Here is a 72,089-nt window from a genome sequence, read left to right as displayed (position 1 = left end):
ATTTATGCTTTTCTTTATGGTCAGAATAAAGCTAAAAGATAATGATATCAAAAATAAGTCCATCAAACACTATGCAATTTTATTAATCATCAGAGAAGTGCAAGTTACAATCACAGTGCAAATTTCACTTTTGCTAAGATAAAAGTAACAGGAATCAGATCTACCCTTATGCCTGAAACAATCAAAAAACTGAACATGGGAGTGGGGGTATCACAGAAGGGAGAAACTACAAAGGGGCATGAGAAAACGTTTTTGGGATGATGAATACATTTATCATTTTACCTTGATTGTGGTACTGGTTTCAAGGATGTATATACACTACCTATGTCAAAATTTAACAAACGGTGTGTTTTCTGTGCAGATTATTTTAAATCAGTTATATCTTAATAAAAGTGTTACACACACACAATGTAATACCACTACACACACAGAATAGTTAAATGAAAAAGTTAGTGATATAAAATGTTGCCTCAAATGTGAAAGAAACAAAACTCCCATATACCACTAGTAGCAGTGTAATTTCATATAATTACATTAGATAACTGATAACTGATCGGCAAAACATATATATATATATATATATTTGTAATGGGGAAGCCCCATGTTTAGCTGTTTGGTAATAAAAGAGAAAATGTGTAAGAACCGATGGATATCAGAGTATTTTTACCTAACATGTACCTGACATGTTAGGTCAAGCAGCAATTTGCTACTGAAAATTCTACATTGAATTGACTTCTGACACTACTATTTTATTTTAAGGTCATAAATAAGAGAAGGATTGATAATAAATAGAGTCATTTATTATTCTATACCCTGAAGTGAACATGAGATTCATTTCCAAAATTCTGATGCCACTTCTACAGCTTATTAGGTTCCCACAATGCCTCTGATGGTATCATCATTTTATTTTGTTGTATATTAAATGTATATCTTTAATAGAAAGTCTTCTACATCACTTAGTATTCAAGCAAAAAAAAAAAAACTTTAAAAAGTCATTTACTGAAATATTTAAAACGTATAAAAGAAAAAAGAATTATGGGATGAATCTCTACGTATCAGTTCCCCAATTTCAACAATTATTACCTCATGGCCACTTTTGGTTCATCTATGATTCCACTTACTTCCCAAATACTCTATTACATTGAAGCAAATTTCAAAATGTGTATCACTGATCTATAAGTATCCCACTGTATATCTCTAAAAAATAAACATTTTTGCTCCTCATGTTATAATAATTAACGTTTAAAAATATAGGTATATTTGTATGAGATAACATATACAGATATTAAGCATATACAGTGAGTTTTACAATGGCATATACCTAAGCAAATTAATACAGGAACAGAAAACCAAATACCACATGTTCTCACTTATAAGTGAGAAAGAAATGATGGGCTAAGCCGCAATTTGGGGTCTCACGTGCTCTGCATTATTTCTTCTTTCTAATCCTACTTTAGCTTCATTTTTTTTTTTCATACAAATTGGAGAAATGGATAGGCAGGTAGCTCTGTTATGCCAGGCAAATTATTATCATGTTTAGAAGATTTTCTAGATTCTAATCTCTCCCACCTGCTCCTACTGTTGCCAGTGGCTTGGCTACCTTCTCAAACTGAAAGTTTTAGGTTTCTTGCCTGCCTTCTCCATCATCTCTCTGCAACCAGATCCAATTTTTGTTCCAGAAACTACTGCAGCTCACTGCTCAGCTGTACAGGACTCTATTCTCTGGAAATTAGTTTCTCAAGGCTTTCTTGCATCCATAATTATTCAAAGGTTACAAAAATATGTATGATGTTTATACTACCCATATTTTACTTGGTGTTATCTGAGTGAAGGTTTTCTATATCTTCTCAGATACTACATTGGAAGCAGAAATCCTTTGCGGATCTAGTTTACTGCTGGAGGGAAAAATTAACTTTGTTGCTTCCCTAGGAGATGGTATAAAGATCTGACATGATTATCATCTTATAGAGAGTTCCTCAAGCTCAGGAAGAGACTGTTGATATTTTGGGCTACATAATTTTTTTTCCTGGCGATGGTATGGGAATGGTGGAAGGGTCTGATATATTGTAGAATGTATAGAAGCATCCCTGGCCTCCACCCACCAGAGGCCAGAAGCAAGTTCTCTACACCATTTTGGCAAACGAAAAATGTCTCCAGACATTGTCATGAACAATCTTGGCATATAACTGCCCAGTTCCTTTCTAAAGAAACTATATTTTATTTTCCTTACACATGATTTGGCAAAAGGTATAAGGTACGTGACTTCATTAGTCAAAATGAAGAGAAAATAGTTTGAACTCATTTGGAAGACTGGTTTTAATTTTAAAGGTTATGCCTTTTGTTTATAAAAGACATAAATTTCTAAATTTTATCAAAGACAGCTCAGCTTTAAAGCAGCCATTCAAACGATTTCTTAATAGCAGGCTACAAGACAGAGCTAGAAAACTTTGTGGTATCTCTACTCAAACAAATACCTAAGGCCCCTGAGAGCCCTCACAGCAAGTCTGCACAGCTTGGCAAAGGAGCCAGGCTGAGGTCATACCATGCAGCATATGTATGTAATCCTGTAGTCACTAGGATGGTTTCAATGACCGGAATGAAGAGAAGAGCCTTGGCCAAACGTGTCCCAAATGCCCTTCTTATCCCTGGCATAGAATTTGTTTTTTAAATGCCAAAACTCATGGAGGATGGATTTCTTTATATCTTTAGTTTGGAATCCATCTGTCACTTTTCACTATCTCCAATTTTTTATTATTAGAACAGATTTACATAGTAGCATTATCTGTTTTCATTCAAACACTGGGCTAAGCAATCTGGTCTGAAAACAAGGTCACCCCTGACTATTGCTAGAGGCCACTTTCAATTCTGGCAGAACAAAAAAAATTAAGTATAGATTCTGCAACTTTAATATGAAAAGGCTCTAGTTAAATACTGCAATACTTGAGAACAGTTATAGTTTTTGTTGCTTTTTGAAAACAAAATTCGCAATAAGGAGAAAAAATAGCATTCTTTAGCAAATCCACTTGAGTCTTATATTATTATGAGATGTTTTGTTCATCCTTAGCTTTCATTTTTCTCCTAATTTAGTGGGATTTTTCTTGCTCACCAGTCCACTTGGCCTAGTAGAACTGAGCTCATATTCAAAATAGACTGTATACTGATTCCAAGTTATTCCCCAAAATGCCAACTTTTTCTTTTAAATTCTTGGAGGATCCATAATTACAGAGGACTTTAAATGACTGTCATTTCTAGCCTAGTGACTTGTGCTGTCTATTAGAAACACTTGGCAGATGTGTTTGAAGTTTGTACAGAATGACTGCTCTAAAGCAGGTGTTTACCAGAGTAGGGCAATAGTTGTGTTGCAATTAGGGATGCCAAGAGTACATTTACTACCCAGCTCATGTCTAGTGCCAATTAAAACACACTGATCTAACCAAAAGTCCATAACAAATTGATCTCACAATCTTCGAATAAATGAATTTGACAGAACATGGCCATGAAATAGATGCCTATTTTAGCCTATAAGCATGCTCACAACTACCTCAGAGCTAGTAGGTGTTGAAAGAAATATTATTAAGGAGGAGAACTCCAGATGGTCCCAGGGAAAAGGTTTGCTGTATTGTAATAAACACAATAAAAGGCTGACACGCTCTATGAATGACAGACAAAAACAACAAGCACTAAATGAGATGCTATGATTGGTGTCTCATGAGAAAAGTCTGAACAGCTCTGAGCAAATATGGCATATAAAAAATAAAGATTTTGTTTCTGGAGAAAGATGAATTTTAAAATTCCTGAGTGCAGACCTAGGGAAAAAGACAAGATAGGTTTGTTTTTCTGTGTGCCATGTGTGCACTCTGCTATTTTCAAGATCGGCATATCTACTTACCATTATTATTATTGTAACTTTTTATTATGGAACACTTCAAGCATATACAAAAGTGGATGGAATATTAAAAATATCCCTTCATATACCACCAACCAGCTGTCACCAATTCGTGGTCAAATTTGCTTCATCTGATTTTCGCCCATTTTCCACATCTCCAATTTTTTAAATCAAATATTAAACATCATATAATTTCATTTGTCAAAATTGTTGTATGTCTCTAGAATATTAGAGCTCCTTTTTTAACAGTCACATTATGAAACTTCCAAAAATTTAACAATCTTTTAATATCATCAATTGTGCAGACAGCTCAAATTTTTAGTCGTCCCATAAATGTCAAAGATGTTTTCTTTTATGTTTATATTTTGTTTTGTTGAAGCAAGATTTAAATAATGCCTACATAGTACAATTGCTTAATATTTTAAAATCTCTTTTCTTATCTCTAGGTTCTCTCTCTCTCTCTTCCTGTCTCTCTTCTTCTGTCTCTATCTCTTTTCTTGGAATTTATTTGTTTAAGAAATGTTAGCTGGGTGGCTCTGTGGCTCCCCCCAACCCCATGATCTCAGCTACTCAAAAGGCTGAGGTGGGAGGATCCCCTGAGCCCAGGAATTTGAGGCGGTAGTGAGCTATGATCACACCACTGCACTCCAGCCTGGGCAACAGAGTGAGATCCCCATCTCTAAAAATTTAAAAAGAAAAATATGGTCCTTTAGAATTGCCATAGTTTAGATTTTGCTGTCTACATTCTTATTAAAATGGTCTTCACTACTCCAAATGTCCTATAACATGAAAGCTGAATGTAGAACCTGATCAAATTCGAAATTTTTTTGATTTTGGTTTGGTTTTTGGCATGACTACTTCAGAGAATATGAGTTTTTAATCAGGGGCATCTATGTCTTGTTAACCTCTGCTTTTACGTTATTAGCAGCTGTTGATCTTCAGGGCCTAAATCCTGCAAGCCCCTAAAGGTTGCAAAATGGCATATAAAATGCGTATAGATTGGCATGTATATATACAATAGCATATACTCAGCAAAATTGCAATATCCTAATTCTATTATTCCATTTTCATTTATTAGTTGGAATACAGTTGACCCGTGAACAACATGGGTTTGAGATGTGCGGGACCACTGATACATGGAGAATAACACAGACAGAAAGTATAGTAGTGGTGGAAAGTGAAACCCATGTATACAGAGGACTGACTTTTTGTACAGTAAAGCGGGTTCCGCAGGGCTAACTGACTGCGGGACTTAGATATTCACAGATCTGGCTATGTGCGGGAGGAGTCTTAGAACAAACCCCCCATGTATAAAGGGATGACTGGACTTCTTTAAAGAGACACTGTCTTCAATTATTTGTTTACCCCATGGTACAGTTCATATAGGAAGGGAAGGATAAATGCATGATTCTTTCCCCTTATTTAACAGCTTTAAAAATAATATGTTGATTTACTATCCTTCTCTAATTGTTGCCAATACTTCTCAAATGATTGTCAGATGGATTCCATGGATAAAACACTTGAAATTCTGAATCTCTTATAGTTGTTACTTGCATAGAATCACAAATTGTCTTGATTTTGAATTGGGAGCCTCTTTCAATTTGTCTTTAAATTCTTTTGGCTCAACTCTAGTGCTCTTTGATAACCTTCTTGCTATCAGATCTGTAAAATTGTTCCAGACCTATACACTTGCTGCCCTAGATGTGAAATCAGCAATTTCTCCAAATTCCTTGATTCCTTATGATGTGATCACAATCTGGGAATTGAATATAATCATTACTTTAGAGTTATTTGTTGTTTTAGCCTCCTTCATTAATTTATTCTTCTAGATGATGCACACACAAACACACATAGATATTAATACATAAATAGATAAAATAGATATGTAGATAAATATAATACTTCATTATAGACTTTAATTCATATTCAAAGGATGGCAATTGGAAGCTCATTCCCTTCAAGTATTATATTCATTAGAAGAATCTCATGGAAATAGAATTTTCTGGGATTTTCATTTTCATAACTATAAATGATGCTTTTGTTTTGAAAATCAGTTTAGAAGGATGTAATATAATTGATTCATTTATTCTTTCTACGAATATGTCTCCTTGGTTAAGCATTGGCATCTGACATAACTCCAATTTAAAAAGTTTGATGACATGATAATTTTATCTTCCTTACAAGTGATTTCCTCTTTTTGTTTGGCTAGCTAAAGACTAATTTTAAAGTTTATTGTTATTTTTTACTAGACTAAGTTTCCTTGTTAATCATGCTAGTGACTTTCCAGTTTCCTAAAGTTTTATTAATATTTATTTCCTTTGATTTTTTCTTTTTGAGACTTTGCATTATATATATATTAGATTTTCTTTGAATAGACAATTCTTTTGCTACTTTTGTTAATGCTTATCTGAGATGTCATTTCTTTTTTGCTTTTAGCATTCTCTCTATTCATCTTTCAATTATGCTGACGAATGATCTACTGTTTTAATTCTCTTTTTAGTTTAATACTGATTTTTGAAATATTTCCCTTTAATTATTTTTTTATTTTTGTGATTTCATTTCTGAGTTTTTACCGATGGTAATCTGTATTGTTCTTTCATGTTTTCTCTTTATTTTCTTGTCCATTTTAGCCCATTTTGGAATAGTAGGTTATAGTTTCATCTCTTTGGTTTGCTATTGTTTTGTCTACAGGTTTGTTATGTGGTTTCTTTCTTCTCCAACTTTTTTCTTGCAATACATTTCCACAGTAATCAAACACAATACTTTTTATTCCCAAATTTTATGTAATTTTAATTTTCCTAAACTTTAAGAATAAGGGTTGGGTCATAAGATAATTGTTTAGCTTTACACTTCAACATTATCATTTCTCTTACTTTTGTGAAGGGATCAAAAATATGGTTTTATTCTTGCAGATATCTCCAGGTATTTGTTTCCTTCCGCATTTTTGTCTGAGCCTTTTCCTTCTTTTGTCTTATGCTGTTCATACAGATCCAAATTTCAGCTTTGAAAAGGTAGTCTTGGCTTCATGGTCTGGACACTTCATAGGGAGAGCATAGATTACTTCAGCTCCTTCAGACCTTACCATGAACTTCTTTCAGTGTGCAACAGCCTTTTAGTTTCAGCTACTGTGTTCAAATTACTTTCCTGATCTTTGCACTAGTGCCTGTTTTCTGCTTGGGTTCTGTTAGTCTTAGCTTCTTAAGATGTCTTATTCATTCTTTCTGCTTCACACACACAAATATTTATAGTACTGATTTAACCATTACTGCTTTGTTTTCAACCATTTATATTTAAGTTTCATTGAGATATCTTTCCCTCAAATTATGGGTGCATATGTATTTTGTTGGTTTCTTCACCAATATGTCTGGGGATTTTAAATATAACACTATCATCTCTCTAGCAGTCCCACTGTGTGTACTTTTAAGAAAAACTAGAGAATTCCTAAATCTGAGAAAAGTCTTTCAAATACCCTAATATTGATCCTATATCAGTCTTGGATGAGAGAATCTATAAATAATCAAAAGTATAACATCAGAATGAAGTAGCCATATAGAATTATGTGTGTTGGCTCTCATGTAATATCATAAAATATAACTCCCAGATGAGTTGAATATTAAATATGGCATGTAAAACAATAAACCATTTGTAGAAAAACAGAAGACAATTTTCTTAATGTGGGAAAATATTTCTTAATAGGTCCCCAAAGTCCTATCCACAATGGGGGTAAAATGTAAATGGCTACATTATACTGAAATAATTTGTATTTATCAAAAGACATTATTAGTAGAATTAACAGGCAACCCATGAAATGGGAGACTATATTCACTATTCTTATATTTAACAAAAGACCCATATTCAGAATAAAGAACTCTTACAAATCAGTGTTTTTAATGGGCCAAGGAGATGAGCAGATATATCACAGACGAGAATATTCAAATATAAATAGTTGTTAAACTTCACTGGAAATGCAAATTGAGGCCTCAATCAGAAACCACTACACACCTACCAGAATGGCTAAAATGAAAATGTCAGAAAGTAACTGGGTCTTGAGCAGACATATAGAATGCACCAAATTTTAGTTTCAAATTTGAAATAAAATTAGAGCCTCTTGTTCGAACATTGTTTCCCTCAAATTCTTGGAAAAACTATTTAAAGACTGTTTTAGAGTGATTTTGAAGGAGGTAAGTAAGAAAACTAGCTGTCCCATCCCAATTAGTTGGCTATCCTAATTGAAGGATTGCTCGTGCTTTTTAGTGGAATAGAAAAGCTAGTTCAAGTTGCGATTCTGCTTTTGAATTTAGAGCTATATGAATATTATTTAAGAAGTGGATCTTACACTCTTTTCTTAACATGATTCTTAACCCCCATACTAAGAAGTATTTCTATTGATTTGCTCAGTTCAATTTCTTCAGACTCTCCAACTTACCAGACCCTAGTCTTAATGACCCCAAATTATACAGACAGAAGTCAATAAAACCCTCTTACAAAGTATGTAAATTATGTAAAACAAAATTCCATAAAATATTTCACCACATCATTACTCATCATCTCTTAGATGGCAGCCCTGTATGGTATACATTCATAGTCGTTGATGTTTGATCAGCTAGAGCTCTCACATCTTCTCTGATGTGCTTGTGGAACTGCTCTATCTGCAATAAATCTCTGTGCACTCTGACTGTCATCCCAGGGATATCTGGGTGTCCACTGCTGTGCATGGATTCGTAGTAATCACAGCACTAGAATTTTTCCTGATGTGACTAACAGTTCATCTTTCTTTCAAATTGCCTTTAAAAAAAAAAATTCTGCCCTCAAACTTCCAACGCTGGCAACCAGAGCTGCCTCTTTTCAAAAGTGTTCTCTTCTTTCCAGGAAAACAAAATAAAAAGATCTAGTCATGGTAATTAGAAAGATTGCTGACTAGAGATATCAGGTGCCAGTTGTTCTCACAAAGAAAAACAAAGATCATCACTAGATAATTTTAACTCCAAAAGAATATCAAGAACAGAATACTAGAGCCCAGTGGAGAATTCACAGGAAAAAACCTGAGGCACAGGAAAAGAAGGAAATGAGAGGCCAACTCAGCTGGCAAAGATTGATGGGAGCCCCAAAGGACTTAGTGCTGAGTGGAAAAAGTAAATGAGACTATTTTGGCTCCTGTCATCCTAGCTGTGGACTGCCAGTATCCAAATCCGTGAGAGAGAGAGCTCCTCTTACCCCGGTACTGCACCAACACCAGTGTTGGCAGTGAGCCTGTGGATGTCTGGAGGGTATTACACCAGACCATAAAACACACGCTAGAAGGTTTTGCACGCAAGACAACACTTCTGAGGGAGCTGGGCCAGGACGCCACTGTGAGAACACAGCCATAAGGAGACTGTATCTTGCTCAGAGAACGTCAGCCTTTGTTGCATATCCCAGGAGGTTCTGCTGACATTACCCAGTACCCACTCAGATGGCTGCAGCAGCACAGTGCTGGCTGGAATCAAGGGAGCTGCAGGGTTTCCAGTAATCTAGCCCTCAGGGAGTGCCACTCCTATGGGAAGGGAAAGTGTAATGCACCAATGGGAAAATTCCTGGGACAAAGGAAACCAAAGCATACACTTTCCAGTGCCTGAGAGCTCCCTGCTTGGGGCTGTGAGGGGTGGCCCCACTTCCAACAGGGACACGACTCTGTGCTTGGCTTGGCAAGTGAGAAGGAAATGCCATCCCACCAGCCAAGTGGACTCTGTGTTCAAAACCAAGCTTAAGAGAGGGGAACTTCTCTTCTCACTTGCCACACTGCTGCAGACATAGCAGCTACTGCTCCCATATGAAGTTGATACAGGTGAACTGGAAGGAAGCCTATCTGGGGCTATGAGGGGAGACTGCAACCCCTCTGTCAGAGTCACCTTCACTTCTGGACTTGAGTGAAGGGAACGTTCCCTCCCCGCCTCTGCAGACACAACAGCTGCAGTGTTGCTGCAATGAAAAGCAGGAGTACCAGAGAGCTGTGTGTTTGGAGGTGTGGTAGAAGACTCTGCACCGCAGTCACTACCAGATGGCACAGAGGTTCATTGTTGAGCCATGGAGCTGGTGTCTCCTACAGCTCTTGGCTACATTGCAGCCTATAAACAAACAGCAGTGTCTGATTAAACTGATACACCAAGTGCTGGGATGGGGTGTGACAGGAAGATTACAACACTTCTCCCACCTAGAAGCAGGTGGTGCTAGAGCAGCCCCTCTCTTCACCATGCAGAGACCTATCGCCATTTCACCAGGGACGTGATGACTTCCCTGCCATTCCTGCGAGGACAGGTGCTTGCACCTGACACTGGGAAGCCTGAGTGTGAGTTTGCCTGGTCCAGCTCTGCCCAGCTTCACCCTTATTCTCTGAGGCTAAACATGGGACACAGACCACTGCATATTCTACAGATCAGCTCATTGCCTGAGGCACCAGAGAACTTCTTCTGGTAAACAACAATTAAGCATAAACCCTGTACCACAACAGCCAGCTCTTACCTGTGAGTGCCACCTACTATCCTGGAAGTCAAGCTGAACAATCCACTACAAATTCTGCAGACACAAATGCACAGTGCTTAGGAATGAGATAAGCTTCTCATGACCTCCACCGTGGAGTCTCAGGAGGCTATGAGTCTGCTCACCGATTCAGTACATCAATTACACAGCTAATTTGAGAAAGTCACCACATGGCTATCTATAAGTAAAACAATTTTTACACACTTTTTTCCACTGAGTACATACATCAGCAAAGCAAACTGTACTACTTAAAATATAGTTGCATTCTCAAGAAGAGAAGAAGAAAACAAATCCTGTCCAAATGAAAGTAAACTCAAAAATAAGAAGTGGCTCTTTCTCCATATGCAAAAATAAAAGAACAAATGTAACAATACTTGAAGTATGCAAAAGCAGAGGTTATGACAATCTCAAAAGATCACACTAACTCTAGCATGGATCCTAATCAAATGAAGTTTGTGAAATTCCAGATAAAAATTCAAAATATTTATTTTAAAGAAGCTCAATGAAATCCAAGAGAAGACTAAAAACCAGTACATAGAAATCAGAAAATCAATTCAGGATATAAAGATAAATTTACCAAAGAGATAGATAGTCTTTAAAAAGAAAAGAAAAGAAAGAAAACAAATAACCAAAAAGGACTCTGGGAAATGAAAAAGCCATTGAAGAAATTACAGACTAAAAGTTTGAACAATAGGCTAAACCAAGCAGAATCTCAGAAGTTGAAGACAGGTCTTTTGAATTAACCCAGCCAGACAAAAGTAAATAAAAAAGAGCAAACAAAGCCATAAAGAAGCACAGAACTGCCTAATGACCAAACTTACAAATTATTGGTATTACTGAGTTAAAAGCAAAACATTTGAAAACATATCTAAAGAAATAACTGATAAAAACTTCCTTGCCTTGAAAGATATATAGACATCTAGATACAAGAGGCTCAGCAAACATCAGAAAAATACATTGCAGAAAAGACTTCACCATGGGATATAGTCATCAAACTGTCTAAAGTCCATGTGAAGAAAAAAAATTCTAAATTCAGCAAGAGATAAGCATATAATAAGCTATAAAGAAGTACCATCCAACTGACAGTGAACTTCTCAGCAAAAACCTTACAAGCCATAAGAATTTGAAGTACTATTTTCAGAGTTCGAAGAAAAAGACACTACCTACGTAAATTTTATATTATGTACAATAAGCTTCTTAAAAGAAGGACATATAAAATTGTTCCCAGACAAATAAATGCTGAAGGAATTCATCAGCACTAAACCAGTCATACAGGAAAGGCCAAAAGGAGTTCTAAACACAGAAATAAAAGGTCAATATTCACCATCATAAAACTACAGGGAAGTATAAAATTCACAGGTCTTATTAAAAAATTACACAAAAGAGGAATAAAAAGAAATAAAATGGCAGCATGACAGAACTCCATGAAACCAGAAAGACAAATACATAGAAGAAAAAAAAAGAATAAAGAACCTATGAAACAACTAGATAAAAATTAACATTATGATAGGAATGAAACCTCACATATAAATACTAATCTTGACTGTAAATAGATTAAATGCTCCAAGTAAAACATATAGATTGGCAGAATGGATAAAAAATAGTTTGACCAAATTATATAAGTAATAATAATATAGCATTTGACAATATTCAGCATCCCCTCATAATAAAAACTCTCAACAAGTAGGCATAGAGGGAACATAACCTAAAATAATAAAGGCCATATATGACAAACCTACAGCCAATATCATACTGAATGGGGAAAAATTGAAAGAAATCCCCCTAGGAACTGGAACAAGACAAGGATGTCAACTTTCACCACTCCTATTCAACATAGTACTGGAAGTCCTAACTAGAGCAATCAGGTGAAAGAAGGAACTAAAAGGCATCCAAATTAGAAAACAGGAAGTCACATTATCTCTGTTCACAGATATGATCTTATACCCAGAAATCCCTAAGGAAACCTCCAAAAACTCTTAGATATGATAAATGAATTCAGCAATGTTTCAGGAAACAAAATCTATCTACAAAATTAGTAGCATTTCTTTTCACCAATAACAATCAAGCTGAGAATCAAATCAAGAACACAATACCATTTACAATAGCTACAAAAATAAATACCCAGAAATAAGAGATTTAACCAAGGAAAATCTCTACAAAAAACTGCAACACACTGATGAAAGAAGTTGTACATAACACAAACAAGTAGGAAACTGTCCCATGCTCATGGATCAGAAGAATTAATATCACTAAAATGACCATACTGTTCAAAGCAATCTACAGATTCAATGCAATTCCTATTAAAATACCAAAATAATTCTTCACAGAATTAAAAATTCCTAAAATTCACATGGAACCAAATAGCCTGTATAGCCAAAGCAATTCTAAGCAAAAAAAAAAAAAAAAAAAAAAAAAAAAAAAAAAATCATAGCTAGAGTTATCATATTACTGACCTCAAATTATTCTACAAGGCAATAGCAACCAACAAAGCATGGCACTGGTATAAAAATAGATACATAGTTCAATGGAACAGAATAAAGAACCCAGAAAAAAGTCATTTATATCAGCTATTTATAGTCAGCTGATATTTGAAAAAATTGACAAAAACGTACACTGTGGAAAGGATACTCTTTATAATAAATGGTGAGGGGAAAATTAGTTTGCCATATATGGAAGAATAAAACCAGACCCTTATTTATCACCATTACAAAAATTTACCATTAAAAAACCAGACCCCTATTTATTACCTATTACAAAAATTAATTCAATGTAAATTAAATACTTACCTGTAAGACCCGAAATTAGAATACTGGCAGAAAACCTAGGGAAATTCTTCTGGATATTGGTCTAGGCAAAGACTCCATGACCAAGACCCTCAAAAGCAGAGGCAACAGAAACAGAAGTAGACAAATGGGACTTAATTAAACTAAAAAGTTTCTGCACATAAAAAGATATAGCAGAGTGAACAGATCACCTTGAGAATGCAAGAAAATATTTGCAAACTATAAATCTGACAGAATACTGTATACAGAATTTACAAGAAACTCAAACAACTCAACAATAACAAAAATCAAATAATTCCATTAAAAAATGGGCAAAGGATATGAATAGACATTTTTCAAAAGCAGACATACAAATGGATAACAATCATACATAAAAATGCTCAACATCACTAAGAGAAATGCAAATTAAACTTATGATGAGACATCATCTTCCACCAGTCAGAATAGCTATTATGAAAAAGTCAACTAATAACAGATGTTAGCAAGTATGCAGAGAAAAAAGAATACTTACACACTTTTGGTGCAAGTGTAATTTGCTACAACCTGTATGGAAAACAGTACAGAGATTTGTCAAAGAACTAAAAATAGAACTACCATTTGATCCAGCAATTCCACTACTGGGTATCTGCCCAAAGGAAAAGAAATTATTATGCCAAAAAGATACCTGGACTCATATATTTATCACAGCACTATTTACAATAATAAATATTTGGAATCAACCTAAATTTCTACCAATGGATAAATGGATAAAGAAAATGTGGCATGTATATATATAATACAAATGTATGTATACACACACACATATACATACATGCACACACTCACAGAGTGGAATACTGTTCGGCTATATAAAGGAATGAAATTGTGTTTTTTGTAGTAACATGAATGGAACTAGAGGTCATTATCTTAAGCGTAAGTGAAACAATTCATAAACAGAAAGTCAAACACTGCATATTCTCGTTTATAAGTAGAAACAAAATAATGTGTACCCATGGACGTAGAGTATAGGCTAATAGACAGTGGAGACTCAAGAGGCTGGAAAGGGGGAAAGGGATAAGAAATTACTTAATAGGTACAATGTACATTATTCACATGGTGGTTACACTAAAAGCCCAGACTTCACCACTATATAATATATACATGTAACAAAAGTGCACTTGTACCTCTTTAATTTTTATAAATAAAAAATAAATAGGATTATTCTTCCAGAATGTTCTTGTTATGACTCACAATAACCAGTTTACTGTGAACCCTAAATGTCTGAGAAAGGTCTCAGTTAATTTAGAAAGTTTATTTTGCTGAGATTGAAGATGTGCACCTGTGACAGACTCAGGAGGTCCTGATGACATGTGCCCAAGGTGGTCAAAGCACACATTGGTTTTATACATTTTCGGGAGATATGAGACATCAGTCAACATATGTAAGATGAACATTAGTTCAGTCTGGAAAAGGAGGATAACTCAAAGCAAAGGTGGGAAGACTCAAAGCGGGAGTGGGTTTCTAGGTCATAGGTGGAGAAGAGACAAATGGTTTCATTTTTTTGAGTTTCTAATTAGTCTCTCCAAAGGAGGCAATCAGATATGCATTTATCTCAGTGAGCACAGGGGTGACTTTGAATAGAATGGGAAGCAGGCTGGCCCTAAGCAGTTCCAGCTTGACTTCTCCCTTTAGCTTAGTGATTTCAGAGTCCCAAGATTTATTTTCCTTTCATGTTTCCCCTCCTTTTAAGAAAATCTTTCTGAGAAAGCATTTTAGAAGAAAATGAATCTCTGGTCTTAGATTTCATCTCACCTCTCATGGCTAGGATGGTTTAATTCCTTGATGGGTATGTCCTGAGTTATTAGGAAAGCTCGTTTTTAGCAGGTTGTGAAGTCTCATAGCCTGTGAAGAGAAAATAGGGGGAGGAATGGAAAAGAACAATCCTGGAAAATTGATATAGGCTATATTACTCTGAGGTCCATGCATCAGTAGGCAGGTATGAAGGTGGTTTATGTATGTAAATAGGTGGCTGTTATTTTCTTCTGAAGTTTAAGTTGTCTAGCTTTAGTTCACAGGGCTTTACAAAAGTACAGATTAGATTTTGGTGATTCCAAGTTAGAAAAAATCAGGAAAAAAGAAGGAAAAAAATTGAAAACATTATTTTTCAGACTTGTAGCTGAGAAAAATTAGAAATCAGTCCAAACTGTAGAAAATAATACAAATTGTAAAACATAGGCAAGACTAGAATCTAACAACAGGTGTACTATAGTTTTTGGGACAAAATTTTTCTCTCCAGTTCCCCATTTTTACTAAAGACGAATCACGGTAGGACAAATTTGCTGTATTATACTTTGCCTGATTATTTGTATACAATGCAGCAAGAACAATTATTTTTCACATAAGCTGGTAAATTGGCTTTGATGGAACTTTGTTCCATAGAAGGAATCTCAGATAAGACTTTTGTAAAGCCTAGCCCAGCCATAGGTTTGTACCCTCAAATACCAATGAGTTGGGTGAATTCCTCTCCTCTTGAGTTTCCAAGATAAACTTGGGGCTCCTGGGTCTGTCAGAAAGTGATATTCTTTACTTATCACAGGTCAGGAACCCTGTACAGGGGCTGGGTAGACAACGTATGAGGTCAGTTTTCCCCAGAGGCCTTTATTGGTTCCTTAAGTCAAGTTTGATTTCTTAAAGACAAGCATTCTATTCCAGTCAAAGCCTTGATAAAAAAAAAAAACCAGTTTCTCCAATTGTGTTACAAATGAAAACAGATTTATTTATTTATTTGAGACTGAGTCTTGCTCTGTTGCCAGGCTGGAGTGCAGTGGCCGCGGGATCTCGGCTCGCTGCAATCTCTGCCTCCCGGGTTCAAGCCATTCTCCTGCCTCAGCCTCGCGAGTAGCTGGGATTACAGGCGCAAACCACCATGCCCAGCTAATTTTTGTATTTTTAGTAGAAACAAGGTTTCATCATATTGGCCAGGATGGTCTCGATCTCTTGACCTCCTGATCTACCCACCTCAGCCTCCCAAACTGCTGGGATTACAGTTGTGAGCCACCGCACCCAGCAGAAAACAGATTTTTATTGCACTTATGCAAATAACTGTATTGCCATAAGTTAAGAATACCCACAAATAGTTTCCAAATTCTGCAGTCAGGTAGAGAGAAACAAATATTCTCCAAATTTTGTTCATATGAGTATATTAAATTGTTAAAAGCTGTCAACAGCTCAAAAGAAAACTTTTATTGACTCTGAAAAACAAAACACAGGATCAGCAACATTTTAAGCAAAAAGTCAAAAAGATTACTTCAGTCTTGCATTAGTTCAGTCCATGCAGTTAATTCCTGTTCTGCTTGATATTCATGAACATTTTAGCTTTCCATGAATCCTGAAAGTTTTTCCTCTATTCTGATGTCATAATCTCAAAAATCATCAGAAACCTGCATTCAAGAGCACCAGAGTTTTATAGCTGATTTTAAAACCACCTTCTAAAGAGGACCAAACAAGACAACAATTGTCTGTAAAGGACAAAAAGTTTTAGGGCAGTCATAGTCAAAGACACAATTGACAAGGACATTTGTTACCTCTGTGGCACACAATAATTTAACATAACAGTTATAATTATTACTGATAATGTACACTAAGTCATAGCAGAATTATAGGAGTTTCCCATGATTTTGGAACACATACCCACAACATATTTATACAAATACAGTCCAAGGAAAACCAAATACCATTTTATATTTGACAATGGTTTCTCCCCCACCAGACCTCCTTTTTTTCCCCTCTTTTTTTGGTGGAAATTTAAGCACTTCAGAGGCCTTGTTCCCATAATTTGGAACTTTCCTTAAGATTTGATCAAGTCAGATAGAGTTGATCAAACCCAATGGGGAAAAAACCAAGACAACAAAAAACAGAAACAAACAAACAATAACAACAACAAAAACGGATTATCACACAAGTTATATTGTTACTGGGCACTCTATTGGTAAGGAGAAATTAAGACCAGCTGGTTGTTTAATGTTAGCCAAAATAAAACACCAATTCAGATACTTGCCTAGGGATAGGTCTCAGGCTGATGTCTGCACTCTACCATTCTAGAAGCAGAAAAAAAAAAAAAGCAAACTCATCTTCCCTGCTGGGAGTGAGCTCAAACTGTATAAAGGAGTTACCCGCCTTCCATCATCATGAAAGCAGGAAATTTTGCCTTTCTTGTTGGAAGCAAGTAAAACTCCAAAAAGAGAGGAGTTGTACAGCAAAATAAACCTTAGACCTCAGCCTAATCTTGTGAGATCAGGGATTCTCTGCAGGGGGTGCTCCCAGACCTCAGCAAATTGTCCTATTGGTTTGAGTCATAAAGTTAGCTCATGCTGGTACTAAGCACCAATAGGAGATTTGTCAAAAGTCAGGGGCATCTCTACTCAGAATCCCTTTGCTGTTACCAAAATGTGAACACTGAATGTCTGAGACAGATGTCTCAGTTAATTTATAAAGTTTATTTTGCTAAGGTTGAGGATGCCCACCCACGACACAGCCTCAGGAGGCCCTGATGACATCCCAAGGTAGTCAGAGCACACTTTGGTTTTATACATTTTCGGGAGACATGAGACATCAATCAGCATATGTAAGATGAACACTGGTTCAGTCTGGAAAGGCAGGACAACTCAAAGCAAAGGTGGGAAGACTCAAAGCAAAGAGGGGGCTTCTAGGTCATAGGTAGAGACAAATTGTTGCATTCTTTTGAGTTTCTGATCAGCCTCTCCAAAGAACTCAATCAGATATGCATTTATCTCAGTGAGCAGAGGAGTGACTTTGAATAGAATGAGAAGCAGGTTGGCACTAAGCAGTTCCCAGCTTGACTTTTCCATTTAGCTTAGTTATTTTGGGGCCCCAAGTTTTATTTTCCTTTCATACAATCAATGTTACTCTTTCAAGACCCCTAACTTTCCAGCTAGTTTAGTAGGAAATTTTTACCAATTCTCACTTTAGCCATCTCATCTTCCAGATGAGAATATAGTTATGTAGATAAAAGTCCACAGGTTCTTTCTGGAAATTCTGAGAATAATATAAATTGTATTAAGGAACACGGGCTTTTGAGCCTATCTTGAACTTGGGGTCAAGTCCTAGTTGTACCAGTCATCACCTAGGAAATAATGGGAAAATAATTGTTCCCTATCTGCACTATGGAGAAAATAAAGGCCCAATATTAACAGAGAAGTTTTGATGATTCCATGAGTTAACACATAACAGATCTTTAAAAAAAATTTTGGCATGTAGTAAGCCCTCCTTAAAACTTAGAGATGATTATAGTTTATACGTTTATTTAAAATTTCTACGTGACAACATTTTTCTAAACTTGTGAACAAAGCAAACATGAAAAAAGTTGATGAGAAGCAAGCCTAAAATTACAACACTTCCCTTCCTGATTGCATGCTCTGAAAACAATGCCTTCTCAGTATGTGCAGCGGTTTTGACCTATGCTGTTTCATGTGTATTTCTGCCAGGTTCCAGACAGTGGAAAGCCCACTCAATAGCAACTCTTTCTCCAGAATTTAGAACATTTAAAGAACAGGCCCTAAGGCATTTTGAAAATATTTTGGTATTTTCACCACATAATTCGTTCTTTAGCCAAAGCTGTAGGTAAAGTTTCCTGGGCTCAGTTGCAGCTCATCATAGATGAATAAAGATTAAACAACCACGTTTGGTTGTTTAAATTCCAGAATATTTTCAATGCTTTCTTATAGGTTACGACAAGAAACATTTCTGGCTCTTAAATGTCATTTAGTTAGGCTAATGCAGGTTGGCATTATTCAACTCAGCAAACAATTACATTACAGTATGTGGCCCCTGTTGGATCCTTGAATGGAGACTTTGGACAGTTTGCCCACATCAGTGAAACTAGTAATATGGAATTTGTTTTACTGGTGCAATTATCTTAATATCCAATCTCATAAATAATACCCAGATTTTTAAAACTTCTTCTTTTGAAGTAACTTTTGCCTATGTTATGGGCTGACTTGTGTACAGCAAAATTTGTATGTTGAAGCCCTATCTCCCAGTACTTCAAGATGTGACTTTGTTTAGAGATAGGGCCTTTAATGAGGTGTTAAGTTAAAATGAGGCCACTGGAGTGGGCTCTAATGCAATCTAACTGGTGTCCTTAAAGGAAATTTGAATACACAGACACCATGGATACACACAGAGACCAGGTAAGCACACATAAAAAGGCAGGCATTGCCAAGCCAAGGAGAGAAGCCTCAGGAGAAACCAAGTCTGCCATGTTAATCTTGGAATTCCAATCTGTAGAGCTGTGAAAAATAAATTTCTGTTGTTTAAGTCACTTGGTTTATGGTATTTTGTTATAGCATCTCTAGCAAACTGATACATATTTACTAACAGAGACTTCCCATATATCATTCACCAGCTTCATCTAAGGTTAACATCCTATATAACTCTAGTACAATTATCAAAACCACAGCACTTAGATTGTAAATAAGAAGTTCCTCTATTTTTTCCTCCCTATGTCCCTTCTCTCTCTCTCTCTTTTTCTTAAACACTCTGATTCTAAATATTTTCTCAGGGTACAATGAATCCAGGATTTAGTTACAGGGTAAGAAACAATGAAAGAGAACCATTTTAGCTTTCTCTTAAAAGGCAAAACTTAATCATCAGACTTGGAAAATGCAGCTGAACTTTTTCAGAGTATTGCAATGACTCACTGGAATACTCATAAATATTTTCATTTCAACTGTTAGGGTTCACTGTGTTCTTGATCAATAACATAACTTTCATACAAGAAGCGTATGAGGCTATGAATTCTACTTTTAGAACTCAACAGCTTGATGTTAATCACTGAATTTGCCTTCAGTATTTATAAACTCACAGATCTGAACATATAAGGAGTATGTAATACTTTCACAACTGAATATCATTCTTTGCCTTAAGGCAATACTTTTGACATTGTTTCTTGTTATTCTCTCACTTTGAATTATCTGATCCTATCTGAAACAACTATCTTACACTGTGATTTTTTTCTTACAAATTATGTCCCATTACATTTTGTTAAGGCAACATCTACCTGGTATCCTAGAGCTATCTACATGATTTCAGTTGTTGACAGACCATAATTAGCTATTTCTGAATTGTGTGCCATGGGATGCTAATTTACTTCCATAAAAATGAGAAAAGTCATAATGTCTTTCATTTTATCTCTATTCAAAAACTAATTCCAAACATTGCTGTGTCTCAGAGGATCAGTTTCCTGCAGCCAACTCTTTGACATAAATCTCATTATCAGTTAGTCTTTCTCTCCAAGAAAATAATATATTTTGGCTTACATAAGAAAAAAAAAAGAAATTTATTGAAAGGGTGGTAAGTGACTCATAGATTAAAGATTTTACAAACATGGCTTGGAAAGGACAGGAATAGGGGCCCTCTAAAATTCTTCAACATTTTCCATTATTTTATCAGTTTGTTCAAGATGCAGATTCCCAGGACAGAATCTCATTGTCTACACTTTACAAAATATAGTGTTCACCCCCTACCTGAGGTAGGATGAACTACTGACAAAAGGAAGCACATTGATGACTACCACCACACAGGGAATGGAGAGGCACTAGTTCCCAAGAAAAAGAATGGTAGAAAGATGGGAAAGTAAAACAAAACAAAAGTTATCCAGTTCAGGACTCAAAACGAAATATAGAAGGGAGTGAATCACATATGTGAGGCATAGAAATGTTAAGGTTTCCAGATTTTTATGGTAAAATTCTAGCAGTGACTGATTTGGCTTTTCCTACATTCCTACCAAATTATACATTAAAAAATTCCCAAATTAAAACAGAAAAAAAGCATTAGTCAATGAACTTTCATATTACAGATGGAATTTATTTTCATGAAAAAAGTTATAATAAAGCCCTTACGCAGAACAGCAGAACTGTATATAGAAAAACACTATATAAAATGTCCACCAATCTACACAAATAACATTAGGATAATAGAATTTCCACACAGGCATGGTCTGTAATATTTAATGAGACCAAAGCTGTGTCATTCTCACTAATTCCCCATATCCCACTACATTAGAATATATTTTATCCTCAATACCTCATAACATATTTTTGACTCAGCTGGAGTGCAGTGGCATGATCACGGCTCACTGCAGCTTCGACTTCTCAGGCTCAAGTGATCCTCCCACCTCAGCTTCTCAAGTAAGTGGGGCTACAGGCATGCAACATCATGCCCAGCAATTTTGTTTTATAACTTTGTTGTAGAAATGGAATCTCACTACGCTGTCCAGGCTGGCCTTAATCTTCTGGGCTCAAATAATTCTCCTGCCTTGGCCTTCCAAAGCGTTGTAATTACAGGCATGAGCCACTGTGCCTAGCCACAAAGTAAAAATTTAACAGTATCAAACACAAAGAGAAACCTCGATACATTTCAGTAAAGTAACAGTACAACACTGACCACTGGACAAGAAACTAACTGGCAACTGTGCTAGATAAAGAAGAGTATGGAATAATATAAAGGTCTTCACAAAGTTCATGGAAAAATGGAGTTAAAAGATAAAAATTAAAAATATCAACGTGATTTCTCAATATAAGCTCCACTGAGATCAAGAAACTTTTGTAAGTAATGATCCCAGCCATTTAGCCCATGCCTAAAGAATTGAAGAGTACTCGGAATTCAATTATATCAGTGCAGTTTTTTTACATTACTAACTAAGGAAAAATGAGTGATCTTTAGTTTTGTTTTTTAAGATTAGGAAACTAAAGGAAATCAGAAAAAGTCAAATCAGAACTATAAGGTGAAGGCTTAATGTCTTCCTTTGAAACTCTGGCAAAATTGCTCTTGTTTAATGAGAGGAATGAGCAGGAGCTTTGTTGTGGTGGCAACAGATTCTCTGTTGGAGCTTTCGTGAGTATTTTTCTGCTATAGCTTTTGCTAACTTTTTCAAAACACTCCCATGATAAGCATATGTTATTATTCTTTGGTACTTCAGCTGTTACCATAACTTCTGCTCTTGACTTGTCTGCTTTTGCTTTGACTGGATCACTTTTACATCTTGGTAGCCATTGCTTTGATTGTGATTTGTCTTCAAAGTTGTACTGGTAAAGTCATGCCTCATCTCCTATTATAGTTCCTCAGAGACATGCTGCAGGATCTTGATCCCACTTTATAAAAATTTCCATTGAAAGCTCTGCTCTTGTCTGCACAAGACAGAGCTTGTGCTGTCTTGATATCAGCACAACAGTTTTAGCACCCATTGAGTGGAAAATGTGTTCAACTTTAATTATTTGGTCAGAATTGTGTAAGTTGAACTAATCGAGATATCTATGGCATTGACTATTGTTTCTCCAGTTAATTGTCAGTTCTCTTCAATCAGAGCAAGGGTGTAAACAACATTAACTTTTTTTCTCACAAATTGATGTGGATGGTCTGCTACTGTGGGCTTCATTTCAACATCATCTTGTTCTTCTTAAAATGAGTTATTCATCTGTAAATTATTGATTTCTTTGGGTCATTGGCCCCACAAACTTTTTGTAAAGCATCAATTATTTTACCATTCTTTCACCCAAGCTTCACCACAATTTGATATATGTTCTTGCTTTAATTTCAGCTGAATTCATGTTGCTACAGTGGGGGCTCTTTTCAAACTGAAGTCTTACCTTTTTTAATGCCTCAAACTAGATCCTGTTCAGACATGTTATAACAAGCTAGTGTAACCTTATATTGGTGCCAGAAATATTTTGAAATCCATGCATAGTTTTTTCACAATACACATTTTCTGTGAACTTTTGAGTCCCCTTATATGTTCAGGGCAAATTTAAAGATAACTTTCGATCCAAAAAGCAAAAGAAGAGTAATGTGTTCACATATAAAAGGCTTCAATGCCTTTACCACATGATGACCCGCTCTGAAAGTGTTGTTGGAGGACGTACACCAGCAAGAAGATAAATAAAAATAGGAGGATGCTCTAAAGTGGGCAATACAATATCATAAGCATGTCAACTATTATCTAAATACACAAATCCAAATTTTACAGTGACAACAATCCAGATATGAAGTTTTAGATAAAAATATAATGTTAGGAGATGGGTGCAGGTTGGTGAAAGACCAGAGGAAAAAGATAATTTGCCAGGGTAATTATCTAGTTTGAGGCAAAATATAGATATTGGTAAATTTAACAAAATGATGGGTAAAAATAACCCAATATCTTGATTATAATTAACTAAGGATAACTACCTAAACAAAAATAGATTAAATAAAATGGACTTTGAACTTTCAAAAGAGCTGAAAAAAATACTGAGCCATTTAATGAGAGAGAGAAAAGGAGGAAAAAGAAAGCATGTTAGTAAAAATTACACAGCATAATGGCAGAGCTGAGTTATGCAAAAACAGTATAGTAAGACTTCAGATTTACTTTACTAGACAGTATATGGAAAATAATAATTTCAGGCATCAGACAGTATGTAATGCAGGACTATAATCCCTGAGAAAAGACAAAACAACAATGTGAGCCTATGGTTGTACCAGCTTACTACCTGAAAGGCATTTTTTAAGGCACAGCAGAGTGAGATGTACCCAAACAAAGTCTGGAAATATCACTCAATTGAGGAAACAGATCTTGGAGTTTGGCAAGACCAAGTTGGCCAAAACTTGTAGGGTGAAGTACTGGAGAGTAGGGACCTGGAGAGAAAGAATGACGGGGAGAGACAGAGAGCTGAAAATCTGAAGATGGACCCCTGGGGTATTTAGGTAGATATGGATACCTGCAATGGGAGAAAAGCTTACCTAAGAGTAGAACAAGAACCCCCAGAGGGGAGTACAAAGGAGTAGGTCTAACAATTCCAATCGCTCACACAGGGCTAGGAATAATTGTAATTCATGAGGGTATCACATAAAATATGTAGAAGAGTATTGTTTGGCCGGGGGCAGTGGCTCACGTCTGTAATCCCAGCACTTTGGGAGGCTAAGGCGGGTGGATCACGAGGTCAGGAAATCGAGACCATCCTGGTCAACATGGTGAAACCCTGTCTCTACTAAAATCCAAAAAAAAAGAAAAATGGTGGCTTGTGCTTGTAGTCCCAGCTACTCAGGAGGCTGAGGCAGAATCAGCAGACCTGGGAGTGGGTTACCCAGAGAGCCGAGATCAGCTACCCTCCCAGCCACAACGAAAAGCAGGAAAAGCCAGACTCAGTCTCAAAAAAAAAAAAAAAAAAAGTATTGTGCCTTAGTAAGTGGGATTAATTTAACCTTAGATTAAAGCTGCTCTGAACCTGCACTACCAAAGCTTAAGATCAAGGCTTTAAATAATTCAATAAATTCCAAAAGATTTAGCTATTTTCAAAAAATTTATTGGAACAAAAACCAATATTCTTTAAAGGGTTACAACAAAATACAAAGAATAAAAAACTCACAATATCTGGCATCTAATAAAACATTATCAGGCACACAAAGAAACAGGAATTGATAGCTATTAATTAGGATAAAAATCAATGATAGAACTAAGAGTGAAGTACAGTGGGAATAGTAGACAAAGCTGTTAAAGCAGATATTATAAAGATATTCTATATATTTGAAAAAGTAGAAGAAAATATTACTATAATAAAGAGAGAAATTTAAGGTACAAAATGTGCAAATAAATTTTTTGAGGTGAGAAAATGTAATTTGTGAAATGAAAAATAGAATGGATGAAGTTAAGAAGAGAAAAAACATTACAGAACAAATGATTAGTGATTAATGACATTGTAAAAATAGCAATAAAAATTATCCAAAATGAAGAAGGAAGAAAAAGATTGAAATACAAAAAATACCAGTAATCAGTGGTAAATGAGGTAACTTGTGTGTAACTAGAATTTCAGGAAAAAAGAGAAATAAAAGACAATAGAAATAACACCTGAAAGAATATTCACAAATTTTTTTTTTTCAAATTCGATGAAAACTGCATATCCATGGAGTTAGAAAGCTCGATAAACCTCACTTAGAGGAAACTAAAAGAAAATTACATCAAGGTAAATTGTAATCAAACTGCTGAAATCCAGCAATAAAGAGAACTCTTAAAAGCAGACATAGAAAAAGATACATTAAAAATAGAAGAAAAAACAAGAATGAAAACAGACTCCTCATCAGATGCTGCATAAGTCAAAATACAATGCAAAAACATCTGCATAAGTGGAAACATTTTTAAAAAAACAAGAAATGCTTTATTAAGTGAAAATACTTTTTTCCAGTTTTGAAGGTAGCATAAAGACTCTTTTAGGCAAACATATGTTGAAAGAACTTATCACCAGCAGCAGTTGCTACAAGAAATCTTAAAGTTTTTTAAGGAGAATATGAGATAAAAATTTGGATCTACACAAGGAAATGAACAGTGTAACAAATAGTTAAAATGTGGAAATACATATATATTTTTAAGCTTTTTGCTTTTACTATTATTATGGATTGATACACAATAATTGTACATATTGATGGAATACAGTGTGATATTTTGATACATGTATACAATGTGTAATAATCAATAATACTTGTATACAATGTGTAATAATGTATACAATGTGTAATAATCAATACTTGTATATAATGTGTAATAACTTGTGTTGGGAACATTCAAAATTTGCACTTCTAGCTATTTAAAAATATACAATTATTGTCAATTATAGTCATCCTATAGTGCTATAGAATGCTAGAACTTATTTCTCCTATCTGGCTATACTTTTGTATCTGTTTAACCATGCTTTGGCTATCTCTCCTCCTCCCTACCCTTTCCCACCTCTAGTACTCACTATTCTGCTTATCTATTTATATGAAATCAACTTTTATCTTTCATATATGGGTCAGAACATGTGGTATTTATCTTTCTATGTCTGGCTATTTCACTTAACATAAGGTCCTTCAAGCTCATCCATGTTACAGCACATGATATAATTTTGTTTCTTTTTATGGCTCAATAGTGTTCTAATATGTATATATAACACATTTTCTTTAAACAGTCAAATACATTTTAAGATGTATATATACTCTTCATTTCTTTGTGGGGATCTAAATTTTTGTCTGTATTCTCCTTTAAAAACTTTAAGATTTCTTATAATAAAAGTCTGCTGGTGATAAGTCTCTCAACATGTTTGCCTGAAGAAGTCTTTATTTCACCTTCATATTTGAAAAAGATTTAAAAATATATTTGACTATTTAAAGCAAAAATTATAAATACCATAAAATACTGTTAGGTTTTTAGATGTTGCAGAAGTAAAATAGTTACTAAAGTTTGCAAAAAAGATAGAAGATTAAAAGTATACTTTTATAAGATTTTATATATATATATACTGGAATTATACTATATGAATTTAGACTGTTATAACTTAAAGATTTATAGGTGAACCTTAGAAAAACTGTTAAAAATTAAACAATGGTGTTTACTTACTATACCAATAGTGTAGGTAAGCAGAATAACAAAAGAATGTAGAAAAAAAATGAAAAAGGAAAAAGGAGCAGATAGATAGAGGAAAAATAACAGCATGTAAGATTTGAACTCAAAAATGTCAATAATTTTATTCAGTAATATTAACTGTAATAGTCTAAACATTTTAATTAAAAGTGAGAAATTGTCACATGGGATTAAAAACAAAAATCTAACTGAATGTCTGAGTTTTGTCTATAAGAAACACACTTTAATCTGTATCTTTTTTTTTTTTTTTGAGATGGAGTCTTGTTCTGTCACCAGGCTGGAGTGCAGTGGCACAATCTCAGCTCACTGAACCCTCCACCTCCCAGGTTCAAGCGATTCTCCTGCCTCAGCCTCCGAAGTACCGGAGACTATAGGCATGGGGGCCACCAGGCCCATTTTTTTTTTTTTTTTTTGTATTTTTAGTAGAGATGGAGTTTCACCACATTGGCCAGGATGGTCCCAATCTCTCTACCTCATGATCCCCCACCTAGGCCTCCCAAAATGTTGGGATTACAGGCATGAGCCATCACGCTCAGGAGAAACACACTTTAAATGCGAAGACATAATACAGATTGAAAGTAAAATAATGCAGGTGGCCAAGATGACTGACTAGAGGTAGCTAGTGTGCACCACTGTTGTGGAGAGAAATGAAAGGGGCAAGTAAACATAGCATCTTCAACTGAAACATCCAGGTACACCCATGGAGAATGGAGAAAAACAAGGCAGGATGACCTGGATTGACACAAATCTAGGGGAACCTCCCCAACAATAAAACAATACAGGAGCTGACAGACAAAATAGCCAGTGTAAAAAAGAACCTAACTAATCTGATAGAGCTGAAAAACACACTTAAAGAATTCCGTGATGCAATCACAAGCATTAATAGCAGAATAGACCAAGCTGAGAAAAGAATCTCAAAACTTGAAGACTGGATCTCTGAAATAAGACAGTCAGACAAAAATAAAGGAAAAATAATAAGAAAAAATAGACAAAACCTTCAAAAAATATGTGATTATATAAAAAGCCCAAATCTATGAATCACAGGATCCTGGAAAGGGACAGGGAGAAAGCAAACAACTTGGAAAACATATTTCAGGATATTGTCCATAAAAACTCCCCAACCTTCCCAGAGAGGCCAACAGTCAAATTCACGAAATACAAAGAACCCCGGCAAGATTCTACCCAAGATCATCCTCAAAACACATAATCATCAGATTTCCTATGGGAGAAATGAAAGAAAGAATGTTAAATGCAGCTAGAGAAAAAGGGCAGGTCATAGACAAAGAGAACCCCATCGGGCGAACAGCAGGCCTCTTAGCTGAAATCCTACAAGCCAGAAGAGACTGGGGGCCTATATTCAACATTCTTTAAAAAAAACAAACAAACAACAAAAAAAAACCAACTTCAACCAAGAATTTCATATTCAGCCAAACTAAGCTTCCTAAGCAAAGGAGAAATAAAATCCTTTTCAGAGAAGCAAATGCTGAGGGAGTTTGTTACCACGAGATCTGCCTTAAAAGAAATCTTGAAAGGAGCACTAAATTTGGAAAGGAAAGATTATTACCAGCCAATACAAAAACACACTTCAGTACACAGACCAGTGATACTATAATGCAACCACACAAACAAGCTGGCATAATTACCAGCTAACAACACAATGACAGTATCAAATTCTCATATATCAATACTAACCTAGAATAAATGTCCCATTTAAAAGACACAGAGTGAACTACTGGATTAAAAAAAAAAAAAAAAAAAAAAAAGACCCAATGGTATGCTCTCTTCAAAAGACCTATCTCACATGCAAATGATACCCATAGGCTCAAAATAAAGGGATGAAGGGAAATACACCAAGCAAATGGAAAACAGATAAAAAGCAGGGGTTGCAATCCTAATTTCAGACAAAACAGACTTAAAAACAACAAAGATCCAAAAAGACAAAGGAAGGACATTACATAATGGTACATGGTTCAATTCAGAAGAACACCTAACTATACTAAATATATATGCACCCAACACACAAGAGCATTCAGATTCATAAAGCAAATTCTTAGAAACCTACAAAAAATCTTAGACTCCCACACAATAATTGTGGGAGACTTAACCACTCCACTGACAATGTTAGACAGATCATTGAGGCAGAAAATTAACAAAGATATTGAGAACCTGATCTTCAACCAAGACCAGGTTGGACCAAACATATCTGAAAGACTGTTACAGAACTTTCCAACCAAAGGCAACACACAATCTCATCGTCACATGACACATACTCTAAAATAGGCCACATAATCAGATGTAAAACAATCCTCAGCAAATGCAAAAGAATTGAAATCATACCAGATAAACTCTCAAACCACAGTACAATAAAAATAGAAGCCAGGAATCAAACAAACAAACACTCAAAACCATGTGATAACATGAAAATTAAATAGCATGTTTCTGAATGGCTTTTGAGTGAATAAAGCAAAAATCAAGAAGTTCTTTGAAACTAATGAGAACAAAGACACAAAAGGCCAGAATCTCTGGGACACAGCTAAGACCGTTTTAAGAGGAAAATTTAAAGAACTAAAGAAGAGCTAGGTTCATCTCTACTGAAACTATTCCAAAAAACTGAGGAGGAGGGAGTTCTCCCCAACTAATTCTATGAGGCCAGCATCATCCTGATACAAAAATCTGGCAGAGACACAACAAAAAAAAAGAAAATTTCAGGCCACTATCCTTGATGAAAACCATTGCAAAAATCCTCAACAAAATTCTTGCTAACTGAATCCAGCAGTACAGCAAAAAGCTAATCCACCATGATCAAGTAGGCTTCATCCCTGTGATGCAAGGTTGGTTGAACATATATGAATCAATAATTGTGATTCATCACATAAACAGAAATACAGACAAAACCCATATGATTATCTCATAGATGCAGAAAAGGCATTCAATTAAATTTAACATCCCTTCCTGTTTAAAACTCTCAATAAACTAGGTTTTGAAGGAATAAAATTCAAAATAATAAGAGCTATCTGTGACAAACTCACAACCAATATCATACCGAATGGGGAAAAGCTGGAAGCACTCCCCTTGAAAACCAGAACAAAACAAGGATGCTCTCTCTCACCACTCCTATTCAACATAGTATTGGAAGTCTTGGCCAGAGCAACTTGGCAAGAGAAATAAATAAAAGCCATTCAAATAGGAAAAGAGGAAGTCAAATTATCCCTGTTTGCAGATGACATGATTCTATGTCTAGAAAACCCCATAGTTGCAGCCCCAAAGTTCCTAGAGCTGACAATGTCAGTGGTTTCAGTATACAAAATCAATGTAGAAAAATTACTAGCATTTATATACAAGAACAACAGCTAAGCTGAGAGCCAAATGTAAAATGCAATCCTATTCACAAATGCCACAAAAACAATAAAATACCTAGGAATACAGTTAACCAGAGAGATGAAAAATTTCTACAATGAAAATTATAAAATACTGCTCAAAGAAATCAGAGATGACACAAACAAATGGAAAAACATTCCATGTTCATGAATAGGAAGAATCAGTATTAGAATGGCCAAACTGCCCAAAGCAATTTATAGATTCAATGCTATTCCTATCAAACTACCAATGACATTCTTCAGAGAACTAGAAAAGAACTATTTCAAAATTCATATGGAATAAAAAAAGAACCTGAATAGCCAACACAATCCTAAGCAAATAGAACAAAGCTGGAGGCATCATGTTTTCTGACTTCAAACTATACTACTGAGCTACAGTAACCAAAACAGCATGGTACTGGTACAAAAACAGACATGTAGACCAATGGAGCAGAATAGAGGGCCCAAGAATAAGGCTGCACACCTACAACTGTCTGATCTTTGACAAAGTGACAAAAAAATCAAAGGGGAAAATACTTCCTATTGAATAAATGGTGCTAAGATAATGAGCTAGCCATATGCAGAAGACTGAAAGTTGATCCCTTCCTTACACCATATACAAAAATCAACTCAAAATAGATTAAAGACTTAAATATAATACTACAAAATACTATAAAAACCCTAGAAGACAACCTAGGCAATACCATTCTGGACATAGAAATGGGTAAATATTTCAAGATGAAGACAGCAAAAGCAATCACAACAAAAGCAAAAATTTACAAATAGGATCTATTAAACTTAAGAGCTTCTGCACAGCAAAAGAAACTATCAACAGAGTAAACATACAATCTACATGATGGAGAAAATATTTGCAAACTTTGCATTTGACAAAGGTCTAATATCCAGCATCTGTAAGCAGCTTAAGCAAACTTATAAGAAACAACCCCATTCGAAAGTGAGCAAAGGACATGAACAGACATTTTTCAAAAGAAGACATACATGCCACCAACAATAATATGAAAAAAAACCTCAATATCATTGATCACTAGAGAAATCCAAATCAAAACCACAATGAGACACCATCTTACAACAGTCAGAATGTCTTTTATTAAGAAATAAAAAAATAACAGATGCTGATGAGATTAGTGAGAGTGTAAATCAGTTCCACCATTATGGAAAGCAGAGTGGAAATTCCTCAGAGAGCTAAAAACAGAATTACCCTTTGACCCAGCAATCCTATTACTAGGTATGTACCCAAAGCAATATAAATTATTCTTCCATAAAGACACAGGCATATAAATGTTTATTACAGCACTATTCACAATAGCAAAGACATGAAATCAACCTATATGCCCACCAATGACAGATTGGATAAAGAAAATGTGGTGCATATACACTATGGAATACTAAGCAGCCTTAAGAAAGAAAAATATCATGTCTTTTGTGGGAACATGGATGGAGCTGGAGGCCATTATTCTTAGCAAACTAATGCAGGAAAAGTAAACAAAATGTTCTCACTTGTAAGTGGGAGTTAAATGATGAAAACTCATGGACACAAAGAGGGGAACAACAGACAGTGGGGCCTACTTGAGGGTGGAGTGGGGGAAGAGGGAGAAAATCAGAAAAAAATAACTATTGGGTACTAGGCCTAGGACATGGGTGATGAACTAATCTGTACAACAAACCCCCATGACATGAGTTTACTTAGCTAACAAATCTATGCATGTACCCCTGAACTTAAAAGTTAAAAAATAAAAATACAAACAAAATAAAATAGCAAAAAATCTAGACCATGAAAACCCAAATAGAAAGAAATATGAAGTATCTCTATTAATATTAACCAAAAGACTTCAGAGAAAAGCACATTACCAGAGTTAAAGAGAAAAATTGTATAATAATAAAGGGATTTATTCATGAAAAGAATGTAAAAATTATTAAATGTTCATATACCTAATAACAACATTCAAAGATAAAGAAAGCAAAAACCGATAGAACTAAAGGAGAAATATAGAAATTCATAGTGTTGAGAAAGTTAACCCTCCTCTCTCAATACTTAATACAAAAAGTAGATAGGCGTTTAGTAAGGATATGGAAGAAAAGTTACTATCAGAAAAGTTTATCTAATTAACCTGTATAGAACAATGCCCCCAACAACAATAGCCTACACATGCTTTGCAAATGAATATGTGATATTCATCCAGGTAGAACATATATAGGTCATATATAGTTTTGGGCCATAAAACACATCTTGTTCAGTTTAAGATGGCTGAAATAATGAAAAGTGTGTTTTATGACCAAAATTGATTTAAACTAGAAATTGATTTTAAAAAGATATCTGAAAAATTGCCAAGTATTTTGAAATTAAACTACAAACTTCGTAATAACTCATGGATGAAAGAAAATCACAAAGAAAATTAGAAAAATATTAGGAAAAAAATTTAACTAAATGAAAATCAAAGCATAGCAAATTAAGGTGTGTAAGATGCAGTTAAGTTTTTTAGGAAGGAAATGATATTACTAAACAATTATATTAGAAAAGAAGAAATATCTCAAATCAATCATCTGAGTTTCTAACTTAAGAATCTAGAAAAAGAATGAAAGAGGGAAAAGATTAAAGGAGAGGCTATTATTTCAGATCCTACAGATATTAAATGGCTAATAAAATGCACAAGAAAAATTCTAGCCCCAGATGTCTTAAGTGGTGACTTCTAACAAACACTTAAAGAAGAAATACCAAATCTACACAAACTTTTGAGGAAAACAAAAGATACAAAAACATATTTCAATATATTTTATGATCTCAGACATACTCTGTATGAAACCTGACAAAGACAACATAAGTAAACTACAGATCAATATTCTTTGGGAACAGAGACAAGAAATTGTTTGACAGAATATATATTAAATCCATCAACCCAGAAAACGATAAATAGATCATTTCCAAATATGGTTTATCACCTAAATGTATGATAGATTTGACAGAAAATCGGTCAATACAATTCGTCATATTAACAGATTCAAGAAGAAATAAACACATAATATTCATAATAAATGCAGAAAATGCAATGGACAAAATTTGAAAAATTTTCATAAAAATTATCACTTAACTAGGAACAAAAGGGAAAATTCTTTGCCTGAAGAAAAAGTTGGGGGATCTACAAAGAAACCTGGGGCTAGTATCATAAGTGATGTTGAAAGACTAAATGTTCTTTCTCCAAGACTGAGAATAGAGCAAGAATGTTTAATGTAATAACTTTGATTTGGAATTTTACTAGAGGTTCCACCCTGTGTGATAATGCAAGAAATAACAAGAAATACAAGATGATATGTGGACAAGACAGTAAGGAAGTTCATTTGACCATGTAACACAGACAAAATCTCCACTTTGTTTTTTCTCTACTAGTTCTAAAACTAATATTTTCATATTCTTCTGATAGTATCTTTTTTCTGTTCTAATCTCAGGCAAAAACTTTCAACACCACAAATACTTAGTATATTTTCCAAGAATAAGAATGTGTGTGTCGATAAGCTGTTTGGATCAAGTCCTGGTTGAAAAAAAAAAAAAACTGAATTAGGATTTGAAGGCACAAAATATGAAACTGTTGATTGCCAGCTATGAACTGAGTTGTATGAATAACTCCAATATGCAAGTAAGGCTCATGGAAATAACATTCTACATCAGAAAAAAAGTTAAATGCCAATGTGAATTAACTATTTAAAAGGGAATACTCTGAAAGAACAATTACAAGATTCTTCAGAATATGCACAGTTGAATCTATTGTCCATGGAAAGGAACAGACACGTTCTCAAGTGTAACTGGATGGCATAAAAAGATAGTTGAAGATGTTCCAAATTTGTAGGTATGGTGGGAAGAAGCTGAGAAAATACCCAATTGATGGCTTCTTATTTCTCGATATTCAAAGTGACATAATGTGCTGAGAGGGAAGAGACAGACGTAGCATTAAAAATTTAAAGAGCCTGAAAAAAAATTGGAATCAAGCTGCATTAAAAAGCAAAAGAGTGCATTAACCAGTGAAGTATAGGCTACACACAGTCACATTTACACATATATACTCATGTATTATATATAGACAGATTTACTCACAAAAATGAAACAAAGGATACAAAGTGTTAAAAGAGGTTAAATCTGAGCAAGGAGGTAACAGGTAATTTTTAAAACTGGATATTTTCTAAAATAAAATACATTACTTTTAATATCAGATTAAGGAAAGGTTTTGTGATGACATGGGACAGCACAAATTTAAGGGTTAGAATTAACAATATGGCTAAGCCTCAGAACAGGAATAATCTGTTGAGGGAGTTACATGGAATGAGCATCTCCCCAACTTCTTATCCAAAGATCTTGAAAAACTTCTTAGAGCAGAATATGTAGATCACACTACCAAGCAGAGTATGATATCAATAAAATTTCTTTCCCCTCAGATCACTGCAAGCTCCGCCTCCAGGGTTCACACCATTCTCCTGCCACAGCCTCCTGAGTAGCTGGGACTACAGGCGTGCACCACCACGCCTGGCTAATTTTTTGTATTTTCAATAGAGACAGGGTTTCACCGTGTTAGCCAGGATGGTCTCGATCTCCTGACCTCGTGATCCGCCCGCCTCGGCCTCCCAAAGTGCTGGGATTACAGGGTGAGCCACTGCACCTAGCCAATATCAATAAAATTTCTAAAGATAGATTATGTGTGCCTTAGCCTAATTTAACACTAGTTTACATTGTTTTTGTAAGAATTTTCACTCCTTTTGAGATGAGCGGTTTCATTCAGTGTTCAACTCATAAAATTTATGTCAGGATGCTTCCCATTCTTAGGAAATAGTTTTAGAGCTCAGAAGAAATGAGGGGTTTTTCATAAGTCATATTGCAAGGCAATGGCAGAACTGGAATCAAAATTCAACTCTTCCAGATGTTGAATTTTGTACTCAGCTGAAGGTCGTGCACACGACCTTCTTTGTGCTTCTAACATCCTTCAGAGTCTGCATTTGTTTTATATACTGCTCCATTGAGAAAGATCCCTAAACAGATGCAATATGTAAAGTATGTGAAAAAAGAAAGATTTGAAGATATACTATTGGAGTCAATCAAGCTAAAATTAGTTTTCTTCTGTTTCCAAAATTCTGATGGATTCAGAATGCTCCAAGCTCATTGATTGAGTCAGACATTAACCAGGTGAGAGACAACCATTTCTGTGTTTTAAAATACACTTTACAAGACTTAGGTTCAAATAAATTTTAAATTGTGTCAAGGCAGTGAAGACTTTCCAAACTCAGACAGGAACTAGTTTTCCAATCAGGTTCAGTGAAGATGTTATATTTCAACGTTAAAGATAACATAAATTAAAGTAATTCTTAGTCCCATTGTTTTCAGCGACTTACTGGTGTGGCTAAATGAACCCTTCCAATAGTGATCTATCAAAGAGGATGTATTTCCAGTGTTAGCTTCTTTCACTTCCTTCAACTTAATAACATGTAAAGTATCAAATGGTCTTTTCATGTCTCTGGGAAAAGAGACATGATGTGGAAATTCCTGAGAGTTACAAGATTTCACGCCCTATAGGGTAACTGCATAATTTTTTGTCCAAATAGGACATAAAAAGAGCTATGTCTCAAATTCCAGGACAAATCTTTCACAATCCAAATGCTTTCACAAATCCAAACCTTCCTCTTTTTCTAGAGGTATGAAACTTTCAAAGTAATTTGTATGAATTGTTCCTTTCTCCTACAATATATTTTGATAGATAAGATTCTCATTTTTGTAAACATCCCCTTTTCCCCAACAATAATAATTGTGCTCTTTCCCCTCTGCATTTTCTTCTCTCTTTACTTTTGAAAGCAACATATCCAACCCTCCACCTTTTCTATATTCCATATAGTTTATCTGCACTGACAAAATCCTACTGAATTTTCAGAGAAAGACTGAGAAACCACCATAGACCAGCAAACACTGGGGAGACCAGACAGCTAAATGCATTGTGGTACTTGAATTGAATTCTGGAACAGGACAAGGACGTTAATGAAAAACTGTTGAAACCTGAAGTCTGGAATTTAGTTAATTGTAACGTATCCATGTCAGTTTTAAAAATGTACCATGATAATACAATACATTAACAATGGAGAAAACTAGATACATTAGTTTACAAGGGTTGCCCTAACAAACTACCATGCACTGGCTGGTTTAAATAACAGAAATTTACTTTCTTACAATTCTGGAGGCTTTAAATGCAAGATAAAGGTGTTTGCACATTTGGTTGCTTCTGAGGCCTCATTCCTTGGCTTGCACATGGCTGACTTCTTACTGTGTCCTCACAGGGTTGTCCCTCTGTCTGTGTATCTGTGACCTTGTTTTCTTTTTATAAGGATACCAGTCATATTGGATTAAGGCCCACCTTTATAACCTCATTTTTCTCCAAAAAAGTCACATTCTGAGGTACTACAGTTAAGATTTGAACATATAAATTTGAGGAGACATAAATAAGCCCATAACACAGGATGAAGAGTATACTATGACTCCAACTTTTTGCAACTTTTCTATAAATTTTTAAATTATTTTAAGATTTTTTTTTAATTTAAAATGATTCTACTAGTTTTTATGAAATGACATTTTTTTCTTTATTGGTAAGAATGAAACCATATTCAAATTTAAAACAAAGAGCACTAAGACCATCTTCTTTATATCTGTATTTCTTTACCTTAATTCTCCTTCAACGACCTTCAAAATGGCTGTTACACTATTTGTTTATGTGACGTATTAAAAATGTAACTGTGTCCCATATGCTTCTGGACACATAGAAAGAATATCCCTACCTGTAAATAACCAATGAAGGACTTTGTAAGATACTCAACTTAGATTACCGGAAACTAAACTAACCCTTTCACAACTGTTACATTTTTGTAATCTTGGACAAGCCATAATTGATCTTTATTTCCACTGACTTCTATTTCTAAGCTCAAAAACTACTATTTCTACTCTAAACTGATTAAAACTACAAGTAAGGAGATACAGAAAATGGGCAGTATTAATAATAGCATTAATTATCAGTATTAATAATATAAATATTAGTCTTTTAATCACCATTTCTTAATTCAGCTTACTAGATATAGAAGTTTCTAAAGATCTCTTCATTGTGTTTGATTATGCTTTCTTTACAAAGAAAAGACTGAATAAAATGATCTGAGACAAGACTTGGGACAATTTCCATTTTATCTCTTTGCTTGTAGAAGGATAACTATAAAAGACTGTGCAATAATGTCTTCAACGCGCTTCACTACACATCTTCTCTTCATAGGTCCGTGAAGGGGAATCAAGTGACCCTTAGAATTCCCAGGTCTCTGAGAGTATAGGAGTAATAGGAGAAATCCCTCTATCTACTCTTCTTTCTAGAATAAGAATCATACTCCAACAAACCTCTCGCAAAAGAGGTCAAGAATTTCCCATTATGATTCACTTAGCTTTCCTTAATAGTATAACCCAATACCCCTTCAAAACCCAAGTTTCTTCCAGGGCTTAACAAGCCAAAAGAGGAAAAGAAACTAAGAAAGGCTATTAATGTTAAGACATGTCATTTGCAATGGGATCTCAAATTGCTGTTGGAAGCTGAGAGCTGCAGGAATTTTCTTAAAAGTTTTGGAACTACTCCCAGGTGACTTTTTGGTTTTATTTTTTACTTTTTAACAAGGCTGTTATTTTTTTAAAAAATTTCTAAATGCCTTTGTTGCTGTCGCTCTCCAATCTCAAGTTAAAATCTGCTCCACTTAGGTATCCAGGCCCATTAGACCTGAGAATGTTTTTTTATTGCCCTTTCTTGTGGATAATGTGATACCCCAGAGTCTCTGTGCACCTTATTCTGTTCATCTTCTTATATGTGCTGATTAGTATCATGTTTACATTCTTGAATTTGAATCATAGCTTCGTCAATTTCTGCTTCTATGTGCTTACATTATTTTCTTAACATTTATGAGTCTATTTCAATGTCTACCAAATAGGGATAATTACACCCGCTATATAAGGTGTTAATGAAAATTACTTTACATAAGTGATACCAATACCTGGAACATAGGAAATACTCACTAAATGGAAGCTATTTTATTTATTATGATGCAGTTGCTACAGTTTGAATTATAATAAGCACATCTTTTCCTAAGCAGGCACATCTATGGCAAGGGAAGAGTTCCAGGCTTGGAGAAGAGTATTAATGGTTTGTATATTATCAATTTTTTCTCGTGTAGCTCCAATATGTAGTGCACATAGACACATAGACTACACCACATTGGCTCCTTATTTTATGTTTTTTGGAACTGTTTTCTTCTTTTCGAAGAAATCTGTTGGGAATAATCTAGGATATGTAGCATTTATTTATTTAGAATTATAAGGTCTCAACTTGGCTCTGGATTTGTTAATTACATAAACATTAGCTATGGCTTTAGATTTCCAAAACCAAAAACATGGCTTTACTCATAGAAGATGAAATAATTATACATATGTAACAAACCTGCACATTATGCACATGTACCCTAGAACTTAAAGTATAATAATAAAAAAAAGATGAAATAATTTATTCATCTCATGTATTTATTCATATGTTTACTTTGTCCTCATATATGCCAGGCAGTATCCAAGACCCTGGAGATACAACAGGGACCAAGACTGACAAAATCCTGGCCTTCATGTGGATCATATTCTAAAGGGATCATGCTCACAGGACTATGAAGGCAATAGAAAGAGGTTATTATCTTGCTGGAGGGTTGGATCTAAGGAAACCAATAAGACTGGTTATCTCTTGAAGAGTATATGAGATCTGAATGAAAACTAAATCTTTATGTTGAATTTCAAAAAACAAAAACAAAACAAATAAAGAGCAAGCGGGACCTTACCATAAAGAAAATATGTCAGTTCGTTGGGTTGAGGTAAAGAAACAACTCAGTAAAATTACAATTCCAAAGGCAAAGAACTTAAAAGTCCTGAGAGAGGAACAGAGCATATTCAAGAGTCACATTTGCCCAGGAAATCCGGTAGGAATTTGAATGGTTTGAAAAATTTGTTTCAGTCTTACCATTAAAAAGAGAAATGGTGAACAGGGGGAAAATAAAACCAAAAGTAAAAATACTGATTCAGTCAGAGGAAAAAAAAGATTTCCTTAGAAGAATGACTACAATGTTGACAGCTGGCCACACAAATGAAATGGAAAACAGAATGCATTAGAAAAGAGAGTGAGACAGGAAAAATTTAACTATTAACAGACTCGGGTTAAAACAGAGGAAAACAGGCATCTTTTCATAGAGCAGCCTGATAGGACTTCATCAAAGGCAGGTCCAGAATCCCACTGAGAAGCAATGTTTTAAAATCACTGATATTCTACAGTAAGAGTAATCAGAGAAATATCCCTTAAAGATTTTGACAGTAAAACCAATGGTTCCAAAAATTCTGAGTGAATTTGAAAGGGAAGCATAGAAGTTTACTGAAAACAATATAGAAAGATATTCTCTATTATCTATATAGGTGGCTGCAATACTTACCATGTCTTAAGGGAATATGCCTAGCAATAGATGGAATGACCTTGGGAGAAATTACAATTTAGATGATGCATGTTTGCCTGAAAGCCATAGAGGACAATGACTCAGCTGACCCAAGCCTGAAATGGATGTAAACCTGATGGAATGGTACCTCTCTGCAGGTGAAATTATATAATTCCAGGAGCTAGAATTGAACAAGATTTAGTTGAACAACAGATGTCCTTGGTAGACTTAGAACTTTCTCACCATAGGACGACACAGAGTATCCTTTGGTAGCAAAATCTAGAAGAGTATGTTGAAAAGATGAAAGTCTGGACCAAAAATTAAGGGAAATTTAAAAACTTACATTAAAATCCATGAAATAATGCTGGGTTTGCATTTTGTGGGAAAAAAATTGTCTGATTTTGAAAACATGAAATCATTAGAAGCTCAAGTGAGCCCTGTTGAAGGAACAGAACAAAGAGAAATGAAATTATAGACATATCCTACTATTAATGACAAAAGTACATCAAAAGGCTAGAGAATTTATATTTGTCCATAAGAGTGACATTGTGTTGGCCGGGCGCGGTGGCTCAAGCCCGTAATCCCAGCACTTTGGGAGGCCGAGGCGGGTGGATCACGAGGTCAGGAGATCAAGACTATCCTGGCTAACATGGTGAAACTCCGTCTCTACTAAAAATACAAAAAACTAGCCGGGCGTGGTGGCGGGCGCCTGTAGTCCCAGCTACTTGGGAGGCTGAGGTGGGAGAATGGCGTGAACCCGGGAGGCGGAGCTTGCAGTGAGCTGAGATCATGCCACTGCACTCCAGCCTGGGAGACACAGCGAGACTCCACCTCAAAAAAAAAAAAAAAAAAAAAGGGTGACATTGTGTTGAGTAGAGGTTTTGGTCCTCATTAGGCCAGTAGAGCCACAAGTTTCATTAACATTAACAGCAGCTACAATTCAGGCATCTGCAGAAAGTGATTCTCTAGTTGAAACAAATGTGGGGTTGAAGGAGAAAACATTCATAGGAGACAGATTTTACCCACCTTGTTGATTCCAAAGCAAGAAGTGATAGAAGCTGCTAGTAGAGCCTGAAGTGAATGTGTCTGCTCAACAGACAGGGTACAGTAAGTACCCTCAATCTTGGCTATATGTTAGACTCACCTAGATAGTTATTAAAAATGCCCAAATCATGCTGCAGATCCTCTCCAAGACAGAGATACTCATCAGTAATTTAAAGCTCCCCAGGTGATTAAAATATACTGTCAAAATTGAGAATCCCTTTAGCAGAGGCTATGTCATTTGCGACTAGAGGTCATGTTCAGTGCAGCCCTGAATGCTAGAAAACGTGAGCCAAAGTGTACTGGCAACTAAGTGGTTTCATATATAAGGGATGGGAGAGAAAGCAACTTCTTTTAAAGCCTACGGACTGGAACAAGTCAAGCTTTGCAAGAAGACAGTGGAGTCTTAAATACTTCTTCCTGAGAGAGACGAGATAGTATGCATAGGGTGGCTTCTCCTCCAAGAAAATGTGCCAAAATTATTCTCTCACTGAACAATTTCTCCAAACTGAGTCTAAATTCACAGGCCATGAATTCCAGACAACTGGCATAAGATAGCATCCAAGAGTGAAAGCAAGATTGTCTCCACTCACCCTCATTCATTGGCATAGCACACGATTTCTACTATGGTCCTTGTCAACACTAAGTTCTGGATTCTCGAAACATAATTTTGGCTGGGATAACTGCTTTTAAGATGGAAATTTGCTTTTAAAAATTTTGTGGCAGTAGGTCAATGCATGATAACACTGTATCTTTTTAAAAAATTGCCCCTGAACTGTGTAAAAAGTGAGACAAATCAGAGATTTGGTGTAAAATTAACAAAACTTTGAGTTTTGAAAGGACCATATGCAATTCACAGAGAACGAGGCATGGATGAAACTATAAGTAAAAAATTACAGAGTATAAAATTTTATATAAATTATTTGTAATAATAAGATAATTTGATTTTGAATTTAAATTCCTTTGACTTCAAAACTTGCAAAATCATTAAATTGAGGACTTTAATTTCTCCTCAGGAAATCCACCGTGATGGGAATTTATATTAAAATTTGCTTTATTTATCTGTTGTTGGCATTTTGTTATTGCAATATTTTAATGAATTTATTTTATCTTGTTTCAGAACCTGTGGTAGTCTAGTTGAATAATGTTAGATATAATGCAAGATGGAAAATAAAGTAGTGAGTATTGGGTTTTCGGCCTTGGTTGGAGCTTAGAGGCTGATTTAATGAATGCACACTTTGGACCTGTTTTAGAATCCTCTGGAGAAAAATTGTGTCATCTAGCAATTGTTCCAGGAGGATATCTAGTAAAATGGTAATTTATTTGGGGAACTAAGTCTAATGAAGATAAGAGTCTGACTTTCTTATCTCCAGATAGTCTCATTCTTAGTTAAGCAAAGCTTTAGTGATTAAATCAGTGGATTAAAAGAATAAAAAGCTGCTTCTCACTCTTTGGAACCTCCAAAGTTTTCATCCATTCATTGAGTTCCACTGGCAATAACAATGCCCTCTCACCCTGTCACTCACAGATCTCCTGGGGATAGGAAAGAACTTTATAAAACTCGTGTTTTTAGGGGGAAAGTCTGATATATGTGACCCATACTCTCTTTCCTACCTGTGTGTGAATAAAGGCTTCTAGTCCAGTTATGCCTGGACGGAGCGCAGCAATCTGTCTAAGTCTTGGTTTAGAATTGCAAAATTATCTACATTATCTTCTCCATTATCTGCTTAATAAAGGTGACATTTTGACTTTTGTTTATCTCATTCTTTTTTTTTTTTTTTGGTCCCATTTATCAATTGTTTCATAACAAGAGTACAATAGAAGAGTTCTAGTTAGTAAGTAGCCAAATCAAATACCCCCAAAAGTTATAACCTATGAAACTCATTGCCTTATCATTTAGTCAAATATTTTTTTATTGAGATCTGTAGAGTATTGTTTATAAGATCATTGGAACATGGATATCCAATATGACAAGTATATAAATTTATATAAAATATAAATAAGTTGATACCAGGTGAAGATGACAGCTGAGCTATGATCTCACACAACAAAATGATAAACTTTCCATTTGTGTGGCTATCTTAGCACTTACAGCAAGGATTCTACCATTTATGCTTTTCTTTATGGTCAGAATAAAGCTAAAAGATAATGATATCAAAAATAAGTCCATCAAACACTATGCAATTTTATTAATCATCAGAGAAGTGCAAGTTACAATCACAGTGCAAATTTCACTTTTGCTAAGATAAAAGTAACAGGAATCAGATCTACCCTTATGCCTGAAACAATCAAAAAACTGAACATGGGAGTGGGGGTATCACAGAAGGGAGAAACTACAAAGGGGCATGAGAAAACGTTTTTGGGATGATGAATACATTTATCATTTTACCTTGATTGTGGTAGTGGTTTCAAGGATGTATATACACTACCTATGTCAAAATTTAACAAACGGTGTGTTTTCTGTGCAGATTATTTTAAATCAGTTATATCTTAATAAAAGTGTTACACACACACAATGTAATACCACTACACACACAGAATAGTTAAATGAAAAAGTTAGTGATATAAAATGTTGCCTCAAATGTGAAAGAAACAAAACTCCCATATACCACTAGTAGCAGTGTAATTTCATATAATTACATTAGATAACTGATAACTGATCGGCAAAACATATATATATATATATATATATATATATATATATATATATATATTTGTAATGGGGAAGCCCCATGTTTACCCGTTTGGTAATAAAAGAGAAAATGTGTAAGAACCGATGGATATCAGAGTATTTTTACCTAACATGTACCTGACATGTTAGGTCAAGCAGCAATTTGCTACTGAAAATTCTACATTGAATTGACTTCTGACACTACTATTTTATTTTAAGGTCATAAATAAGAGAAGGATTGATAATAAATAGAGTCATTTATTATTCTATACCCTGAAGTGAACACGAGATGGATTTCCAAAATTCTGATGCCACTTCTACAGCTTATTAGGTTCCCACAATGCCTCTGATAGTATCATCATTTTATTTTGTTGTATATTAAATGTATATCTTTAATAGAAAGTCTTCTACATCACTTAGTATTCAAGCAAAAAAAAACTTTAAAAAGTCATTTACTGAAATATTTAAAACGTATAAAAGAAAAAAGAATTATGGGATGAATCTCTACGTATCAGTTCCCCAATTTCAACAATTATTACCTCATGGCCACTTTTGGTTCATCTGTGATTCCACTCACTTCCCAAATACTCTATTACACTGAAGCAAATTTCAAAATGTGTATCACTGATCTATAAGTATCCCACTGTATATCTCTAAAAAATAAACATTTTTGCTCCTCATGTTATAATAATTAACGTTTAAAAATATAGGTATATTTGTATGAGATAACATATACAGATATTAAGTATATACAGTGAGTTTTACAATGGCATATACCTAAGCAAATTAATACAGGAACAGAAAACCAAATACCACATGTTCTCACTTATAAGTGAGAAAGAAATGATGGGCTAAGCCGCAATTTGGGGTCTCACGTGCTCTGCATTATTTCTTCTTTCTAATCCTACTTTAGCTTCATTTTTTTTTTTCATACAAATTGGAGAAATGGATAGGCAGGTAGCTCTGTTATGCCAGGCAAATTATTATCATGTTTAGAAGATTTTCTAGATTCTAATCTCTCCCACCTGCTCCTACTGTTGCCAGTGGCTTGGCTACCTTCTCAAACTGAAAGTTTTAGGTTTCTTGCCTGCCTTCTCCATCATCTCTCTGCAACCAGATCCAATTTTTGTTCCAGAAGCTACTACAGCTCGCTGCTCAGCTGTACAGGACTCTATTCCCTGGAAATTAGTTTCTCAAGGCTTTCTTGCATCCATAATTATTCAAAGGTTACAAAAATATGTATGATGTTTATACTACCCATATTTTACTTGGTGTTATCTGAGTGAAGGTTTTCTATACCTTCTCAGATACTACATTGGAAGCAGAAATCCTTTGTGGATCTAATTTACTGCTGGAGGGAAAAATTAACTTTGTTGCTTCCCTAGGAGATGGTATAAAGATCTGACATGATTATCATCTTATAGAGAGTTCCTCAAGCTCAGGAAAAGACTTTGATATTTTGGGCTACATAATTTTTTTTCCTGGCGATGGTATGGGAATGGTGGAAGGGTCTGATATATTGTAGAATGTATAGAAGCATCCCTGGCCTCCACCCACCAGAGGCCAGAAGCAAGTTCTCTACACCATTTTGGCAAACGAAAAATGTCTCCAGACATTGTCATGAACAATCTTGGCATATAACTGCCCAGTTCCTTTCTAAAGAAACTATATTTTATTTTCCTTACACATGATTTGGCAAAAGGTATAAGGTACGTGACTTCATTAGTCAAAATGAAGAGAAAATAGTTTGAACTCATTTGGAAGACTGGTTTTAATTTTAAAGGTTATGCCTTTTGTTTATAAAAGACATAAATTTCTAAATTTTATCAAAGACAGCTCAGCTTTAAAGCAGCCATTCAAACGATTTCTTAATAGCAGGCTACAAGACAGAGCTAGAAAACTTTGTGGTATCTCTACTCAAACAAATACCTAAGGCCCCTGAGAGCCCTCACAGCAAGTCTGCACAGCTTGGCAAAGGAGCCAGGCTGAGGTCATACCATGCAGCATATGTATGTAATCCTGTAGTCACTAGGATGGTTTCAATGACCGGAATGAAGAGAAGAGCCTTGGCCAAACGTGTCCCAAATGCCCTTCTTATCCCTGGCATAGAATTTGTTTTTTAAATGCCAAAACTCATGGAGGATGGATTTCTTTATATCTTTAGTTTGGAATCCATCTGTCACTTTTCACTATCTCCAATTTTTTATTATTAGAACAGATTTACATAGTAGCATTATCTGTTTTCATTCAAACACTGGGCTAAGCAATCTGGTCTGAAAACAAGGTCACCCCTGACTATTGCTAGAGGCCACTTTCAATTCTGGCAGAACAAAAAAAATTAAGTATAGATTCTGCAACTTTAATATGAAAAGGCTCTAGTTAAATACTGCAATACTTGAGAACAGTTATAGTTTTTGTTGCTTTTTGAAAACAAAATTCGCAATAAGGAGAAAAAATAGCATTCTTTAGCAAATCCACTTGAGTCTTATATTATTATGAGATGTTTTGTTCATCCTTAGCTTTCATTTTTCTCCTAATTTAGTGGGGTTTTTTTGTGTGTGTGTGTGTATGTGTGACTGTTACAATTGTACTTGGGGCTTCTTATCCATTGAGTCAATCAAGCTCTAGTTATCGCAAAAAAGAAAACTCTTAATAGCCAATCGCTATCAGTGGCTGTTTCACATCAATGAATGTTTCCGATGTTTAATCCTGAAGAGATACTTCAAGAGTAATTTCAACCATGCAGTTGGTTTCAGTTGGTATAAAAATACTTTTAAACTCTCAGGTCTAAGGCAACATTTAGAAACGAATGTGCTTTAAAATGATTTTTTGTTCTTGGAGCAGAGGGAGGAACATTTTCATGCTGACACCCAATGTATACATATGCTAATTGAAAATCACAAAAAGTAAAACTGAGAGTTGCCAAAGAAAGTGAAAATTTGGGGAGGATACAATTCAGTAGTAATAATACAGTAATGTTATCAGCTGTAGATAATTGTGCTAATGGTCCTTTCTCCTTTACATCACACAATTCCAGAGTGTAGAAGTCTGTGGAGCTTCTTCAGACTCACAGAACCACATTTCTTCAATACCAGCATATTCTACCCTCTCTTCTGTTATTATAAACTCTCCAGGATCCACCTAAGGACAAATCTCCAACCGTGTACCAGATTCTCTCTCTTCTGCTTATGCAAAAAGATCGTGCCAACAATACTCTGCTCTATGTAGAGCAGTGGTCCCAACTTTGTGGCACCAGGGACCAGTTTCATGGAAGATAAAATTTTTCCACAGACCAGCAGGTGGAGGGGGATGGTATCAGATGAAACTCTTTCACCTCAGATCATCAGGCATTAGTTAGATCCTCATAATGAGCACACAACGTAGATCCCTCACATGCAATGTTCACAGAGGGTTTGCACTCCTATGAGAATCTAGTGCCACCATTGATCTGACAGGACGTGGAGCTCAGGTGGTAATGCTCGCTTGCCCGCTGCTCACCTCCTGCTGTGCAATCTGGTTCCTAACAGCCACAGATCAGTACTGGTCCACAGCCAGGGGTCTGGGGACCCCTGCTGCAGAGCAGCAATCTTCTGAGTGATTCTCATCACCTACAAAACTTGCCATTATTTATCTCCCATTAAACTAAATAAAATAACTTCAAAATCTTTTCTGACCCCAATCTCAGGCAGGTACTAGTCTAGCCTTCCTATGCTCCTTTGCAGCTAAAATCCATGAAAGTATTATTTTATCACCATTCTCTCCAATTGCTCCCCTTCCATTCTCTCCTCAATCTACACAAATCAGAATTTCATCCCCGTCACTGTCCTGAAACTGTTGTAAAGGTCAGTAATGGCTTCTAACATTCAATGCTCAGTGTTCATCTTACTTGACCTATTAGCAACATTTCACATAGAAGATCATGTTTTCCCTCATATACGTTCCTCATTTGCCTCCAGGACAGCACACTCCCTGTTTTCTTCCAAAGGTATTGGTCATTCAGCCTCAGTGTCTGAAGTAGGTGACATTAGCCTCATATATTCAACTCCCTCATGTACATTTCTTTACCAAAAAAATCTTTACAATGCCCTCTCCCTATGCATATAGCATATTTCCCTATTTTATGAGTCGGGGTTAAATGGTGTCACTGGCTTTGGCTAGTGAGACATTAGCAAATGTTTTTTAAGTAGAGGCTTAAAAAAGCCATGGCTATCAAAAGACATGACTGGGTTTGCCTATTGGTTTCAGAAGAACACCTATATGCCAAACAAACACCTATTTATGTTCCCTGAGAGTCCTCCCAGCAAGTCTGCACACCCAGGAAAAGGAGGTGCACTGAGGTCATACCATGCAGCATACGTATGTAAGCCTGTACTTATTAGGCTAGTTTCAATGACCAGAATGAAAAAAAGGGCCTTAACCAAAGGTGTCCCAAATAGCCTTACATGAGAAGCAGAGCTGCTGTATATAAGCTGCCTTTGCTCAGCCTTTACTAAAACAAAGCTTCCAACCAGCCTGTAGACACATGAGAGCCCAGCCAAGATCAGCTGAGCCCAGCCTATGGCAGTTAACTCTCAGGCAACCTACAGACTTATAAGCAATGTAACAGTTATACACACCACACACTTTTAAATGTAATCTGAATTATTAACATCATATAGCACTTTCTTAAGTCTAGACCATCAACAAAACAGTAAATCAAGACTTCATAGCATTTGCTGATATCTGATATCTGTGGTGTAAATACTACTACCTTGACCATTTTCAAATACTCTCACCATTTTTAATTTCAAGCTACAAAGACATCATGATACTGTGTTGGGAAGAAATGTGCAGCAGTATACCATTCTATGGTATCTTCTACATAGAGATACGATAAATATAAATGACCTCAAGGGCATAGATAGTCATAAAATGTAATAAACTAATTGGAAAAAGATGAGTTGGATATTTATTACTTCTGTTTTCAATACAATTTAATTTCATGTTTATATAGTTTATTTTCAAATTATGGTTTTGTTGAACAACCGACTTGCAAATTTTCTGAAAATTAACAATTGACCCTCCTGATCCAGTGGAGACTGGTGACAGCACACCAACATAGGTACATACATGCCAGCCTCTCCTTAGGGCTTACTCCCTCCACCTTGAAAGGGAAGAGCAGAAGTCTAGGAATGTTTCTTGCCTCTCTTGATCTCTCTTCTAAAAGCTTTCACTTTCAGTGTTCTTGAAAGTAGCAGGACAAAACTATTTAAAATATTTTGGAGTTCAGTAAACTAATTGGGATTATTTAGTTTTGTGTGTGTGTGTGTGTGTGTGTGTGTGTTTGCATTTTGGTTTAGTTTTTATTTCAAGGTTGATGTTCATTGCTCTAGGTTTTCAAAAAGCTTCTCTGTATCAGATCATTTGAGAATCAAAACGGGTCAGAAAGTTCATTTTATCCTTCCTCTAGTCTCCAAGCAACACTTCATTAAAGAAATAATAGAGAGTTAGGTCACTAATTTGACTTTACAACTCAACATTTTCCCAGAGTGTCTGCGTGTATTTTTTAAAAATAAATGTTTTCCCTACCCCTTTTCAATTTTCTAAAGAAAAACAGCATTAAAAGGTTCAAATAGAAGTTTCTGCTGCATGGCTTCCCACCGGAGTGCCTCTCAGATGTGATAATAGTAGCATAATAAAAGGCCCTTTTCCTGTTCCATTATTTCGGGGTTCAGGTCTCCATTTTTCCTTCCATAACATCAATGGAAATGACATAATAGAAGTATCTGCTATATCAGAAGTTTTCATAGGCATGATATTGACCCTGATGCTCTTTCACAGAACACATACTAAATGGAACCATTATGGTTATTCTCAAAATGGATTGTCAATGTAATTGCCATTGTAGAAAAGTGTTATGAACATTTACTGCTTCTTTGCTTTGACAGCAGATCCTTTTCAAACATGAATATCTTGGCAATTAAAATCACAAACATAATCATAGCAACAAAGGCCCTGTCTTCAACTCTCATCTTAAAAAAATGATCCTAGCTGCCCCCCCATTTAAATGGAATAAAATGGTTTCACAATTTAGATTCAGATTTGATGTGAATTGAACAACGCAATTAATCAGGATCTTTAGTCACATAATTATCTTTCATCTGAGTAAATCATTTTATGCATCAGTTTACATTCACTGAATTAAATAGTTCAAAATAAACAGTTATCATACAGAATAGTTCCATGGCACTTTAAGAGCAAATAAATCAGATTTGTATACGGTAATTGGGAAAAAATGTACACACACACATATATACCACACACTCCACCATTCAACAAACTTAAGAGAAATCGCAGGTAGTACTTTTATTTCCCTTACCGCTTTGGTAGTATATTGTGCCAAAAGAACAGTTGACATATTTAGGCCAAATTTTAATCAAGTTAAAATTGTGTGAATGCCAGGAATTTTCAGGCTGATTTGAGAGAAAATAGGTGAATCATAAATCCTGCCCAGATAGAATCTGAAAAGAGCCCAAGAGGTGACTTGAAAAGAGAGGGCCTGCAGTGTCATATGCGTTCTGAGCTCAAGCATTAGAGGGATTGGTGGTCATTTAGCATTTAGTTGACAAAAATTGTACATTCTCACCAACTTGGGAGACCATTGCAAGAGATAAGCCAAGGAAAAAAAATTATTGAAGGGGTGGCGCAAAGTGGAGAATAAAAAGCATGACATATACACTGTCAGGATATTCTCAACAATTAATTTATAGAAAAAGCCAGTCAGGAAGACTTTCAGAGAACTGAGGGTATAGACATCTATCTGATCAAATATATTGAAGCAAGAATACTCTTAAAATGACTCCATCCAAAGGAAAAGAATATACACATTACAAACATTCTTCTCAAATCCAGGGCTAGAAATCAATAAAGTCACCCAAATTGGAAGGGTAGGCTTTCCTAGGCATCAGATAGACGCTCAGCTTCTTCCTTGATCTCACTGTTTCATAGACCAGATAATACTAATTAGCATCAAAGACTAGATACAATCTCGATTCATTTTTTTCTTAAAACGTTTTAATGACATTTAATGTAATATATATGCAAGAAGTTACAGGGAGTCCAAGACAAGCATATTTTCAAGCTATGGAACTGCTTTCAAAGAATATCTAATTGTGCAATTTTCAACTAACAAGCCAAAAGTAAGATTAGCAAAAGAAGCCTGAATAATCAGTCCCCATGTACACGAAATTTTCTTTCCACATTATAAAAGAATATTTTCTGCTTAGACATTGTAGAGGAAAGATTTGTATAATGTGGTTTTGCAAATTTCCAGACTGTTGTCTAATTCTAAGTTTCAATGTTTCCAGCAAATTATAAAATTAGACAAAGTTTTAAAATTTCCCTTTATAATAACATGAATGTAAGAAGCTTCTCTGAATTCTATCTCTAAGTAAAGTCTGGACCAAAATCTTCATTCTTGCTGCTTATTAAATGTTCTTTAACCATAGCATGTTTCCACGCTCCTGTGGAAATAGTGAGTAAATAACAAATTTACTTTTGTCCCTTACCTCTCCCACCCCCAAGCACTACCTGTTCAGGGGTCTGAGTAAACGGCTTATATAACTCTCAGCCTTATGAATCCATTGCTGCTAATCTATCTTCACCTCCTCTCTTCCCATGTGAAGGGGGTACTTTGCCAGATGATGGCAGCACTGTCACAGGGGAGTACTTTCCAAATCGTTTTGAAGTGACACAATAAATTAGAGTCCTTGTATTATAAGGAAGAGTGTGGGTTTGAATTCCAGGTCTGAAACTTGCTGGTTTTGCAAGCTTCTGTTTATGCGTCATATACACTGTGCTTTTCTTTTCTCATCTGTAAAATAGACATTATAATGATCTAACTCATAGGATTGTTATGATGGTAAAATAATACATTAAAAAACAATTATGACACTAGTACGTAGCAATTATTCAACAGGTGTTATCTATTATGCATCTGTAATTAAATACTAAGTAAAGCTATTTTGAATTTTAGCTAAATTTTGGATTACTCAACAACCCTCAATATGTGTGAAAGGCAAAAACAAGCAGAAAAACAAAAACATGATTTACAAGTACAGCTCATTACAAAGAAATGAGTTGAAAAACAATGTATTCTAATGCTTTATTTCTGAAACTTTCCTGGGGCCTATGCCAAACCTACTAAATCAGAGTCTTCAGGATGAATAGTTAACATATATAAAGCATATAAATTGTTATCTGTTACATCAAAAAGAATTTGTCTGTTATATAAATTGTTATATAATTTATACCTATACTTGCCATAACAGATAAATTGTTTTTGATATAACAATTTATATAGCAGATATATAAAGATTCTTCTTATCATATATATCACGATTCTTCTTGTTATATGAAGATTCTTCTTGTTATATTAAAAATAATGTATTTGTTACATAAACTGTTATATCAATAAAAATTTATCAGTTATATCAAGTACAGGTAGGGCTCATTTGACTTCTTGAGTTTAGGTTCACATTTTGGTCCTTAGGCAATGGTTTTAATATTGCTTCCAATAGAAAGGACCTGAGGATAGGTTTAAAATAAAACAAAACAAACTGCAATTGTCCAGCACTCACCGTAAGGACTCTGATTTGGTAATTTGAAAGGAAAGATAGGAATTGTTATTAAAAACAAACAAACAACCTCCAACGTGATTTTGATATGTAGACAGACTTGAAAATCAGTGACTTGGTACCAACAGCTTGTTTTATAAGAACCCTTGAGGTGGTAGTTTTCATAGACTCAAAAGATGTTGGAGAAAGAAAATTTAGATTGTCTACAGGCATAGCTTCAACATTTTTAGTGGTAGAGTCTTTCCTCCAGAATAATTCTTAAGCAGATGTACAATAGATCTAAATAGTTAAACATATAGTGACTCTGGTGAGTAGCATTGTGGATGGGTCCCCAAACACCTCCATGAAACATCCAAGATTCCCAGTCATATAATTTGGAAATAATTTTTGAGCTGAGAAAACTAAGGCTCAAGAAGTCAAAGTCACTTTTTCAAGTTCACAGCTGAGTGTCTCCTGAACCATGATTAGAACCTTTCCTGTACATAATCCTGCTTACTTTTAAAATCTGAGAGTGGTCTATATTACACCTAGACAGTTAAAAAATAAAAGGAAGCTGATCCATTATTTGTGACAGTGAAGCAAAAAATGAAGATGCATTATATTTAACAAATGTTTCTCTTTTTTCTTCCCATTATTTTTCTTCTTTACTATATCTTTGTCTTGTCTCTTAGAAAAACAAGTAATTTTCCCTTTCCTTCCTTTACATAACATAGCTTTAACAACATACTTAATCCAGAGTGTAAAGATTAAACAATGAGCAATGATGTGAAGATTCTCTAGTGAGAAGTAAAGTTTAGATGTCTTCTTCCTTCTCTCCTAGGATACTAAATGTAAATATATACAGTTCCAGTAAAATTTGACTCTAAAGCCAAAGACTCTGTAGGAGGTGCTGTCACATTGGAGCAGTGATCAGATAAGTGCTATAAAGGATCACACCACTGAGATGTGCAAAAGAGCAATGCGCAAGAGGGAAGAGTAGTTTAATATTAGGAGATAGAGAGGTTAATGATGCAAAGTCTTGACTAGTGGAATGATTATGTTTCAAGAGTCATTTTAAAAACATCTTTTGCTCATTGTAAAGGTAAATAATTTTAAAAGAACAGGAAACATAAAATATCAAAAATCAGCAATTCCAGAAACTCAAGCTATATATCCCCAGATGAGAAAATATTCTTAAGCAGAGCATAAACGTCAGGAAAGCAATAAGTCTAGGAGCAGGGAACAGAAATGAGAACATGTATTATATTGAGTCATATAAGATAATGACCAAAAACGAGATTTAAGGGGGCTGTAGAAAAATCCTTAAAGCTATGAGTCCAGTATATGGCCATCATTAAAATCAGAAGTGAGAACAAAAGCAAATACTGGGATAGGACATGTCCACTCAAAAAAGGAAAACACAAAAACAAATCAAACCAACCATTATCCTTTAGGGTATTTTATTTTGCTTTTGCTACACTGGCCTTGCCTGAAGTGCTTGCAGTGTTTAAAGATGGAAAGTGCTGAAAGAGACTTGATGGACTGTAAAAAAGTGACTCTAGGGCTCTGTTAAGGATACATGTATTTGAGAAGACACTTCTGAAATGTCTGACCTCATTTGATTATGGATATATGCATATGGAGAGGAGAGAGACAGAGAAACAGAGATGATAGATAGATAGATAGATAGCTAGCTAGCTAGATAGATAGATAGATACATAGATAGATAGATACATAGATAGATACATAGATACATAGATGATAGGCTAGAGCCAAATCTAAGCTTTGAGGCAAATGCAGTGGGGCATGAAGAGAAAAATCATCAATGGAGTCAGACATGCTTTTGAATGTAAAGCTTTCTTTTTTTTTTTTTCTTTTTTTTGAGACAGAGTCTCATTCTTGTTGCCCAGGCTGAAGTGCAATGGTGTGATCTTGGCTCACTGCAACCTCCACTTCCCAGGTTCAAGCAATTCTCCTGCCTCAGCCTCCCGAGTAGCTGGGATTACAAGCATATGCCACCACGCTTGGACTATTTTGTATTTTTAGTAGAGACAGGGTTTCTCCATGATGGTCGGGCTGGTCTCAAACTCCCGACCTCAGGTGATCCGCCCATCTCAGCCTCCCAAAGTGCTAGGATTACAGGCGTGAGCCACTGCGCCTAGCCTTCTTTTTTTTTTTTTTTTTTTATTTTCAATAGAGATGGGGCTTCACCATGTTGGCCAGGCTGGTCTCGAACTTCTGACTTCAGGTGACTCACCCGCCTCGGCCTCCCAAACTGCTGGGATTACAGGCGTGAGCCACTGCGTTGGCCTGTAAAGCTTTCTTTTCAAAAATTAGATCAAATCATAACGAATGCCTGCTTGAAATCATTCTATGATTCAATGAGAAGTCATTTTCCACAAGAGTAAGTCAAGAACCTGGTTCTTGGATACAAGACTCACAGTAATCTGGATACCTCATTATATTCTATGCAGAAGAGTTAATGTTTTTATATAATTTTTGAATGTGAATATAGCAGAAATTTTTAAAAAGTAAATATCAACCTTACAATAGTTATTTTAAAAGTTACAATGAATAAGAAGAAAAGTATTTATTATAAGGCCTGATATAATTTGGATATTTGTCCTCTCCTAATACCATGTTGAAATGTGACCCGTGTCGGAGGTGGAATCTAGTTGGAGGTGTTTGATCATGGGGCGGATTTCTCATGAATGGTTTGATAGCCACTCTGTGGTAATCAGGTCACAGGAGATCTGTTTTTTTTTTTTTTTAAAGAACCTGGAATCTCCCCCTTCCCTCTCTTGCTCCCTCTATCACCAGTCTGCCTACTCCCCCTCGGGCTTCTGTCATGAGTAAAAGCTCCCTGAAGTCTCTTACCAGAAGCTAAGCAGATGCTGGTGCCTGCTTGCACAGCCTGCAGAACCATGAGCCAATTAAACCTGTTTTCTTTTCTTTATAAATTACCCAGTCTCAGGTATTCCCTTATAGCAACACAAAATGGACTAACACAAGGCCACTAAGCACCTTCCTATAGAACTTCTTTCTTATGAAGATATACATCTATATAAACTCACAAATTTCCTTTCTGATTTATAAAACATAAGATTAATATATATGTAATTATATATTATAGTTATTATCTATTATTAATTGTGAAAAAAGACACTAATACATAAATGCATATAATATATAATACACTATATATGCATAATACATATATAATGCATACATATGTAACAATACCTGGAATAATATAATATATTTGAATGAATTATATAAATACATACAATGTATGTAATATTTGTATAACACATATACAGATATTTTATATATAATACTTATATAATCCATAAATTAATAAGTGATTTGAATTCTCACTTAACTCCAGACCAATGCTATGCTTCTTCTCTATTACGACTTAGCTGAGACACTCCCTCTAATGGCCCTCATTACACTACGCCCACCACTTTCATCCTTATTTGTCAAGTAATTTTATAAAATTCAACTATGAGATACTTCACAAATAAGTACACCATGTAGCAATTTTAATATACCATAACTTACTATCCTTCATTGTATACACACACACACACATATAAAATAAAAATCATATTTTGGATTCTTCTAAAAAATTAGGCATTCCTATTATTGTGTCTTCAGAATACTTCTTGGATACCTCTATTACTAACTTGTTTTGTTCCATTAAAGATTTGTTTATGAAGCCAGGCAGCAGGCTAAATATGCCCCATGGGTGCTTATTTGACAATGATGGTTCTAAATTTTGTGAGGTTTTTGTTTTCTGGGGACTTTTTACTTTTACTGTTGTTCATGTAGACTTTTCCCTGTGAGTGTATGTTAATTTTTTATAGTGAATTGATGCTTGGCTTTGACTCTGGACTCTGGTGGTCTTCTTTGGGGAACAAACGGTCTGGGTATAACATCTGGGGGCTCGTCTGGGATTCCCCAAGCCCACCAGACCCCTGGTCAAGGGATCTACTAGGATCGATCTACTGATAGGTGAGCCGGCTCGTCTCCGTTTGTCTGTCTGTGTCTGTTCTGAATCTGAATCTGTGACTCCCGAGGTCTGAAACTGGAGCTGGCGCCGTCCTGGCAGACGCGCTATAGGACAACCAGCAGAGACCGGTGGGAGACGTCCCCTGGCTCTCGTCTGATCTAAATTGCGATCTGGGCTGCCGGAGCACGGTCGCGATCCGAGCAGCTCACTCTGACCCGGGCTACCGGTGCGCGCTTGCGACCTGGGCTGCCGGAGCGCGGTCGCGATCCGAGCAGCTCACTCTGACCCGGGCTACCGGTGCGCGCTTGCGACCTGGGCTGCCGGAGCACCGTCGCGATCCGAGCAGCTAACTCTGACCCGGGCTACCGGTGTGCGCTTGCGATCTGGGCTACCGGAGCGCGGTCGCGATCCGAGCAGCTGACTCGGACCCAGGCTTCAGGAGCGCTTGCGATCTGTGCTGCCGGAGCGCGGTTGCGATCTGAGCAGCTGATTCTGACCCGGGCTACCGGTGCGCGCTTGCGACTAAATATTATTAATAAGCCAGATTTCCTTTACAGGGATTCTAACCCATATTCCTTTACAGGAAGAGACTACAAATTAATACAGGATAGGTAATACCCAGAGCACTCCCCTATCTCTCCTTACAAATAATTTCAAAGATGTAAGAGCAAGGGGCCATGATCTTAGTTTGGAAATCAGGAAGGGAAAGCTAATTACTCTGTGCCGCTCCAAATGGCCTGCCTTTGATGTGAGGTGGCCACCCGAAGGGACGTTCCGACTTGCTGTCATCACTAGGGTAAAGTCCAAGATTTTCCTACCTGGGCGTGCGGGCCACTTAGATCAAATCCCATATATCCTCATATGGCAGGACCTTGTTGAGAACCCGCCTCCTTGGCTGTCCCCTTTCCAATTAGCCCCTGAACCCTGTAAGGCACTGGTTGCTCGACCACTAAAATCCAAGCAACCAACTGCCCCCCCATCCTGTTCTACCTGATAGCGGGAACCCACTGTTCACAGAACCCCCTCCGTAGCCCTCCGGGCCCCAGGCCCCAGCCCCCGGGCCTAAGCTGCAGGATGGAGCAGGCGGACGGGAGGCGGCCAGCACACACAGGCCCACTGAAAAGGAAAGTAACTTTGAAAGGCCAGCGGGGCAGACGCGAGGGCGCACTTTGCGGGCTAGCCCCCCCCCAGTCGCCTGACTCCACGGTGGCTTTACCCCTTCGGGAAATAGGACCCCCAGATAACACGGGAATCCTCAGGCTCCAGTACTGGCCATTCTCTACCAGTGATCTGTATAACTGGAAGACCCAGAGTACTCGGTGTTCAGACAATCCCAAAGATTTACTGGCTTTACTGGATAGTGTTATGTTCACCCACCAGCCCACTTGGGATGATTATCAGCAGCTCCTCCGAATCTTGTTCACAATGGAGGAACGAGAGAGAATACAGATAGAAGCTAGAAAGCTGGTCCCAGGGGACGACGGTCAACCAACTACCAACCCCGACCTCATAAACGCGACCTTTCCTCTGACCAGGCCGGCGTGGGACTACAACACGGCAGAAGGTAGGGGATGCCTACACCTTTATCGCCAGACTCTAATGGCGGGTCTCCGGGCAGCTGCTCGCAAGCCCACTAATTTGGCTAAAGTATACTCTGTTCTGCAGGGAAAGACAGAGAGCCCAGCTACCTACTTAGAAAGATTAATAGAAGCTTTTAGACAGTACACCCCCATAGACCCAGAGGCTCCAGGAAGTCAGGCAGCTGTTGTAATGTCTTTCGTATGTTGATGACCTCCTGATTGCTGCTGAGACCCAAGAAGCTTGTATTCAAGGGACCAAGAGTCTCTTACAAGCTCTGGGAAATCTAGGCTACTGAGCCTCAGCAAAGAAAGCTCAAATCTGTAAGCCAGAAGTAACATATCTGGGGTACCTGCTAAAAGGAGGGCAGCGCTGGTTAACAGACGCCCGGAAGCAGACTGTTCTGCAGATCCCCAGGCCACAATCCACCCGACAAGTGAGGAAATTCCTAGGGTCAACAAAATTTTGTAGACTATGGATACCTGGGTTCGCAGAACTGGCTAAACCCTTATATCAGGCAACACGGGGGCAGCAGCCATTTAATTGGACAGACGAAGCCGAGTCGGCTTTCCAACAGATCAAAACCGCCCTACTCTCTGCGCCTGCACTGGGACTACCTGATGTCACCAAGCCCTTCCACTTATACGTGGACGAGAGTAAAGGTGTCGTCAAGGCGGTAATAACTCAGAACTTAGGCCCCTGGCGGAGGCCGGATGCCTACCTGTCAAAGAAGTTAGACCCAGTGGCTGCCGGGTGGCCCCCTTGTCTCCGAATGATTGTGGCCACGGCTCTGATGGTACAAGATGCTGATAAACTTGTCATAGGTCAAGAATTGTGGGTCGTTACCCCACATGCCATTGAAGGTGTACTCAAACAGCCACCTAATCGATGGATAAGTAACGCCCGGCTCACCCACTACCAAGGACTACTACTACATCCTCTCAGGATAACTTTCCTGCCCCCAACGACCTTAAACCCTGCCTCGCTGCTGCCCAACCCGGACCTGGACGCCCCACTCCATGACTGCACCGAGATACTAGCCCAGGTGCACGGAGTTCGAGAAGACCTGCAGGACCGCCCACTCCCTGATGCCAACCTCGTCTGGTTCACGGATAGGAGCAGCTTCATGCATCAAGGTCAGGGGTACGCTGGAGCGGCAGTGACTTCAGAGACTGAGGTAATCTGGGCAGAACCCCAGCCCCCGGGGACATTGGCCCAGAAGGCCGAACTGATAGCGCTCACCCAAGCTCTTACCTTAGGGACAGAGAAGAAGCTGACAGTATATACAGACAACCGATATGCTTTTGCTACGGCGCACATACATGGGGCCATTCACAGGGAGCGAGGGTTACTAACGGCTGAAGGAAAAGAGACAAAAAAACAAGCAAGAGATCCTAGCCCTGTTAACAGCCCTATGGAAGCCAGAAAAGTTAGCCATTGTGCATTGCCCAGGGCATCAGAAACCAACCACTCCAACTGCTCAAGGCAACTTTCTGGCAGACCAAACTGCAAGAAATGTGGCAAAGGCTCCCAGCCAACTCCTTGCACTCCAGCTCCCTGACCTGGGCCCCCGGGACTTGCCATATTTCCCTGATTATTCAGAACAAGATCTCCAGTGGATTGACAAACTTCCCCTGAAACAGATCCAGAATGGGTGGTGGACTGATACTAATGACCATACCATCCTACCAGAAAAATTAGGACAACAAGTATTAGAACACATCCACCGAACCACCCACCAGGGTGCTCGGCGGATGATAGACCTGATCAGACGCTCTAAGCTCAAATTCAGACATACAGCCGAGAAGGCCAGCAGCATCGTGGCAAGTTGCAAAATCTGCCAGCTTAACAATGCCTACCCCCAATCCTAGACTGCAGTGGGAACAAGGCTCAGGAGAACCAGGCCCGGTATCTACTGGGAAGTAGATTTTACTGAAATAAAGCCAGGAAAGTACGGGTATCGGTACTTACTTGTCTTTGTAGATACTTTTTCAGAGTGGACTGAAGCATTCCCAACCAAAAGAGAAACTGCTCAGGTCATAGCAAAGAAAATTCTGGAAGATATCCTTCCCAGGTATGGCTTCCCCGTCCAGATAAGGTCAGATAATGGGCCCGCCTTCGTCACTAAGGTAAGTCAGGATTTGGCTTCCATCCTTGGGGCAAATTGGAAACTATATTGCGCTTACTGGCCCCAGAGTTCAGGACAGGTAGAGAGGATAAATCGGACCTTAAAAGAGACCTTAACTAAATTGACTATGGAGACTGGTGCTAATTGGGTAGTCCTTCTCCCCTACGCTCTGTTCTGGGCCTGTAATACCCCTTACAGACTGGGCCTTACCCCTTACGAAATCATGTATGGCAGACCTCCACCCCTGGTTCCCAGCTTTAAAGATGATCTGCTTAAGTCTGAAACAGAAAATGTCTCTGAATTCTTATTTTCCCTACAAGCCTTGCAGAAAATTCATCAAGAAATCTGGCCCAAGCTGAAGGAACTATATGAGACCAGTCCCCCACCGACACCCCATCCGTACCAGCCGGGAGACTGGGTCCTTGTTAAGCGACACCGACAAGAGACCCTAGAACCCAGGTGGAAAGGACCACTCCAGGTACTCCTGACCACACCCACCGCCCTGAAGGTAAAAGGCATCGCGTCGTGGATCCACTACACCCACGTCAAGCCAGTGGACCCAACCTCCGACCTTCTGGGACCAATCACGGCGGCGGCTGAAGCACCGGCCACGTGGACTGTGGACAGAGCTAAGAACCTATCTAGTCCCTCTGTTACCAACCTACTGTGTCTCCCTGTCACATTAGTTCCCCGGTTGACTCTACTAACTGCTGGCGAGTTCCTAGGGTACACCGGTAACTGGACTAGTGCTGCTATTCACCCAGTCCCTAGACCGAGACCTGCACAAGCCATATTTCTCCCCCTCATTGCAGGAATCTCCCTCACCGCATCCCTCATTGCAGTCGGGCTAGCGGGGGGAGCCCTAGGTCACACCCTCATAGAAAGCAACAAGTTGTACCAACAATTTGCCATTGCTATGGAGGAGTCAGCTGAGTCCCTTGCCTCCCTTCAGTGACAGCTCACGTCCCTAGCCCAGGTAACCTTGCAGAACCAGAGGGCCCTAGACCTACTCACTGCTGAAAAAGGTGGTACATGTATGTTTCTGAAAGAGGACTGTTGTTTCTACATAAATAAATCAGGGCTTGTAAAAGACCAGGTCCAACAGTTACGCAAGTTAAGCACTGAAGTAAAAACGCGGCAGTTTGCTTCAGCTGCAGACCAATGGTGGAATTCCTCTATGTTTTCTCTGTTAGCCCCCTTCCTTGGACCCCTGCTAAGTCTACTATTTCTGCTAACCGTAGGACCTTGTGTTGTTAACAGAATTTTGCAGTTTGTCAGAGAAAGGTTTAACACTGTTCAGCTCATGGTCCTCAGAGCCCAATACCAACCTGTAAACGCTGAAACAGAGTCAGACTTATAAGACCCAAGACTGGCTCTAGAGTTACCTGAAAAAAAAGGGGGGAATGAAAGGAATGAGGCACATCCCCCATATATCTCCCAACTTCCTGAGCCCAGCACAAACACATTCCTCCATATTTCTTTCAAACTTCAGAAAAACATCACCTGGGAGATCTCCGATAAGGAATGCTAAATGTATAATGTTAACCAATTGTAATGCTGTAACCGAGAGAATTACCTTGTTCCCTGTAACTTTACATATCCTGTTTACATCGGGCTATAAAAAGCAAGCACTCGCATTGTTCGAGGCCCTCTTGTATGCTGTGGAAGGGAGAGACCAAGTTCGAACTTGTAGTAAAGATCCTTGCCGCTTGGCTTTGAATCTGGACTCTGGTGGTCTTCTTTGGGGAACAAACGGTCTGGGTATAACAAACCCATGGGAATAATCTAAACAATCAGGAGTTTTGTTGTAGAGAATATTTGCATTTGCTTCCACACTGGGCACTAGGGAAGCCACCAGCCAAGAACCACATCAATTTAATGTCTCTGCTCTGAATTTCCCAAACTGTTTAGTTAGTACAAAGGAAGAGTTGAGAACAGCTTGAGAAGGAATCATTGTTACAAATTGTGAAAGGAAAATAAATCTCAGGACCTCAAAATCACTAAGTCAAAGGGAAATGTCAAGCTGGGGACTGCATTAGGCAAACCCACCTCCCATTTTATTTCTAAATAGGAAGATACAAAGATAAAAGAGCTACATGCCTTGCTCACAATTTGCCCACAAGCAAATTCCTTGTGGACAAAGGACAGACAGAACTCAAAGTCATCCCCCTGCTCATGGGACAAAAGTGCATATCCGATTGCTTCCTCCACCCTGTTGTTTTAGTAAAAGGTTAATTAGAGATTCAAAAGAATAGAACCATTTGTCTCTTATCTACCTATGACCTGGAATCTCCATTCCTCGTTTTGAGTTATTCTGCCTTTTCAGACAGAACCAATGTACATCTATACATATTGATTGATGTCTCATGTCTCCCTAAAATGGATAAAACCAAACTGTGCCCTGAGCACCATGGGCACATGTCATCAGGTACTCCTGAGGCTGTGTCACAGGCACATCCTTAACCTTGGCAAAATAAACTTTCTAAATTGATTGAGACTGTCTCATATATTTTGAGTTGACAAAATTCTATAGAAAAATGTTTCTATCATCCATCCATCCATCTATCTATCTATCTATCTATCTATCTATCTATCTATCTATTTCAATAGGTTTTGGGAGAAAGATGATGTTTGGTTAATGAATAAGTTCTTTAGTGGTGATTTCCGAAGTTCTGGTGCACCCGTCACCTGAGCAGTGTAGACTGTACCCAATGTGTAGTCTTTTTTCTCTTGGGTGCCACCCAGTCTTTCTCCCAAGTCCCCAAAGTCCACTGTATCATTAATGGTTTCCAATTCCATAAAAGTTGTTGCAAGTGCCATTATTTTTTTCCTTTTTATGGCTGAGTAGTATTCCGTGGCATGCGTGTGTGTGTGTGTGTGTGTGTGTGTATCACGTTTTCTTTATTCACTCATTAATTGATGGGCATTTGGGCTGGTTTCATACTTTTGCAATTGCAAATTGTGCTGTTATAAATATGTGTGTGCAAGCATCTTTTTGTATAATTACTTCTTTTCTGCTGGGTAGATACCCAGGAGTGGGATTGCTAGATCAAATGGTAGATCTACTTTTAGTTCTTTAAGGAATCTCCATGCTGTTTTCCATAGTGGTTGAACTAGTTTACATTCCCACTAACAGTGTAAAAGTGTTCCCTTTTCCCTGCATCAATGCCAGAATCTATTATTTTTTGATTTTTAAATTATAGCCATTCTTTCAGAAGTGAGGTGGTATCTCATTGTGGTTTTCACGTACATTTCCGTGATCATTAGTGTCGTTGAGCATTTTTTTCATGTTTGTTGGCCATTCGTATATCTTCTTTTGAGAACTCCCTATTCATGTCCTTAGCCCACTTTTTGAATGAGATTGTTTTTTCTTGCTGATTTGTTTGAGTTCCTTATGGATTCTTGACATTAGTCCTTTGTCAAATGTATAGATTGTGAAGATTTTCTTTGACTCTGTGGGTTGTCTGTTTACTCTACTGATTATTTCTTTTGTTGTGCAGAAGTGTTTTAGTTTATTTAAGTCCCATCTATTTATCTTTGTTTTTGCTGCATTTACGTTTGGGTTCTTGGTCATGAAGTCTTTGCCTAAGCCAATGTCTAGAAGAGGTTTTTTCATGTTATCTTCTAGAATTTTTATGGTTTCAGGTCTTAGATTTAAGTCCGTGATCTATCTTGAATTGATTTTTGTATAAGGTGAGAGATGAGGATCCAGTTCCATTCTTCTACATGTGGCTTATCATTTATCCCAGCACCGTTTAGTGAATAGAGTGTCCTTTCCCCACTTTAAGTTTTTGTTTGCTTTGCTGAAGATCAGTTGGCAGTAAGTATTTGGCTTTATTTCTGCATTCTCTATTCTGTTCCATTGGTCTATATGCCTGTTTTTATACCAGTACCATGCTGTTTTGGTGACTATGGTCTTATAGAATAGTTTGACATTGGGTAATGTGATACCTCCAGATTTTTTTTTTTTTTCCTTAGTCTTGTTTTGGTTATGCGGGCTCTTTTTTGGATTCATATGAGTTTTTGGAATGTTTTTTCTAGTTCTGTGAAGAATAATGATGGGAATTGCATTGAATTTGTAGATTGCATTTGGCAGTATGGTCATTTTCAGAATTTTGATTCTGCCCATCCACGAGCCTGGGATATATTTCCATTTGTTTGTGTTGTATATTATTTCTGTCAGCAATTTTTGTAGTTTTCCTTGTAGAAGTATTTCACCTCCTTGGGTTAGGTGTATTCCTAAGGTTTATGCTGTTGTTGTTGTTGTTTGTTTGCTTGCTTGTTTGTTTCCGCTACAGTGAAAGGGGTTGAGTTATTGATTTGATTTTAGGCTTGGTCACTGTTGGTGTATTGCAGGGCTATTAATTTGTGTACATTAATTTGATATCCTGAAACTTGGCTGAATTCATTTACCTGTTCGGAGAGCTTTTTGCATGAGTTTTTAGGGGTTTCTAGGTATATAATGATGTCACCAGCAAATAGGAACAGTTTGACTTCTTCTTCACTGATTTGGATGCCCTTTATTTTTTCATCTTGTCTCACTGCTCTGGCTAGGACTTCCAGTCCTATGTTGAATAGAAGTGAAAGTAGGTATCCTTGTCTTGGCTCTGTTCACAGGGAGAATGCTTTCAACCTTTCCTCATTTAGTATAATGTTGGCTGTGGGTTTGTCATAGATGGTTTTTATTACCTTATGTCTCTAATATGACAATTTTGTTGAGGATTTAAATCATAAAGCAATGCTGAATTTTTTCAAATGCTTTTTCTGTATCTATTGGCATGATCATGTGATTTTTGTTTTTAATTTTGTTTATGTGGTGTATCACATTTTATGACTTGGGGATGTTAAACCATCCCTGCATCCCTGGTATGAAACCCACTTGATCATAGTAGATTATCTTTTTGATATGCTGTTAGATTTGGTTAGCCAGCATTTTGTTGAGGATTTTTGCATCTATGTTCATCAGGGATATTGGTCTATAGATGTTGTAGTTATATCCTTTTCTACTTTTGGTATTAGGGTGATAATGGCTTCATAGAATAGTTTAGGGAGGATTCTTTCTTTCTCTGTCTTGTGGAATAGCATCAATAAGATTGGTACCAATTACTTGAATGTCTGATGGAATTCAGCTGTGAATCCATCTAGTCCTGAACTTTTATTTGTTGGTACCTTTTGTTTTGTTTTGTTTTGTTTTGTTTTGTTTCTGCAACAGAGTCTCGCTGTGTCTCCCAGGCTGGAGTGCAGTGGCCCGATCTCGGCTCACTGCAACTTCCTCCTCCTGGGTTCAAGCAATTCTCCCTGCCTCAGCCTCCCAAGTAGCTGGGATTACAGGCACCCACCACCACACCTGGCTAATTTTTGTATTTTTTAGTAGAGACAGGGTTTCGCCCTGTTGGCCAGCTGGTCTTGAACTCCTGATCTCAGGTGATCTGCCCACCTCAGCCTACCAAAGTGCTGGGATTACAGTTGTGAGTCACCGTGCCTGGCCTGGTGGTAACTTTTTAATTATCATTTCAATTTCACTGCTTGCTATTGGTCTGTTCAGAGTTTCTATTTCTTTCTGGTTTAATCTAGGAGGGTTGCATATTTCTAGGAATTTATCCATTTCCTCTAGGTTTTCTAGTTTATGCGCATAGAGGTGTTCATAGCAGCTTTGAATGATCTTTTGTATTTCTGTAGTATTGGTGGTAATATCCCCCATTTCATTTCTAATTGAGCTTACTTGGATCTTCTCTCTATCTTTTCTTGGTTAATCTCACTAATGGTCTATCAATTTTACTTATCTTTTCAAATAACCACCTTTTGGTTTCATTTATCTTTTGTATTGTTGCTTTTTGTTTCAGTTTCATTTGGTTTGTTCTTATTTCTCTAGTTCCTTGAGGCATGACCTTAGATTGTCTACTTGTGCTTTTTCAGACTTTTTATTATAGGCATTTAATGCTATGAATTTTACTCTTAGCACAGCCTTTGCCATATCAAGAGATTTTGATAGGTCATGTCACTATTATCCTTCAGTTCAAAGAATTTTTTAATTTCCATCTTGATTTCATTGTTGACCCAACAATCATTCAGAAGCAGGTTATTTAATTTACATATTTGTGCATGATTTTGAGGGTTCCCTCTGGAGTTGATTTCCAATTTTATTCCACTGTGGTCTCAGAGAGTACCTTCTATAATTTCAATTTTCTTAAATTTGTTGACCCTTATTTTGTGGACTATCATATGATCTGTCTTGGAGAATGAATGCTATATGTGCTGATCAACAGCATGTATATTCTGAAGTTGTTGGGTAGAATGTTCTGTAAATATCTGTTAAGTCCATTTGTTCTAGGGTATAGTTAAATCCACTGTGTCTTTGTTGGCTTCCTGTCTTGATGACCTCTCTTGTGCTTTCAGTAGAGAATTGAGGTCCCCCACTATTATCGTGTTGCTGTCTATCTAATTTCTTAGGTCTAGTAGTAATTGTTTTATAAATTTGTAGTCTCCAGTATTAGGTGCATATATATTTAGGATTGTGACATTTTCCTTTTGGACTAGTCATTTTATCATCAAATAATGTCCCTCTTTGTCTTTTTAAACTGCTGTTGCTTTAAAGTTTGTTTTGTCTAATACAAGAATAGCTACTCCTGTTCACTTCTGGTGTCCATTAGCATGGAATATCTTTTCCAATCCATTTGCTTTAAGTTCATGTGAATTCTTACGTTGTCAGTTGAGTCCCTTGAAGATGGCAGATACTTGATTGGTGAACTCATCCATTCTGCCATTCTATATTATTTTAGTGGTGCATTTAGGCTATTTACATTCATTAGTGTTGAGATGTGAGGTACTATTCTATTTATCATGTTATTTGTTGCCTGAATACCTTGTTTTGTTTTCATTATGTTGTTGTTTCATAGGTCCTGTGAGAATTATGCTTTAAGGAGATTCTATTTGGGTGTATTTTGAGGATTTGTTTCCAGATTTAGAACTCCTTTTAGCAGCCTTGTAGTGCTGGCGTGGTAGTGACAAATTCTCTACACATTTGCTTTTCTGAAAAAGACTGTATCTTTTCTTCATTTATAAAGCTTAGTTTTGCTGGATACAAAATTCTTAGTGATAATTGTTTTGTTTAAGGAGGCTAAAGATAGAACTCCAATCCCTTCTAGTGTGGAGAGTTTCTGCTGAGAAATTTGCTGTTAATCTGACAGATTTCCTTCATGGTTACCTGATGCTTTTGTCTCACAGCTCTTAAAATTATTTTCTTCATCTTGACTTTAGATAACCTAATGACTATATGCCCAGGTGACGATCATTTTGCAATGAATTTCCCAAGTATTCTTTGAGTTTTTTTAATTTGGATGTCTAGATCATTAACAAGGCTGGGGAAATTTTCCTTGATTATCCCTTCAAATGTTTTCCAAACTTTTAGATTTCTCTTCTTCCTTGAGAACATCAATTATTCTCAGGTTTGGTCATTTAACACAAACCCAAACTTCTTGGAGGCTTTATTCATTTTTAATATTCATTTTTGTCTCTGTAGGATTGGGCTTATTCTCAAGTTTTGTCTTTGAGCTCTGACACTCTTTCTTCTTTTTGTTCATTTCTATTGCTGAGACTTTCCAGTGCATTTTGCAATTCTCTAAATGTGTCCTTCATTTCTAGATATTGTGATTGTTTTTCACTTATGCTCTCTATTTCACTGGAGATTTTTCCATTCCTACCCTGTATCGTGTTTTGATTTATTTAAGTTGGACTTTACCTTTCTCTAATGCCTCCTTTATTGGCTTAATAGTTAACTTTCTGAATTCTTTTTCTGGCATTTCAGAGATTTTTGTCTTGATTTGGATCCATTTTTCGTGAGGTAGTATTTTGGGGACTGTCAAAGAACCTTATTTTGTCATATTACCAGAATCATTTTTCTGGTTCCTTCTCATTTGGATAGACTGTATCAGCGGGAAGATCTGGGACTCAAGGGCTGCTGTTCAGATTCTCTTGTCCCACAGGGTGCTTCTTTAATGTGGTGGTCTCCTCTTTCTCCCACGAATGGGGCTTCCTGAGAGTCAAACTTCAGTGATTGTAATTTCTTTTCTGGATCTAGCCACTCTGCAAACTACCAGGCTTTGGGGTGATACTGGGGAGAGTCTGCAAAGAGTACTATGATGTGATCTGTCTTCAGGTCTCTCTGTCATGGGTATCAACACCTGATTTGGTGGAGGTATCAGGGGAGTAAAGTAGATTCTATGAGGGTCCCTGGTTGTATTTGTGTTAAATGTGCTTGTTTTTTGTTGGTTGGCCTCCAGCCAGAAGGTGGCACTTTCAAACCACATAAGCTGCAGCAATACAGGGAGGATCAAGCAGTGGGCAGGACCATAGAGCTCCCAAGAGATTATAACCTTTGTCTTTGGCTACCAGGGAGTGTAGAGAAAGACCACCAGGATGGGGAAGCAATAGGCTTGTTTGAGCTCAGCCACCCCTTGGGCAGGGCTTGCTGCAACTGCTGTGAGGGATGGGGGTATAGTGCCCAGGCCAAAGGAATGATTTTCCTGAGGAAATTATGGCTGCCACTGCTGTGTTGCACAGGAAAGGGGGGGAAAGCCAGCAGGCACAGGCCTCACCTAGCTCCCATGCAGCCCACAACCTGAAAGGCCAATCACACTCCCACCATGCCCCCACAATAGCACTGACTTTATATCCAGCCTGCTGGTGAGCAGGGCTGAGAATTTGCCCTAGACTACAAGCCCCTTAGTGAGAAAGCAAGCCAACTCACAGTTTCTCAGCTGTCCCATGGAGCCTGGGACAAAAGGTTTTCCTGCTACTTTCCTGAGTCAGTTCTTGGAGCAAAAGCTGACGATGTGAGTCTCCACATGCTGCTCTGTCCATCCAAGTGGGAGCTGCAAGTTATTCTGCCTCAGGAGAATATTTTTGTTAGTCCTTTTTCATTTGAAACTGTGACAGAAATTGATAGATTTCCTGTGTACTTTGTTTGCTGGCAGACAATTTTTTTTTCTAACCCATATTTCATAGGAGCTCTTGGCTTTTAACAACCCAGTAAAATGTGTGGATCTCAGATTCCAGTTTTCCATTCAGCATTTTCCTAAGGCCTAGTCTTCTAATTCTCTTGTGATTAAGAATATCCACAATTTTAAGTCTGTAACATTCCAGGATAGACCTGGCATACACACTTGCTTCCTGGCTTTCATTCATTGCTCTCTTTTATATATGCTTCAAGGATATTTATTATTTCTTGAAAACTGAGAAATATTTAAGATATGTTTGTAACAACTTATCTATAATCAACTGCATTTTGGATTATCTTGTCCATTTCATGGCTTCTTTTCAGCTTTATGTTATACTCAAAACTGGTTCTCTAATTTGAGCCACTCGGAAGCTCTAATGCTCTTATCTACTAGTTTCTCTTTGGATTCTGTTCTGCAGGCAGATTCTGGTTTTACCTGCTCAGGTGAGTAAGTCATTGCCCATCTCTGTATTTCCACCTTTATAGTCTTTGAGATTTTTCTTCTCTCGTTCATTCTCTCATTTTCCTTATCATTGTGGGTTTCGAACTAAAAGTCAATCATTGTAACTTAAGCGAAATTTGGGGGCAGTTTTCAGTTAAGAATGATTATTTAATCTTTCACACTTACTTGGAAGTCTTGGTTATAAATGTTTCATTTAATCAAACCTACCTCTGATAATAACTACCATTCATTGAGCTTATACTACTGTTAAGGTGTTTTACATAAATGACTAAACAACAATTGTACTAGTGTTATTTGTGGTGGTCATTGATGTTGATCAAACATTTTCAAGTCCTCCTCTCCTTTTGGGAGAGGAGGTATGATTGCATCCTCCCACTCCCTTTGAGGTTTGGCATGGGAATGCAACCTGTTTGGCTAACAAAATGTAATTGACAGTGACATATGTCATTTCTGGGTGGAAGCTGCAAGATCTAATGCACAATATGCAGAATATTTCCCCTTTTCCATGTTTCCATGGAAGCACCAATCACGATGAAATCTTTATAAACCTGCATCCTCAAGTGACTACAGCATGCAGACTCCCATCAATTCAGGTGGAACAAGTGTTATAAGCAAGAAATAAACATTTTTTGTAAAGCCACTGATATTTGGATGTAGTTGTTACAGAAACATAATATACCTTATTCTGAATAATGTAATATTCATTGACAGATGAGAAAAAAACTATTTCCAATATAACATGGCTATTGATTGATGGGACTGCTATTCAAACCCAAGATTATTTTGTCAAAACCCCATGTCATTTATGCTACACCGTGGTGCCTTGCATGCTGTGGAGTTTCTCAGACTTCTGAATGTCTTAAGTCAACAGATACATATGAAGCCAATGACAGTGGCATCTTCCTGAAATCTAGAGGTCTGTCTTACAACTGAGCAATTGTACTACGTGATATTTTATTTTTGAATTAGTTAAATGGATATTATAGACTAATTACTGTCATCTATTTCACCTTTGAATTACAATGCCAGAGCAGAATTTCTCTGGTAGAAATTCTTCCTCAGATATCATGATACCTAACAAAAGAAAAATGTTTCAGTAACAACACAAGCCTGACACTAATCAATTCAGAGAAGCTTTTTGACCATTAATTAGACTTTTAAAAATTGTAGCCCCACCTTATCACACAAGCAAAATAATTTATATGACTTGTTAAAATACTATCTTTTTTACTTGTTCTTTGATGCTGCTACTCAGGAACTCATCTCTGCTCACCATCATGACCCATGCATCTTCATTACCAACAGCACCATGACAGTATTGCTCCTGTCCTTGGGTATAGAGTACCCAATGTATAAAGGCATACTTTATTCCCTGGGTATAAAGTACCCAAGATATCAATATATAAAGTTGTCTCCTGTTTGCCTTTTTTTTTTTTTTGTGGTCAGATTTTAACACTGCATTTAGACTGAGGAGTAGCTCTCATTTGAATGCTGGGCCATCTCACAGCAAGCAACACTTCTTTTCACTCCAATCCAAACTGTCTACAAGACCATCTGTTTCTATAACAGGGTCCAAGTCTGCTTTATAGACATATTTTAAAAATATATTGATCCTCGTGTGATGGACCTATCTTACATCTACACATCTACTGGGCTCTCTACAAATTTCCAATTTTGCAACCTTTCTCATAAAGCCTTTGTTATACACATGTGTATATATACTCACAATATTTGTATTTTCACTAAGACAAAAAGCACAGAATAAATAATTTCCTCTCAGTTTTCACAAAATGTAATAAAAATGCAAAGCTGAGCTCCTGATATTTCTCCCTAAGGGCCTTTCCTCAATTTCATTCAAGCTGTAAGCAGCTTTATTTTTACCTACTTTTTAAATCACAGAAAGTTTAACTCAAATACTTGTTTCCAAGATCATACCTGGCAGAGGCAAGTCTCCATCTGAATTTTATTCCTTGTTCTTCTGGATTCCAGCTCTAGTCAGAATGTATAACTTCTGCTTTCAGTAGGTCTCCTTCCTCCTACCCTTGCAGTACCTCCACTGTGTTACAACGTGCACATCTGGTGGGAAGATCATGTCAGTCATCTCTTTCACATTATTCTCTTTAATTTGAGTCCCGGGTGGCTCAAATTAAATCCATATGAGTATATCCAGCTAGAGACACTGCAGACCTCAACTGTAAGGCTGTTTTCAACCCTGTCTTCTTCTCGTTAGCATTGCTGCAAATTTCAGGCAGTACCTTTCTCTGGAAATATTTTGTACAGTTTTCCATGTTGAATGAATTAAATCAATTATTTAATGGTCTCAGATTAGTAAACCTATTTAGCATGATACTGAAATGTTTCTCTCCCACACACTTTTGTTATCCTGGAACAAGACCACACCAGTGGGTTTCTCTTGGCTTAAGGCAGGACCAGCTACATTATTTGTGAAACCCAAAGCAAGATAAAAATGTCAGACACTTGTTAAAAAAATATATTAAGAAGTTCGTGATGTAAACAAGAGGACATTACATTAGGAGCAGGGTCCCCATTCTAAGTGTGGGACATGTGTGACTGTACAGATTTCATATCCATGAAGTCAGCTTTGTTGAGGGAAAGACGACTTTGATAAGGCGCCCTTCTCAAGAGTAATGTTTCTGGGGAGCCAATCATAATTTCAAAACAATCCCAAACACCATAATCCTGAATGATTCTAAAACATCAAAACCTCTAAAGTCTAAAATTCACCAAATCACAATTCCGAAACATCAAAATCCTGAAAATATAATCCCGAAAAAGCAATTTTAAAAAATTTAAAAGACATTTCTTTGCAAGTGTCAAAGGAGACTTATCTGAGAAACAGATAAAAACATGGCAGAATACTTCATAGGACACTTTGTACAATAAAATAGAAAAAAATAACTTGGATATTTTTGCAAACATAAACACTCAGGTATACTAACAACAGTCATATGGGTATAACAGTAACAAGCCAATGAACCATATTTATAAAAGAAGAAACTGTAAACACATGTTACTATGTTTGGTAATTGTGTGCACCTAGCTTTACAATAGTGGTATCTGAAATATCATGATGAACACCACAAATCAAAAATTA

This window comes from Papio anubis, chromosome 2, assembly GCF_008728515.1.
Source record: "Papio anubis isolate 15944 chromosome 2, Panubis1.0, whole genome shotgun sequence".
NCBI classification, from domain to species: domain Eukaryota; kingdom Metazoa; phylum Chordata; class Mammalia; order Primates; family Cercopithecidae; genus Papio; species Papio anubis.
The sequence above is the reverse complement of the archived record's forward strand: the minus strand, read 5'-3'. Positions refer to the sequence as shown.